General features: G+C 52.0%; 3 protein-coding genes across 6 annotated transcripts in view; 2 read left to right on the top strand and 1 right to left on the bottom strand.

Moving 5' to 3' along the window:
* Nucleotides 1-1379: 1379 nt before the first annotated feature.
* TYRO3 (TYRO3 protein tyrosine kinase) lies at nt 1380-18723 on the bottom strand. Of its 2 annotated transcripts, none has more exons than XM_043471533.1 (19): nt 18607-18723; nt 16186-16369; nt 15856-15956; nt 15100-15270; nt 13572-13658; nt 12704-12819; nt 10220-10397; nt 9389-9534; nt 8711-8855; nt 8199-8328; nt 8016-8116; nt 7633-7728; nt 7222-7302; nt 6734-6826; nt 6196-6317; nt 5686-5795; nt 5352-5511; nt 5018-5154; nt 1380-2663 (listed from the first exon to the last, which is right to left on the bottom strand). In XM_043471533.1, the coding sequence occupies exons 2-19, from the start codon at nt 16356-16358 to the stop codon at nt 2273-2275; spliced, it is 2538 nt and encodes an 845-aa protein (XP_043327468.1). In that variant the 5' UTR covers nt 16359-16369; nt 18607-18723; the 3' UTR covers nt 1380-2272. The 2 variants fall into 2 exon arrangements, with proteins under 2 accessions (XP_043327468.1, XP_043327467.1); XM_043471532.1 differs by lacking the exon at nt 18607-18723 and adding an exon at nt 18125-18500.
* An 8368-nt stretch (nt 18724-27091) lies between these two features.
* Nucleotides 27092-42408, top strand: RPAP1 (RNA polymerase II associated protein 1). Of its 3 annotated transcripts, XM_043471529.1 has the most exons (26): nt 27181-27197; nt 27746-27844; nt 27959-28215; nt 28515-28663; nt 28955-29044; nt 29476-29596; nt 30445-30666; nt 31529-31708; nt 32700-32815; nt 33096-33194; nt 34090-34191; nt 34413-34580; nt 34713-34895; nt 35023-35157; nt 35253-35423; nt 35841-35998; nt 36443-36601; nt 36756-36957; nt 37387-37496; nt 37739-37934; nt 38106-38258; nt 38469-38614; nt 39143-39899; nt 41418-41594; nt 41736-41795; nt 41902-42408. In XM_043471529.1, exons 3-26 carry the CDS (start codon nt 28035-28037, stop codon nt 42052-42054), a joined length of 4188 nt encoding a protein of 1395 aa, XP_043327464.1. In that variant the 5' UTR covers nt 27181-27197; nt 27746-27844; nt 27959-28034; the 3' UTR covers nt 42055-42408. The 3 variants fall into 3 exon arrangements, with proteins under 3 accessions (XP_043327465.1, XP_043327464.1, XP_043327466.1); XM_043471530.1 differs by lacking the exon at nt 27746-27844 and having other exon boundaries at nt 27092-27197; XM_043471531.1 differs by lacking the exons at nt 27181-27197; nt 27746-27844; nt 27959-28215 and having other exon boundaries at nt 28515-28623.
* Nucleotides 42409-45294: 2886 nt separating this feature from the next.
* LTK (leukocyte receptor tyrosine kinase) overlaps nt 45295-51464 on the top strand; it is a 7990-nt gene continuing 1820 nt past the window's right edge. Inside the window, 7 exon segments of the mRNA XM_043473014.1 lie at nt 45295-45368; nt 45802-45914; nt 46363-46594; nt 46670-46800; nt 47025-47105; nt 47108-47182; nt 48347-48477. Coding sequence (XP_043328949.1) covers nt 45295-45368; nt 45802-45914; nt 46363-46594; nt 46670-46800; nt 47025-47105; nt 47108-47182; nt 48347-48477 — 837 coding nt within the window.

Below are 51464 nucleotides of genomic sequence, written 5' to 3'. Positions count from 1 at the left end.
GACCCCATAGACGGCAGCCCACAGGCTCCGCTGTCCACAGGATTCTTTAGGCAAGAATACTGGAGTGGGTTGCCATTTCCTTCTCCAAATCCTTACCTGCAGTTAAAGCTAATCACAAGCAGGAAAGATTCTGAAAGCCTGAAAGTTACTTCGGGTCTCATGATCCACGTGGGAACGAGAATCTGGAGTTCCAGTAACAGGTTTTTCAGGATATTTGCTTTCAAAAAGTATCCACCCCATTCCACTGCCCTCAGCCAGCCGTGCAATACCTGTGTCCCTCCCAGTCTTCCACACCCCTCGACAAAGAGAGTGGCCATTTCTCACGCCTCCTGTGGCTCATTCCCATTAGCTTGCTCCAAAAGCTTCTGAAGTTTTCAGGTGGAAATACTTGAAAGCAAACTTCATGCTCTTATTTCTAATTCCCAAGAGGCTCACCATTCTCTTTGCCCACTTTTCACAGTTTCCTGGGTCCAGGCGACATTGTGAAGGTGAGCACTGTCTCCACACCCAACAGAGTCTGATAGAGGGTTAGGAGGCAGCCAAAGTAGTCTCTTTGTCTCTATTCCAAGATAAAGAACTTTTTCAAAACATTTGCATTTTCAAAAGGTCAATGGTGGTAGGATTATAGGTATTTGGCATTTTAAAAATGACTTTCAGCATTTTCCTAATTATCTCTAAGTATTATCTCTACTATAAGATTCTTTGGGACCGTCTGTAATTACAAAAGCATTTTGTGCTCAATGCAGAAAACTTGGGAAACATAAAGGAAAAAGAAAAGTCCCCTTAATGACATCATGTAAAGATAACAGCTGTTAACATTTTGGCAAATGTCTTTCCACACTTTTCTCTCTGCAAAGATGCTTCATTTTTGTGATCCGGAAAGAAAAGTAAACATTTAGGAGACAAAGCCTTGAGTCTTTAGTCTTCAATTTATTTCTGTTTTTAAACAGCGTCTAACGGCTTGGGAAAGTCCCTAACAGCAAGGGCCTGCCCCATTCATTCCCAGAGGCTCCCCTAGTCAGGGCTGGGGTCCTGGCTCCAGTTACTCCCCTTCAGCCACACCAGTCACCAGGCCTATTTTCTCTCCATCTCTAGAGACATGGAACAGAAGAGGGTCTCCAGTTAGAGGCAAAATTGGAACTAAGGGATGCTGCATGGAAGGACTGGGCTGAGACACAGCTGCCTTTGTTAGTATTGGGATATTTTGGGATTTGGTAGCATGCTCAGCGGAGAAGGCAATGGCACCCCGCTCCAGTACTCTTGCCTAGAAAATCCCATGGACAGAGGAGCCTGGTGGGCTGCAGTCCATGGGGTCGCTAAGAGTCGGACACAACTGAGCGACTTCACTTTCACTTTTCACTTTCATGCATTGGAGAAGGAAATGGCAACCCACTCCAGTATTCTTGCCTGGAGAATCCCAGGGACAGGGGAGCCTGGTGGGCTGCCACCTATGGGGTCACACAGAGTCAGACACGACTGAAGTGACTTAGCAGCAGCAGCATGCTCAGACAGGAGGGCGTGAAGAGGGGCTCCTGGACTCCTCTCTGGCCTCATTCATTCCTGGGCAAGCTGCACAGCACCCCTTCCTCTTGCCTAGCTCCTCAGCGCACTGCCTTTAAAAGCTGGGCAAAGGATGGCCCATGTCATTCAGCATTCCTGGCCGTGATCTGCTCAGCTGCTCTTTACTCCTGACCTAGACAGGATGGGTAACCGAGAAGGTGACAACGATTCAGACCTGAGTGTCCCACTACTTCACGCTACAGAGCTTGGGATCCGACTGTACCAATCCCTTACCAATTCTCACCTAAAGGGGAATAATACAAGGGCAGCTCTTTGTGAGGAGGGGCAAACCTGGGCATTTAAACCCCAAGCACAGGCACAGATGGGCCCCCAGGCCAGAGATGCCTCAATGCATGCACTGAAGCAGCAGGGCCGCTCAGCTGGGAGATAGGGGCCCTAACTTCTCTCCACACCCATGGTAACCATGGAAACATAACCACCCCCCTCTGCCAGCTGCCTGCGTTTAGACAACCAGGCCTGGCCCACCTCCACCCAGCAGAGGCCTGAACTGATGCCAGGCTGGCCACAGAGTTTTGCAGGAAGAACTGGGATTGGGTGATGTGGTCAGTCCAGGCTTCCAGCACAGCTCAGGAGGGCTACCACAGGAGCCTCCACGCCTTGCTGCCTGGGCTGGGGTCAGACGGGGCTTAGTCAGCCAGCACAGCGGCCGGCAGAGCCAGCCACGTGGCCCCGGATGCCCTCGGCCTATGGGCTAACAGCTGCTGTGGGGCAGTAGCCCTTGCTGCAGTAGCAGCAGCCTCTGAGACTCACTGACGGGGCTCTCTGGCTGCTGCTCGCCCTGCCCAGGCCGCTCAGCCAGCTCCCCAGGGCTGAGGATGTACCGATAGTCACTGGGGGTGCCCCCCACGGCCCCCAGGCCACTGCCATCCCCCGCCCCGCTGCTGGCCTGGTCCCCTCCAGGCAACTCCAGGTCGCCTCCCTCAGTAGGCTCCTGGGCCCCCTCAAGGTTGATGTACAAGGGGTCCTGGCTGGCGGACAATACAGACAGGCGGCCCAGGACCGTCTCCAACTCCATTCGTAGACATGTGAAGCTTGGGCGCTGCTTGGGGTCGGCACTCCAGCATTGGTACATGAGCTCATACCTGGGACAGAGAGAAGGGTGAGGGGAGGGAGTGAGGAGCCAGAGAAAGGGGAAGAAAGGTCCTCCTCTCAAAAGCAGAGGCCCCTTTATTATATGAAACCACAATTTAAAAAGATGTGATTATGGAAGTTCCCTGGTGGCCTAGTGGTTAGGATTCTGGCTTTCGCTGCCGTGGCCCAGATTCAATCTCTGGTCAAGGAACTGAGATCCTGCAAGCCACATGGCAAGGTCAAATATATATAAATTGAACACTCTGTGTCTGGCACTATTTACTGGCCCTATGGGTTTACTGTGTATCTGGCACTATTCTAAGTATTTTATATTTATTACTAATTCTCACAATATTATGAAATAAGTGATTCCTACTCTACCAATGCTCAAAAAAAGGCAAAGAGAGGTTAAGAACGTTGACTAAGGTCACACAAGTAGAAAGTGATGAAACCAGGTGGGTAGGGTCTAGAGTCCCTCTTCTGCTGTTTTGGGAGGGGGTAGTAGGAGTGTTTTTTGTCCTGTGAAACACAGCCAGGAGTCAGGGTTATCTGGAGGAGAGTGAGATTTGAGCATTCACCCTTTGTCCTAAATCCTCATCCATTCAGGGGGTCTTAAATCCTCATTGTTCATGGACACATTTGAGAATCAGAAAAGCTTCCAGCCCCTTCCCTGGCAGCAACATTTTTTATGTACAACTTTAGGAGCTTTATAGATTCCCTGAGGTCTTATTTCTATTCCCAGTGAATGCCTCATGCTGAAGGAAAAAAAAAAATCTAACAGGAAGGGGCTGAGACCAGATCTAGTCAGAGCAAATGCCTGACTTTCTTGCCTGTGCCCACAATAAAAGCGCCAAACACTCCCCACATACCAGGCCTCCTGACAGTGGCCTCCAATGATGGGGGGAACATCATGCCAGACACTGAATAGGTCGTGGGAATGGTCCAGGCCATGGCTGTGTGGCTGGGCTGGTATATACTGTCAAGGCCGTGCCAGGAGCCAACTGGCGCCTGTCCACGGGCTGCCTGGTGCGAGGCCAGCGCCTGCCCACCCCCTACTAACGACACTAACTTCAGTCCTGAATGACACTAAGCCAGAGCCTGGTCCCCACTGCCCAGCAGAGCCTCTGTGGCTTCAGAGGCCCAGGCAGGCTGCAGCCACTGGGAGACCTGAGTTTTCTCACTTCCCTGAGCTCTGTTGAGGGGGAAGCCCTGGTTTGTGCACTCAGATTTCCCTCTCTCCCACAGTCCTGCCTCAGGGTCCTTCAAAGCCCCTACCCTAGAGGAAAGAGGATCCCACCACTCAGGCTGAGGCTTCCTCTGCCTATCTCCATTCTTGCACCTCTGGAGGTCCAACCCCAGAGCAGGAAATAGGTTTGTAGCCTCCCATCTCCTAGTACTAATGCAAAGGTCCTCTGGGGGCCCAGGGAAACTCTGGCTTGCATGGCGTGGGAGAATAATACTAGAATAGACAAGTCATAGTGGGGGTCATGTTTAATAGGCACATTCTAAAATCACATAGATCTAGGTTCAAGTCTCAACTTATTCACTTAATAGCTGTGTGACATGGGTCGTGTTACCTAACCTCTTTAATCCTAATTCTTCATCTAAAAAATGGGGATAATAATAGTCTTTTCCTCATAGCGTTAGAGGAGGATTACCTGAAAGAATGCCTGTGAAGTAGCCAGTTGATGTTAGCGATACTGTGTTCTAGTTACAAGGGGTTCCTGACTCTCCCCCGAGCAGCAAGTGTATCACCATCCCGCCCCATTCCCAAGGGCTCCAGGCTTCCAGAAAGGAGGGAAGACAGTGCCCTTCTCCCCAGGATTGCAGTCTGTTATCTTAGGTCTCTCCACTCCCCCAGAGCAGAGGCCCAGATAAGAAAGGAACCCAACCTCCCACCCCCAGCGCCCCCTCCCTGTCAAGCAAGGAATGCGATGGAGCAGCAGTTTTTCCCAGCCCCTGTGGAGCACTCCCGGAGGGGGAGGGAGTGCTCAGCTTTGGAGAAGGAGTCTGGGTGGAGAACGGTAACAGGGGATCCTGCACTGTTGCTCAACCCTGGACCTTCTGTCCCTGGGGGCGAGGGGTGGATTCCTGGTTCTCCCTGGAATCTGGAGAAGATGAGCGATAGGTAAAGGCTGGAGGAAGAACTATAGGAATGATAAAGGAGGAGAGAAAGGAAACAGGAGTCGTAGATGAAAAAGACAGTTCGGGGTAGGAGTCAGACTTGCCTCTAATGACAAGGATATTTCCACAAAAGTTCAGTTGAGGATCGCAGCCCCCACCAGGACCGCAGGTGTGGTGGTAGCCGTCACCTGAAACCCCAAACACCTGTTCCCACCCAGAATCCCCTTCCGGGGGCACTCACACGTCCTCCATACACTCCGGAGGCTGTTTCAGGCGGTTCCCGCCGATGAGGTAGTTGTAAATCTCAGCGTTCTCGATGCCGGCATATGGCGTCTGCCCACGAGTCATGATCTCCCACATGGTCACCCCGAAGGCCCACTGGGACAGAATCGAGGTTGGACAGGAGGTGTCACTAGGCTTCCTAAGCCAGGCAGTCTCGAAGCAAGCACATCTTGGGGCTCAGGGGCCTCGGGATGGGACAGCCAGAGCCCAGAGGGCCGAGTGGGCTAGGCCCTCGAAGAGGCTACAGGTCCACCCACACACTAACCACAGCAAGGCCACCACCACCTGCTCACCACGTCACTGTGTACAGTGTACAGGTTGTCAGCCAGGCTCTCCAGGGCCAGCCACTTGACAGGCAGTTTGGAGGCACAGCCCTGACGGTAGTAGTCCCCACTATAGATCTTCCGGGAGAGTCCAAAGTCAGCCACACACACCGTCATGTCTTCTGCCAGCCTGGGAGGGATTGGAGGATGGGGTCAGCCTTCCACCAGGCCGCAGCCTTAGTAAATCCAGGGTGTCCTTGTCCCCAAGCCATCTCCTCACAGAGCAGATACTGTCCTAGTCGGGGGCTAGTTCTTCCTGGCATTGCTTCCTGCCTCCCACCCGAACCCTCCCGAATTCACATACATGCAGTTCCGAGCAGCCAGGTCTCGGTGGATAAAGTTCCGGGAGCTCAGATACTCCATGCCACAGGCAATGTCCACCATGAACCGGACCAGGGTCTGCAGCGGCAGGTTCTGGTGGGCAGACAGGACAGCAAGCTCAGGACAGACCTAGCCAGGGCAGGAGGAACGGGATTCCCTGACCAGGAAACCTAACAACTGTCCTCAGAATCGCTGAAAGGAAGGGGGTGGAGGGGCCTCCCAGTGCAAGGAAGCTTTGGCAAACCTGAGGGAGAGCACTCAAAAGTCAAGACTGTCCCCATCTGGGGCCCCATGGGGCTCCTCTCCCAGGAAGGGGCCTGGCCAAGCCTCAATTCCCAATGGGGACTTGCGAGGGAGAAGGAAGCCTGTTAGCAATAAAAGTCAGACTTGGAGCCTTCTTTCTCCCAACCAACTCAAACGGCCCTGCCCACCAAGCCAACCTCTCTCCCATGGGACTTTCCAACTCCCGGCCACTCCCACCCCAGGCACTCACAAAGGGGTTCTCGCCAATCCGGGAGGAGAGCAGGAAGGCGTGCAGGTCCCCGTGCTTCATGAAAGGCAGGATGACCATGGGGATGGGAAGACGGCCTTTGGCCCTGCTCCGGAGGCTCACCCCTGGGGACAAGATGGGGTCAGAGGGGCACATAAAGGTCAAGGGACAGTCCAAGCATCTGCGCGCATCCCCACCTGCTGGTCCTTCCTCTAGCCCTGGCTCTGCTACCTCTTTCCGCGTAAGTTCCACACTGGCCTGGCGACTCCCTAGGAGTCATTCTGGCTGCCCTTAAATCTCTGGAGCATCTTCTCTGTCTCCTCCTCCTCTGTTTACCCAAGCAGTCGTCAAGGTACAGGGTCTGCAAACTGAGCTCCTTACCTGGTGCCTGATCAGATCTCAGCCACGCCCCTCCTTGCTGTTTTGGTGTCTGCTTACTCACCAGGCAAGTCCGAGCTTCTCCCCACAGGCTGCCCTGGCACCTTGGGGAAGCACAGTTTTAGCCTCATTTTACATTTACCTCCCCCAAGAAGGGACTCACCAACAAGCTTGGCCACGTGTGGGTGGTCAAACTCCTTCATGCAAGCCGCTTCCCTGAGGAACTCTTCAATGTCACTCGAGGCAATGATGTCAGCTGGGAGGAAAGGAGGGAGGGAAGGAGGGAGACGTGACCACCGTGGGCGTGGGGAAACAGCCTGGTCATGAGCAGGAGGAAACCCCACAGGCTGGTCTGTCCAACATCTCCACTCGCTCATGCTTTCTCTTTGGTTTGGACAGCCAAACCACTCAACCAACCACAGTGAAACCAGAGGACAGTCACTGCTGAGGCAGAGGATAGAGGCTGGGGCACCAAGGAGTGTGGTTTTATGCCTGTGAATTATTCACGTGGCACAGAAAGCATCCCAGTTAGGGCTGAATAACACATCTTGGAAAGTCTAGGGGCCCAGCAGAGCCTGCTTCAGAATCAGCCCCTTCTTTCACCTTCCCAAGTGACACCCTCACTCCACTATAGTAATATTCTCTACTCACCTTTCAGCATCTTGACAGCCACTTTCACAAAGGAGCCATCCTCCTGTTTCAACTGGGCCTCCCGCACTGAACCAAACTCTCCTAGGAACCGATCCAAACAATGGTGAGTCCCCTTGGCCTCTTGCTCCTCACTCACCTCCCCAGTGATCCTTCATAGGGACACAGTATCACTTTCTGGGGCCACTGAAGAAGGCTCCCTCATTCATAGCAAAGCAAAGTAAGCTAGGAGTGATGACACCTCAGCCTTTCTTGACCCCAGCCTCCATTCCCCTAAACGTCCAGCACCCAGGAGTTTATGAGCATATCCTGTTCATAGGAGCTGACCTACATCCACAGCCCCAGAGTGACATGGAAGCAACCAGACACACCCAGCGCGGCAGCTCACGCCCGTCCCTGCTCAGCCCCACACACCTTTGCCCAACATCCGGCCCAGGGTGAACTGCTGCTCCGGGATGAGCACATCTTCCAGTTTGTCCTTCAGCTCATCACTGATGCCCAAACTGTCCACTGTGGGGAGGTGGCCGTAAGAAAGTGCAGGGACCTCTCTGGTCCTGATCCAAAACTCAGTCTGCCTCCTCCACCCCAGACGCCACCCTCAAAGCAGAGGTGAGCTTTATTCAGCTCCCCCACAGCTGGGCTGGCGACCTCTGCCAGGATAGGTCTACGTGTCTTTTCCATGGTGTGCCTAGGACTCAGCAAGGTTCAGACCTATTGGTCAAATCAGTAAGAGAAAGGCAGGTGCGGGTTCAAGACAGCCCATTCCTTCCTCATGAGACTCCCCACCACTCACTCACGTGTGGCCTCAATGCGTTCAGGCCTTTCCCGATTGAAGGACCGTGCTGCCCGGAAGTGAACAGCTGGCTCCCCCCGGGCCATGACGCTGTCAAAGGCTTGCCTAAAAGGAGACCCAGGACTTGGAGTCCGCTCCAAGGTCTTCAGTAAGTGCCTGCCTCTCTCTCCATGTCCCCAGCCCTTACCCAAACCGTGTCTCCTTCCTCCTCTTTCGAAGCAGGATGAGGGCCAGGGCAGCAGCTGTCACCAAGGCTGTCAGCACGCCCAGGACCACCGGCACCCAGGATGTGCGGCTGTGGGGAGCACCCTGCTGGCCTGTGAGAGATGGGGGCAGTAGCACGAGCTAGGCTGACACCACAGAGGCCCTTTAGAATTTTTAAATGATGGTCACTAAGCCTGATCCAATGGCTCCTCTCAGTTAGTAAGGGAGCAGAGTGGAAAGAGGCTCCAAAGGAAGACCCAAGGGTTCCTATTCTGTCAGCCACAGGCCCTGGCTCTTGGGACCTACAGTGTGACCAGGCATTTCTATGCTAGCTTGCAGGGCATGGGGGTGGAGGATGAGATACAACCCTGGCCTCAAGTGCTTGACTGAGTCTTCGGGCCTCTTAGGAGGGGAGGTGCTGCCAATCACCTCCCATCAGTCCAGGTTGCCCTGGAAAGCCTCAACCCCGTGGCCCCTTCCCCTTATAGGCCTTACCTGCGTGGTCATGAGAAGAGACCACCAGTGGCTGACTCCAGGGCCCACAGCCAACTGCATTGGTGACACACACACGCACAGTCAGGTCCTTCTGGGGGTCCCAGACCGTCAGGTTGGCCCTGGTCCCCTCCACCGTCAGCTCACCCTGTAGCCAGGAAAAGCCCCCATCCCACACTGAGCCTGAGGAAAAAGACTCCAGCTGGGTGGGGCCTGAAGGCAGAAAAAGATCTCACTAGGAACATGGGCGGTGAGGAACACTGTGGGTTCAGGGGATGCAGGGACACAACCTGCTGGGAGTCATCACATTCCTGCTGCAGGCTGCAGAGGCCTCTCCTGAACACAAACAAGGCTCAGTCTGAGAAAGCAGGGGTGGGGGATGGGAGGGAACTGAGGGGTGGAAGAGGATAAGAAGGCCTTATCTGTGTCCTCCCCCGTTTGTGCAGGAATGTACTTCCTGCCTGACTTTCAAAGTGGACACTGGAAGCAGTCTTAACAGGAGGTGGACTCCAATGAAGAAGGCAGCCTGCAGAGGAGGGCAGGACAGTGTAGACTCCCAGGGGTGGTGGAAGGCCCACCACGGCCCCCGGGCTCACCAAGGACCGCTAACCTGAATCTTGAAGGGCCTCAGAGCCCTGACGGCTGACTCTAGTGCACTTGGAGGGTGGAAGTTTCCCTTACCTGGGTACCATTGTCTTGAGCCCAGGACATTTTATAGGGTCCCAGGGGGCCTTCTGAAGGGCTCTCGGGGATCACTTCTTCCCACTCCAGGATGAGGCCAGAGTCTGTGCGGATGGCACGGAGGTTCTGGGGAGCGCTGGCTGGGGCTGTTCCCAAAGAGAGAAGCTTGCTAAGAGCCCTGCCCTGCCTGCACACCGTCACTAGCCCATGTGGGCCTTCGGAACTGGCTCCATAGAACTAAACTGCTCAGAGAGCAACAGGTGGGGGAACAGTTTGTCTGCCATTGCTGACTGCTATTACCCGCTGTCCTGGGGAGTAGGGGTGAGCAATGGCAAGGCCTGGACCATCCCAGCGAGGCAGGGTATTGCTCTTCATCACCTTGGTTGCTCCGCCGTGGCATCCTTCACTCTCCTCTCCTCACAGCCCTGCAGCCTCCTTGCAATTGCTAGGAACTCCACGCACGTTTGTGCTATAGGGTCACTGCGCCCTCTTTCTGCAGGGATTTCCCCCAAATATGGGTCCTTCCTTATCATTCAGACCTCAGATCTCTGTATCCAGGTATTCCTGGAGCCCCCTAGGGCACTCTTTACCACCGTACTATCCAATCTTTTCTGCTTGTCTGCCCCACTCACTAGAACTAGAGCTGCTGGGTGGGGGCTGGATTTATCCAGTTCACAGGTAAGTAGCAAGCACTTAGTGAAGTGTTGGCTGACTGATGTATGATCCCCCCCTCAGGTAACCCTCTTTCAATCAACTCCATTCAGAACTGGAGCTGACACTGCCCGCCCCCGCTCATCCCTGCCCAGGCACTCTGCTCTCTAAGTCCTTTACCTAGACCCTTCGTGCGAAAGGGCACCCAGTCAGCATATGGAGACGGCCCCAAGGCATTGGCACAGCGAACTCTGAGGCTGTAGTTGGTGGCGGGTGTCAGGTCCCGAAGCAGGCAGGTAAAAGGTGGCACGGGGACCATGACAGCCAGAACCTCCCAGTCTCCTGGGGCCTGAGTCACCTACAGAATAGCAGAAAATCAATGATGTGGGGGAGGGAGGCTTCTTAGGCATGCGAGATGAGATGGAAGGTAGGATAGGTATGGATATGACTGGGGGTTTTAATCTATGCCTCTTCAAGTCTATCAGTGGAGTAACCAAGACATGGAAGCAACCTAATGTCCACCAAGAGATGGATGGATAAAGAAGATGTGGTAATGTATGCACACATATATGTGGGTATATGTATACCCAGTGGAATATTACTCAGCCATAAAAAATGAAACAATGCAATCTGCCACAACATGGATGGACCTAGAGATTATCATACTAAACAAAACAAGTCAGAAAGAGAAAGACAAACACCACATGATATCACTTACACGTGGAATCTGAAATACAACAAAAATGAATACATACATGAGGCAGAAGCAGACTCACAGACATAAAGAACCAACGTGTGGCTGCCAAGGCGGGGGGTTGGGGAGAGGGAAGGATTGGGAGTTGGGGATTAGCAGATGCAAATTAGTATACATAGGATGGGTAAACAACAAGGACCTACTGTATAGCACAAGGAACTATATTCAATGTCCTGAGATAAATCATAATGGAAAATGAAGAACATATATATCTATAACTGAATCACTTTGCTGTACTGCAGAAATTAACACAACACTGTAGATCAACTATACTTCAATTAAAAAAAAAACTATCAGCAGACATTTGCAACCCATCCCTTCCCACACTCCTCCACTACACGTTCCACACCTCTACATCTTTGCAAATTCTGTTCCCTTTGCTGGAAATGACCTGCTCTTCCTAATGAAGTCCAACTCATCCTTCAAGATTCAGTGCAAATATCACTTTCTCTGTGAAACACTTTCTCAAATACTCAGTAAAATTGATGCCCCTTTGTGGACATGAGTTTGAGTAAACTCCAGGAGTTGGTGATGGACAGGGAGGCCTGGCGTGCTGCGATTCATAGGGTCGCAAAGAGTCAGACACGACTGAGCACCTGAACTGAACTGAACTGTGCTTGATGCATAATTGTTAGAGTGGATACCACTCTTTGTATTCATTTGGCAAAAAAGTTTGTTTACATTTCCATAAGTTGTTACAGAAGAACCCAAACTTTTGGGCCAACCCAATAACTGTTTAAATGCCAGCCCAGAGTCTCAGAGCTTCTCAAGGGCAAAGGGCCTAGGAGCTTGGGGTCACCATGAACCTGGCCTGCACCTTACACTTTGGGGACCCAGGGCAAGAGTACAAATAGGGAGATCCAGTGTACCATATGACTAAACATTATGATTTTATATGATTTTAAATGTTAAAAATCAGCTAACAGGATATTAAGTAAAATAACTTCTATCTTAATATACTGACAAACAAAGCTACAAAACAACCTGGAAGATCAGGTTTGCATTTATCTACAATTCTCTGAATCCTTGGAGTTCCAAGCCTGAATGAGACAGCACAAGAGCCAGCCTCCAGGCAAGGGTCTGCACCATGAGGGACATCATGTGGATGGGTGTGGACAGTGGCCTCCATACCCATTCCCCCTCAGATGGCTGTCCTTGGGGCTTAAGGGTGCATGTACCTCAGTGTGATCCATCCTTGGGAGGATGGAACAGGGAAGAGCCGGATATCAGCCCCAGAAGTAGACAGATTTAAGAACAGGGGGTGTCCTGGTGAGCTGGACGGGTATATTCCCTTGGCCCTATGTATTCCCTGCCCAGGGGCAAGAGGTGCAACCAAAGGAGGGCCAGAGTGGGGTCCTCTAAAGGGGGGAACCCAGAGCAGGGCCCTTTGCTGCCCAGGAGAACTGCCTAGAACTGTTTCAAAGGTTCCCCTTTAATAGCTTCGAAGTGAACAGACAAAAACGAACAAGCTGGCATTGCCTCATTTTTAGATTACTTTACTTAGCCCTCCCACTCTCTAATGCCCAGGACCTCTTCTGGTCCCCTGTTCTCTGAGGCCTGAGTCAGGGTGTGGAGCACGAGAGTATAGGCATCAGATAAATCAAAGCTTTGGGGTTTTGCCCACATAAGTAAAACTCTTACAGGGTATCCCCAGTCTGATCCACCGATCTGTTTTCTAGCCTGAAGAAAGCACAGGTTGAACTGATCTGCCATCACTTGTTTGCCAGAGCACCCTATAATAAGGGGCAATGGCCAGGGCTGTTCCTGGTAAGGGAATAACACCTGAATAGAGCTGGAGTCCAAGCCCCGAGGGCAAGACTAAGTAAATGTGATACCACTGTCAACCAAGTGCCACCAAGACAGCCAGAAGGAGGAGGGCCAGGAGAGCCTGTCCCACCCTCTCAGCCTACCTGGACTGTACAGGATTGGATCAGGGCTCGGCCGTCGGCCCCCGGCACCCAGGCCACGCTAACGTTGCTGCTGGACAGCTTCGTCACTGTGATGTTGAAGGGGGCTGCGGGCAGTGCTGCAGATGGAGACGTAGAGTCAGTGCCCAGGAAGGACAGAGAAAGGGAGAGAGTATGGGAGTGGAGCCTTGAGTCCCTCCCTAGGGTTCCCCCCACCAAAATGAGGGCCACTCAGCACTCCCAGGACCACAGTAATACAGAAGCCAAGCAACCAGCAGCAGACAGCTGCTCATACCTAGAGGGCCTAGGCTGTGGCGATAGGTCGCCTCTCCCTGAATCAAAAGGCTTGTCTAATCAAGGAATAAGGTAAGACAGTGGATGGGTGGGGGACACAGTATCTCAGCCTTGGGAGATACGAGTGAGAGGCAAGTGGCCCTGCAGCCACAACCCATTCCCGAGCATACATCAGCTCTCTCTCTCTCCCTCTGTACCCCTCCCACTGTGCAGCAGCCCTCTGGGTCTCTACCATCCTGCTAGGCTGTTTCCCCCACCCCCATTCCCTCCACAGGGGCTGGAGAAGCAAGATTGGGCATGAGCCTTGACCGTCTCCTGCTAGCTCCCTCTCTTCTTCCCTCCCAAGGACTCTGCTCCGAGATGGGAAATCTGCTGTGACGTCAGGTTTCTATTCTCATCGCAGCCGTGCAGGGTCTCAGGTGCTCCCACTAGGAATGGAGCTATGCCAATTAACCCCTCATCCCCCAGATCCCAGCAGGAACGAGGCGAGTTGGAACACCAAACAATTCTAACTTCACCCACAGCCTGCAGAGAGGGCCTCTGCCTCACCGCTCCTCACTTCCTGGGGTCCTCCTACCTTGAAGATGAACAGTGGCCGTGCGAGAAGAGGCCAGGCCTTTTGGGTTGTGAGCTTCACAGGAGAACACAGTGCTCTGGGTCACCCCTGGGGCCAGAAAACCTTAATTAGCATGCCCTGAGCATCAACTCCCACTCAGTCTGGGATTGGGGAAGGGGGATAGCCAGGCTCTGGGTCCAGCCAAAAGAAAGGGTTAGACCATAGGGACCATGATATAAATCCCAAGGCTGGGGCTCTGTTTTCTCATCTCCTGAAAGGCAGAGTTGTGAGAACCAACTGATGTAACATACATAAAGTGCACAGTAAAACACTTGAGAAATGTGACATGTGACACCCCCCACCCCCACCTCAATCCCATCTCTGGCAGACAGCACAAAGTTGCCTCCCTTTTCTGGTCACTCCTTTGCACATTCCAGAGAGCCCTTCTGTATTTGCTCTGTGCCAAACATTGTTCTATTTGCAAATTCTCTGCTTTTCAGTAGTTCTCTGCTCCTGATGGCACCAGTCTCGTCTTCCCAATTATACTAACTCCTAGGGGGCTGGACCGATGGCTTCCCTTCCTTTTGTATTCCCTAGATCCCCCGTGGTGCCTAGCACACTGTGCTGTGTGGAGTAGGAGTTCAGTGAGTGCTTATTATCTAGCTGGCTGCCTGAGGATCCCAACCACGCACTTCTGGAGAGAACTGAACCCGACCTTCCTTCTCATCTGCTCCAACACAGTGCCTCCCGAACGGGACCTGCCCTTACTTCCAACAGATCCTGCAGATCATCTCTTTTCAAATTCCTAAGGGACTTGGCAGATCAGCGTCCATCCCTCCCAACTTCCAGTACATGAGACCAAGCTCAGATGCCCATCTTTTTCGGCCAGTTCAAGCCTCCACCAGAAAAAATAACTTTGTTTCACACATAAGGGAGCCTCACAGGGCGTGAGGTGCGTGCCTGGGGATCTTGGGGTCCATGTGGGTGTGCAGGCGTGGCGGCTTTGGTTTAACTGTAAAGAGGCATGGGAAAGGTCTGGAGATTTTCTGGAAAGGGCCATTAGAAGAGTAGGCTCGTGTATCTATCTATGCACTGGCTTCACCTACCCCCTTTTCCTACCCCCTCCCCCCCACTATCCCCAACTCTGCAGCCTGAGACTCTTGTCTTCTAGACAAGTCTGCCAGACACCCCTCCTAGCTCTGCGTGAGCTGGTTCCTGGCTCCTTCCCTTGGGGAGGGGGGGGAATGGGTGCCCTTGGTCCTACACATTCACCTCTCAGGACCGGCTGTGCTCGGCCTAGACTGCTCTGAACTAGCCTGCTGTGAACGAAGGCAAGAGGCTCCAGCGTCTCCTTAAGCACACACAGCAGGCTCACCACAAATCAGCCCACCCGGCCAGTCTAGCACACCTGACTAATGAGCTTAGTAATGGTGCAGGTCACGTTCTCAGGCACTCTGGACACTCACAACAGCAGGCTCAGTGACTGAAGCAGGTTTGAACTCTGCCAGCCTCACCACCCCTGCTCAAAGCCCCTCCGGAGGCTGCTCACCTGTGACATTTAAAACAGAAGGAGAGGGAGCAGGTCCCCCAACCTGCGTGCCTCCTCTCCACCAGATAATGGTAACAGGTTCCGGGGGCCCCACGGCCTCACAAAACAGTTGGAAAGGGGCATTGGGCGGTACTGCCAGGTCTTTTGGCTCCACAGTGAAAAATGGCACACCTAGGGGTAAAAGGCAGGCGAGGAGTGAGCCTTGAGAGACAGATTCTCCCTTCTCTGGCAGCCCTTCTCAAAGCCAGGGAAGAGGCAGACGGTAGGGAGCTGGGGGAGGGGCAGCAAGGAGGGGGAGTGGGCGGGAGCCTTAGCAGAGTTCTGCTGGCAAGCCCCAGATCCCATTCAGGGGCCTTTGTTACTTTCTTAGTCACTTTGTTTTCCTGGGCTCAACAGCTCTGAGCTCCTACAGCTGTGGAGCCTTCCTCCCCTCTCCCAGTCCTCCCCCTCCTGGCCTGGCCACTTGGCAGAAAAGGGTCTAGCCCCAGATGGGTGCTCAAGGCTTGTTTGTCAGACAACTAGAACTCGACTGCACCCCATAGATGATGGGTCCTAGTCGTCCCCTTGGCTCTCAAATCCCCAGACTCCAGTGGGTAGGTCTTGCATGTAGGGGCTGGGCCTGGAGTCTGGTGCAATCCGGTCCCAGAAGGCAGTGGGGCCGCCCAGATTCTACTGAGCTTCCTTGGGCATAGGTGTGGTCCCTAGCAGACCGCACCTGCTCCAGGTCAACACGCCCACGTGGCTCTGCCTCCTCACCTTCTACTGTGAGCCACACTGGCTGGGAGGTCTCGGTTTCGCCGCCATCCTCCACCTGGCACCAGTACCGGCCCGCATCAGAGCGCTCCACTGACTTCAGGCTGTGGAAACAGGATACCAGGCCTCCCACGGTCAAGGGGGGCAGCTCTGCTGGGCAGACTCAATGGGTTCAGCCTGCCCCCATTTCTGGAAGTATCCACAGGTGGCCAAATTTAAAAAAAACAAACCACAGACCTCTGAGCATCAGCATTGCCCCCAGCTCCCAAATCCCATGGAAAGAACACAACATGCCCCCAGACTGGCATCCCACACCCTCCCCCAGTCCTGCACCTGAGGAAGCCAATCCAGTGCTGCTCACTGACGGGGATGTACACCTGATCCATGCTGTGGACCACAGCCCCGTCCTTCACCCACTGGATCTCAGGCTCTTCCATCCCCTCCACACTGCAGTTGAGCTTCACTGGCTGTCCCTGAGACACCGTCAGCTTCACTGGGGCCCCCATGAGCTTCAGGCCTGAGAGGTGGGAAAGAGAATGTGTCATTCTGCTTGACAGGCACCCTGCATCTGGAAATATCCCCCATCCTCTCCTAGCACTTAGTTTCTGTGTCAGAAGCCTCATTCCTAGCCAGTGGCCAAGGAAGCAGAGGCAGGACAGTGTGGGAGGGAAGGTGGCCTAACCAGCGCTGCGGGAGGGAACATGACAAGCTCTCCAGGCACCATTTCTACCAGTGCCAAGTTCCTCCCAGCTGTAAGGAAGTGACCTGTTCCCCATACCTCCCTGCTGGGCAATGTTAAGTCAGGCCCAGCCACCAAAAGGAAAGCAAGCCAGGCTGCAACAGCGGGGCGCCCTCATAACCTGGGGCAGGTACTGCCCTGGGAATCACTGCTGTACCCAGTCAGAGCAACAGGCAGCCAGCTCTCCACCCAAGGTGACAGCCCAGACCCTGCACTGCTGTTGGCATCCTCCTGCACCCCCGCCTCTGGCAAATGTAAGGAGGAAGGGAAGGAGGGGGTGCTCCCCCGAAGTGGAGAACATATGGCTGCAAAACCACGTCAGATCAAACACATGGCAGCCTTCCTGGCAGCCGGCCGCTCTATTAATACCTGAATGTGTGCAGGGGCGGGTGCTAGGAAGGTAGGAGGTAGAAGGGAAGGGAGGGGCCCTGAGCCCAAGACCCCTGAGCTACTGTCGCACCAACAGGGGGCCACCCTCTAGAACACTACCTCTGAACACACACACACACACACACTCCAACTATGTGTTTTTAAGCAGTGAGGCAGAGAGGGGCAGGTGAACTATCTATTACACTGAAACCCAGTCCAGCTTCTTCCTGCCCTTTGCTGTGTGATGCTAGGCAAATTTCTGAGCTCTCTGATCCTAAGATACACTCTTCCGCCCATAAACACTTGTCACTATTTCCCTTCCTTTTCCTCCTCTGAGATGCTGCTATGGCAGGGAGAGCTGTCTGAAAAGAAGATATCTGCTCCGTGGGCTGTTGCTCTGCCCTGTGTCACTTCCTACTCCTTCATCTTCTCAGGACCAGTCACAGGGCAAAGAGGGGTAGCTTTACACCCCATACAGGACAGGCAGTCCCAGGGGTGTGTAGTGTGAACTTAGGGATCCCGGGTGCTGCAAGAAGCACTCTAGCCACTGGCAAATGCCTCAGTGGCTGTGTGGGAACACAAGGCTGAGCAAACACCAGCAACTCTGCCCCAGTCCATCATCTCCAACACGCCTGGGTTTCAGGAAGCTCAGAGCAGGCACAGGGACTAGAGTATGCCCAGGTGTTTTCTGCGACTGGACACTGTGAAAGCCCCTGTACCTACATGATGTAGGGGTCCTGTGGGTGCTCAGTCCCAGCCCCACGGGCTTCAGAGTGGACCTTCGCGTGTGGGGCGAGCAGGCTGGGGTCCCCAGGACTGGGAGGGGAGAACAAACAACTCGGAACATCGAGGCGGGAAAAGCCAGTCCCTAACATCCCCCGCTGACCGCTCAGCTCGCAGCCCCACTCCTTTCCTTAGAACCCCGCCAGAAGAGCCCGGACGCGAGAAAGTTGGGGCGGGGGGCCAACCCAAGATCCCGGGGAGAACCCACCGCTGAGCCCCCTTCCCCAGCCCCCGAGCCTCGGCCTTCCAGCTTGGAGCCCTCGGCTCGAATCTTCGGCCCGCCCAGGCCCCGGGCTCGCCCCGCTGCAGTCCCCGGGCTCCGATCCCCGCCGCGCCCCTCCGCAGCCCCCCGCTCTCCGCCGCCCCCCGGGCAGCCCCTACCTGCGGCCGCGGGCTCGGGGAGCAGCAGAACCGCCAGACCCGCCAGCAGCAGCAGCGGCGGCGGCGGCGGCGGCCGCGGCAGCGGCGGGAGCCCCGACCGCCCCATGCTCCGCCTCAGCGCCATCGGCGGCGACGCCGCACCATGCCGGGCCCGGCCCGCGAGCGACCAGGGAGGAGGGAGGAGAAGGAGGAGGGAGGAGGAGGGCCGAGGGAGGGACGGGGGCCGGCCCGGGGGGCGGTGCTGGGGCTGGGGCTCCGAGACCCGCGCCCGCTGCGAGTCGCCGCGGCGGCTGTCAGCCACGCGGGGTCCCCGGGGCCGCTCCTGGGCCACCGCGCTCCTTCCACAGCCGTCGCCGCCGTCGCCGCCGCCGCTGATTCATGTTCTTCTTGGAGCCGCCGCCTCCTCCCCGGCCCGCCCGCCCGCAGCCCGAGCTCGTACCGCCCCCCCGCGGAACCCCGGGCGGCTAGCTCCGAGCACCAACCTAGTAGCTGCCAGCCAGCCGGGCCTCCGGCCGACCAACCCCCACAGACCTCCGTAGCCCCGGCCGGCACCCGCGGTCCCAGAGAATACCCCAGTGGAGAACCCAAGGACCTGGCTGGGTCCCCTAGATGGGCACCCCAACCACGCCCCTCCTTTCCTTAAATACACCCCAGCAGCTTTTCCAACCCAGCACTCTAGATCCTTCCCTCAAAACCTTCCTAGAAACCTCTACCACACCCCAACTTTTGTCCAGACTCTGACCACAGAACCCAGCACCCTCCTCTCAGCACAGAAAATTTCCCCTGGATACTTCCAACCATCAGGCCCTGAAATTGTGGTGACTCAGTGCTCCCCTCACAGGACCTACTAGCACACCTTCGTGCCTCATTCATGAGTTTTTCACCCAGATTCCCTATATTCATATTCCACTTTCCACCCCTTTATCTCCAAGACCTTGGGCCTTGGGTCTTGAGTTCTGAGATCTTGGTAATCCTCTGGTTTTATCCGCTGTCGCCACTGTTACACTCACAGGTTAAAGCCCAATGGCCCACATCTCTGGGGGACTGTCATTCTTCCTAGTTGCTCCCTCTGCTTCTAGCCCCCATCCCTCAGGATGTGATGTGAAAGTTGGCTGTGTTCTCACAATATCCAATAAAACATTAGCTATTAGTAGATTACCTTGCACATAGTAGGCACTTCATAAATAGACAGATGCTTGTTAAATGAATGAATAATTGCCTCAGAGCTTGGCCTGCCCCACCACCAGTAATCATGGGGGTAGCTGTGTTCACAGACATCCTGTCTGGCTGATAAAGAGCTAGTTCCAAATCCATTTTACCAAATGTCCCCTTCCTTATGCCCTTGCCTTTAGGGGTCCCCGGGACCAGAACTCCAGAGGGCAAGTCCCGGAAGTACTGGGTGGGGAGGAGGGACAAGCCACTCGTTTTCCCCTCTTCCTCACCTTCCATTTCCCTGAAGCCTCATTGGATCTTTCAAAGGATTCTCCTTCTGAGCAGCAGAGGCCTGCCTCTTCCTCCTCTTGGCCCCATCAATGCTTGTTTATTTATTATACTAATGAGAACAACAGCAGTTCTGGCGGCAGCCTCAGACCCAGCTGGGGGCGCCCCCAGGCGGCAGCACAGGGAAAGTGCTGTCAGAGTTGGACGGCGGGGGCCTAGGTGTCCGTTTAACTGAGAGCTTAGGCAGTCTTCTGAGGCGCTGTGGGTCGGCTTTGGGACTCTTTCCTAAAGGAAAAGTCTAGATCCGTTCCAGAATCCACAGTTTCGGAGCTCGAGCTGAGTCGGATCAGGGCAGGCAATAGTCTAGGGCTGAAGCCAGATTCACCCGGGCCGCGGCTACTGCGCAGAGTGGCTGCTGCAGCCCTGCACTTGAGCACTTGTCGTTTCTCAAGGTCCTCTCCCCCAGCTCTCCTCTCTGGAGGCGACTTAAGTTTCCAATGAAAGGAAATTGTTGACTCTGGCTGACACTGGAAAGACCGCTCCTAGAGGATGTTGAACTTGGAGCCCAAACCTGGCCTTTTAACTTCCTCTTCTCCCCTATCCCAACCCCGCCCCCCATTATTTCCTGAACCCTGATGAGAATCCCAGTCCAAGGACCATCCTTGGCCACCAGGCAAAATGGGTTTCTGGAGCACCTGCCTCTGCATTCTCCACTCACAGTCTTTATTTTCTTTCTTTTTTTTTTTTCTTTGTTTGGTCACTCCAGGCAGCACATGGGATCTTAGTTCCCCTACCAGGGATTGAACCCATGCCCCCTGCACTGGAAGCATGGAGTCTTAACCACTGGACTACCAGGGAAGTCCCTCTCCTCTCACAGACTTGACAAACTTCCTACCTCAGGTTACCAGCCTGAGGGGCAGCATACTGTCCCTGTGGGGCCTGGTGACTGGAATGCCTGCCTCCTCTACCCCTGCTTCTGAACCCCTCTCAAGTCTTAATATTTCTGCTTGTGGGGTAGGGAGGACTGTGGAGTCCTGGCCTTCAGACTTTGTGCTCCTACATAGAGTGCTTGCCTTCCTGAGCCCTCACAAGCCACTCTTACCCATCTCCCCCATCTTTCTGTCTCTCTGGACACAGTAAAGAAACATGCTTTAAGGATATGTGAGCAGGTGTGATTTTGTGGAAGAGGTGTGTAGGTGGGTGAGAGGGTGTGCATTATGATGTATGAGGGAGGGTGTGCATTTGTGCAAACCCTAAATGTGACTGACGCTTTGTGGGTGGATGGGGAGAGGATGTGTGTGTGTGACTGGAGGAGGTTGGCTGCCTGTGCAAATACAAGCCTGCAAAAATCTCCCTTCCTTTTGTAAATGCATTGCTTGGAAGGAAACTAATCAAATCAACAGGAAATGTATTTGACCTAACATAGGAGCAGATGTCCAAGTGGTTCCTGTCCTCAAAACAGAAGCAGAGCCAGCTATGATCTATCCCACCAGAGAGGAAAGGCCAGCAGCAGCCCCTTATTATGGGTGGAGCTGGGTTGGGCCTTGGCATCACCCTACTCATGTTTAATAAGTATGTGCCCATTCTCTGCCTTTTACAATCCATGACTGTCCAAGGAGGTCAAGGAGCAAGAGAAGAAAAAGACAAAACTGGAAATGAAAGCCGCCTGCCCATAGCAGCAGAACACCTTGATGACAATTTCCAGCAGTCTCAGGAAGTAGCTGCTTCAGCTTTCTCAGAGTTAGGACTCCTCCTCCACAAGAGAACCAAGTCATGGGGTCATGGCAGTCTTGCTGGCCCTGTGAGCAAGGCTATATTCTTTCCCAACTACTGGTTAAAGAGGTTAAGAGTTGGGAAGTTTCCTTAAAGGCATGGGGCAGCCAAAAGGATCTGTTCCTCATCACCTTAGAGAAGCAGGGAATCTATGAGTTTGGGGTTTGGAGGAAAACTACCTTACGGTGTGCTGTCACGGGCACTGGGGACTATTGCTATACCTGCCAAACTCCCCTTGCCTTAAATCTGTAAATCAGAAACAATGCCACGCCTTGCTCAGTTGACGATAAAGCAAAAAAGTAAGTTTCTAGGAGAGACCACACTCTGAAAGGGGGATTTTCAAATGAGCAGATTTTTTCCCAAAAGTAGATTTAGGAAATAGGGAGAAAGCAGTTAAGTCTGGGGTTTCTGAAATAGCAGGTGAGTCCAAACACGTGGAAAAAAACCAACTGTACTCTTCAAAATTTCACTGAGGGATGACCCTGAGAAGAAGAGTGTAGTATGTGTGTGTGTGTGAATGCCATGTATCTAGCTGTCTTTTTTTTTTAACTGCTTTAATAGCAACATGGTAATTTAGGCTATTTTAAAAAACTTTTTTTTATTATGAAATATTTTAAATATAAGCACAAGTAGAACAGTATAATGAATCTCCAAAGTACCCTTCATTCTGCTTCGATGATTATCTTAGCCAATTGTGTTGTATCATTCCAATTTATTTTTATTCTTTTGCTGGAGTTTTAAAACCAAATCTTAGCCATATGATTAATTTCAGCTGTAAATATTACACTGTGTATCTGTAACAGGCTTTGAAAAACTCACCTATATATAGATTCAGATAGTTACATATAGAAATATTTATAGATATGTGTATATGTTACACATACACATATATTCCCTTTGTCAGCTGAGAAGGGCCCAAAAGCAAGACACTCCAGTAGCAATGAGTATATCTAGCACCCAAATCTTGGTTTCTAATACCAGTTTCCAATATAAGAGAACCAAGGGTCCTTGGAGAAATGTCTGATTCTAGGACTGGGGCAGGAAATATACAAGATGAACTTGGAGCATTTTGTAGTGCCAGAAAGTAAGGAAGTATTCAAAAACAAAAGCAGAAAACACAGATCAAGCATATACACACAGGGAATTCTGTCCAGTGGTTAGGACTCCAACTTCTCACTACTGAGGGACCCGGTTCAATCCCTGGTCATGGGACCAAAATCCCACAAGCCACATGTTATGGCCAACACACACACACACACATACACACACACACAATGATGGGGTATATCAAAGGGTCAAATATAAATATATGTGAATGACTATGTTATAATTTGTTAATAATTAAAAAGTATATTGTAAATTAATAAGTTAATTCGTGGAGAGCATTGACAAATCTCCCATGCAGAATTACAAATAATTTATGTAGGTCCTCCAGCCTCAAGGAGGGGGAGGACTTCAAACTCATAACCTCAGTCTAATCATGAGAAAATCCTTAGACAAATCTCATTGGCAGGATATGGCACAAAATACCCTACCAGTACTATTCTATTTTGATGTCCAAGTCATCAAAAAAAAAAAAACCCTCTCTGAAGCTGTGACAGCTAAGAGAGCCTAAGGAGTCATGACAATGAAATGTAATGTGGTATCCTGGATGGAACAGGAAAAGGACATTAGGGAAAAGTTGAGGAAACCTGAATAAAGTATGGACTTTAGTCATACTATGTCAAATATTGGTTTATTAATACCAACAAACCTACCATATTAATGATAGATGCTACTACGTTTAGGATAACTGGAATGTTTCTTTCAGTTCAGTTCAGTTCAGTTGCTCAGTCGTGATCAACTCTTTGCGACCCCATGAATCACAGCACACCAGGCCTCCCTGTCCATCACCAACTCCCAGAGTTTACTCAGACCCATGTCCATCAAGTCGGTGATGCCATCCAAAACAACTCATCCTCTGTCGTCCCCTTCTCCTCCTGCCCCCGATCCGTCCCAGCATCAGGGCCTTTTCCAATGAGTCAACTCTTCGCATGAGGTGGCCAAAGTACTGGAGTTTCAGCTTCAGCATCAGTCCTTCCAATGAACACCCAGGACTGATCTCCTTTAGGATGGACTGGTTGGCTCTTCTTGCAGTCCAAGGGACTCTCAAGAGTCTTCTCCAACACCACAGTTCAAAAACATCAATTTTTCAGCGCTCAGCTTTCTTCACAGTCCAACTCTCACATCCATACATGACCACTGGAAAAACCATAGCCTTGACTAGACCGACCTTTGTAGGCAAAGTAATGTCTTTGCTTTTTAATATGCTATCTAGGTTGGTCATAACTTTCCTTCCAAGGAGTGTCTTTTAATTTCATGGCTGCAATCACCATCTGCAGTGATTTTGGAGCCCCCAAAATTAAAGTCTGACACTGTTTCCACTGTCTCCCCATCTATTTCCCATGAAGTGATGGGACCAAATGCCATGATCTTAGTTTTCTGAATGTTAAGCTTTAAGCCAACTTTTTCACTTTCCTCTTTCACTTTCATCAAGAGACTCTTTAGTTCCTCTTCACTTTCTGCCATAAGGGTGGTGTCATCTGCATATCTGAGGTTATTGATATTTCTCCCGGCAATCTTGATTCCAGCTTGTGCTTCTTCCAGTCCAGCATTTCTCATGATGTACTCTGCATATAAGTTAAATAAGCAGGGTGACAATATACAGCCTTGACGTACTCCTTTTCCTATTTGGAACCAGTCTGTTGTTACATGTCCAGTTCCAACTGTTGCTTCCTGACCTGCATACAGGTTTCTCAAGAGGCAGGTCAGGTGGTCTGGTATTCCCATCTCTTTCAGAATTTTCCACAGTTTTTTGTGATCCACACAGTCAAAGGCTTTGGCGTTGTCAATAAAGCAGAAATGGAACAATCCTGTAAAGCTAAAGCTATTCTAAAATAAAGATTATTTTTCAAAAAGAACCACATCCATACCCAAAACACTTAAAAAAACACATTTTCTTTATTGACTTGTTTATTTAGCTGCACCACTTGGCTTGTAGGATCTCAGTTCCCAACCAGAGATTGAACATGGGCCATGACAGTGAAAGCACCGAATTCTAACCACTACACCACCAGGGAACTTCCCATACCCAAAGAAATGTTTTAAAAATACTTAGTAGGATGTGTTTTAGTTTTAGTTTTTCCAAATAGTCTCAAAAAGTATCATTTTATAGTAGGTTTGTTTGAATCAGGATATAAACAAATCAGGACCACATAATTAATTAATAGTCCCTTAATGCAGTTAGACAAGATAGAGCTAGACGGTTGACTAGATTTAGCTTCAGTTTTTTTTTCAATTTTTTTTTATAAAGGCTTTCTAGGATGTGTTTTGCACTTTCTTTTTTTTTTTTCCATTTATTTTTATTAGTTGGAGGCTAATTAGTTTACAATATTGTAGTGGTTTTTGCCATACATTGACATGAATCAGCCATGGATTTACATGTGTTCCCCATCCCGTTCCCCTCTCCTGCCTCCCTCTCCATCCCATCCCTCTGGGTCTTCCCAGTGCACCAGCCCTGAGCACTTGTCTCATGCATCCAACCTGGGCTGGTGATCTGTTTCACCCTTGATAGTATACTTGTTTCAATGCTGTTCTCTGTGAACATCCCACCCTCACCTTCTCCCACAGAGTCTAAAAGTCTGTTCTGTACATCTGTGTCTCTTTTTCTGTTTTGCATATAGGGTTATTGTTACCATCTTTTAAAATTCCATATATATGCGTTAGTATACTGTATTGGTCTTTATCTTTCAGGCTTACTTCACTCTGTATAATGGGCTTCAGTTTCATCCATCTCATTAGAACTGGTTCAAATGAATTCTTTTTAATAGCTGAGTAATATTCCATGGTGTATATGTACCACAGCTTCCTTATCCATTCGTCTGCTGATGGGCATCTAGTTTGCTTCCATGTCCTGGCTATTATAAACAGTGCTACGATGAACATTGGGGTACACATGTCTCTTTCAGATCTGGTTTCCTCGGTGTGTATGCCCAGGAGTGGGATTGCTGGGTCATATGGCAGTTCTATTTCCAGTTTTTTAAGGAATCTCCACACTGTTCTCCATAGTGGCTGTACTAGTTTGCATTCCCACCAAGAGTGTAAGAGGGTTCCCTTTTCTCCACATCCTCTCCAGCATTTACTGCTTGTAGATTTTTGGATAGCAGCCATTCTGACTGGCTTGTAATGGTACCTCATTGAGGTTTTGATTTGCATTTCTCTGATAATGAGTGATGCTGAGCATCTTTTCATGTGTTTGTTAGCCGTCTGTATGTCTTCTTTGGAGAAATGTCTGTTTAGATCTTTGGCCCATTTTTTGATTGGGTCATTTATTTTTCTGGAATTGAGCTGCAGGAGTTTCTTGTATGTTTTTGAGATTAATCCTTTGTCTGTTTCTTCATTTTCTATTATTTTCTCCCATTCTGATGGCTGTCTTTTTACCTTGCTTATAGTTTCCTTTGTTGTGCAAAAAGTTTTGCACTTTCAGTGGCATTGTATCAGAGGGCACATTATGCCCAGTGGCCCCACTTTCAGTGACCTTAAGATTCATCAGTAGGTTAAAAAGTTGGCCACCTGATCCATCCATCCAAAGTTCTCATCAACCTTTTACCTAATAGTTTTATCAATCATTGATGATCATTGCCTGCAGTAATTATGTCATTAGTGGTTGCAAACAATGGCTTTCTATATCCATTCTTCCTGCATTTTTGGATTCAATTTCCCTCCCTCACCTCACCATTAACTTCTGACCAGCCAGTACTATCCGGATCCCAAAGTTGGCTAAATCCTAGCAGCTGAAATTTACTTCTGCAGTTGAAACCAAGAGAGCTAAAGAAGGATTTTATAGAATACTTGGAAAATTGCTAGAAATGCAAATTCCTGGTTCCTATTACAGACTGAGTGAATCAGAAACTCAGATGTGGCCCAGAAATCTGGTTTAACAAGCCCTCCAGGGGTTTCTGACGCCTGCTAACATTGACTGCCCTAAGATGGCCTTCAATCAAGCAATGATTTACTAAGGTCATATGAGCATGGCAATATACTGGGTGGTGAGCATGATGGATGCAAAAAAGAAGACCTGATTTCCCCCAAGGAACTCAAAGTTTACTCAAGGGAACAGGGCACATGCCTGTGAAAAGGTAACTGGTGATAGCTGATAGTGGGCAGCATGCTTCCAACATGGCACACAGGTAGTGCAGATAGAAGATTCCAAGGAATTCCTTGGGCTTCACCTTTCTTTTGTCCTGGTTATATTCTTGTTCAGTCACCAACGGCTCTTTGCGACCCCCATGGACTGTAGGCCACCAGGTTCCTTTGTCCGTGGGATAATCCTGGCAAGAATACTGGAGTGGGTTGCTATTTCCTCCTCCAGAGGATTTTCCCGACCCACGGGTCGAACCCGGGTCTCCTGAGGCTCCTGCATTGGCTGGCATTCTTTACCACTGAGCCACCTGGGAAGCCCCGGTAATCTTCTTACTCCATAATCACACTGGGGAGGCTACCGTCCTGAGTATGCAGGTTTCTATCCGCTGCTCCTGAGCTTGGGTGCTGGAATGTAGCATACGGTTATACCGGCTGGTGAGTGCGGGAAGGCGTCTGAGCAACTCTTCGCCTCTGTTACTGGTATTGTTTGTGTAGAGAGAGTCTGCGTAAAGCTTACTTGCTGGAGTACTTTCCTATTCAAGAGTCCAGAACACCAATACGGCAATTCCTTCCCAAGAGTGGGCGGAGCCGGGATGCGGGGCGGAAGCTCAAAACCGGCGGCGGCGGAAGCCCAGCCCCAGCGGGGCAAGATGGCGGCGCCCAGGTGGTTCTAGATCAAGTAGGTGGTTTGGCTGGCGGGATGGACTGCAGGAAATCCCGGCTGAGGCCTCTGATACAGGGTATTTAGTTCTTTGTCGGAGCCTGCCCCAGTGTCTTTGGTCTGGCCAGGGGCGGCCGCGGCCTCTTCGATGCGGAGACCCTAAGCACGGCCTTCCATCTGCAGGCAGCATAGTCTGAGACTCGTGGTTTCTCTTTGCTGACACGGGTGATCGTGGAGCACCTGCGACCGTAGAGCCCAACCCTTTAGGGCAGTTGTGGGGCCTGACAGAGTACAAGTCAGGGACTGCTTTGGTGAAATTTATTACTAAGTATTTTATTGTTTTCAAGCTATTGTAAATACAATTGTTTTCTTAATTTTGTTTTCTGATTGTTCTTTGATAGTGTGTAGAAATAAAAATGATTTTTATATATCAATCTTTTATAGCCCAAGGTTTTTAATAATTTGAATACTTTTAAGCCAGGCATGTTCCCACCAGTCTGATGCTGAATCACCACTGCCTGGCTCTTGAAGGCATATTCCTTAGGTCCCTTGTGGTTGTTTCTCAGCTTTTATCATCACAGATTCTAAACAACCTAAGTTGGCAGAAAATACTGTTGCTGGACAGTTGACATCAGGGAAGGCTAAATAAAGAGAAAGGCAATAAGGTATGAATGAGGAGGAATGAGTCCATATGAACCCAGGGAAAAGGAGCCTTCTCTGATGCACAAAAAAGAATTGAGGTTCAGTTGCAGAGGGCCCATTATCTTTATTGCTTCTAGGGTGAATGAGAGTGAATCCCCTACGCTGAAGCAGTGCTGGAAAGAGTTGAACTAGGGAGGCAGCTGGAGTGTCAAGATGCTGTCGAGACCAAAGCCAGGGGAGTCGGAGGTGGACCTGCTGCGCTTCCAGAGTCAGTTTCTTGCAGCTGGTGCAACCCCAGCAGTACAGCTGGTGAAGAAAGGAAGTAGGAGAGCTGGGGATGCCAACCTGGAGCAGCCTCCCCTGCAGGATCATCGGGATGTGGTGATGCTGGACAGTGAGTGGCTGTGGGTATCCGGTTGAAAAGGAGAGGGGTACAACCTCAGGGTCTTCTCCTCTTCCTGATGTGGCTGGATTGCCCATAATTATTTCAGAACTGTGGAACTCTGTTGCTGCAGCCCCATTTTACATATGAAGAAACTGAGTCCAGAGAGATTAAATACCTTACCCAAGGTGACACAGCTTGAGCCAGGGCCCCACAGCAGCTGCCTTTCTTTCTTTGGCTTCCCTCTAGCCCTCAGTCTCTTCCTGGGAAGATATGAGTAATCTCACATCTGGGTTTTTTTCCTTTCTTAGGTCTCCCAGATTTGCCCCCAGCTTTGGTTCCTGCTCCCCCAAAGAGAGCCAGGCCCAGCCCTGGCCGTCTCCTGCCTGAACATGAGGACCCTGAAGAGAGGCTGAACAGGCACGATCAGCACATCACTGCTGTCTTGACTAAGATTATTGTGCGTCTCACCCTGGTTAAGTGGAGCAAGGCATCCTAGGGCAGCAGGGATGTTGGGTGTGGGTGGTGAGCCTTACTGAGTAGAGAGTGATTCAGAAAGATGGGACTTCATCCCCCTGCAGTCAGGTTGGGGGCTGGTTTAGAATCACTGTGCCTTGAGAAGAAAGGTGGGTTCATAACTCTTTAGGGTGAGGTTCTAGTCATAACAGTCATACAGTACTAAGGTTAATGGGATAGCGTTGAGCTTGAGGATTTGTCTGTATCTTTACTGCTTTGTACTTTTTTGCTGCAGGAACGAGATACAAGTTCAATGCCTGTGAATCTGCCTGTGTCCAGTGGCGTTGCTTTCCCTCCTGTATTCCATCGTTCACAGGGGAGACAGGTAGGCAGAGGTCACCTTAGATGGTGTTTAGGGGACAGTCATGTGAGCATCATAGTGCATCTTCCCAAGGTAGATAATAATGATAAACAATTCCATTGTTAAAACTGCACAGCACTAAGCACTTTATATGCGTTACTTCATTTAGTCCTCATAACAGCCATATAATGTAGGCATTGTTATCTCCCTTTTTCAAATAAGAAAACTGATAGCTTGTCCTACACCACACATCTAATAGAAGAGCCAGAAGTCCACCCCAAGTCTGTCAGACTTCAAAACTTGTGTTTCTATGGAACCTTGCTTTTTCTGAGGACTAGGGTTGTGACCCTTGGAGATTAAGTCTCTTGTATCTCTTTGTTCCAGTGACATCAATAGGTTGAGTAGAGAATAGAGTAATGAGCATCTGTCACCTGGGTTTTCTTTTTGCCCTTTAGGGAAAGCCAGCAACAGCTGGTAAGAGAAGCATCTTTGCCCAGGAAATTGCAGCCAGGAGAGCATCTGGAGCCAAGGTCTCACCAGTTAGAGAAGTTGCATCTATCTTGGACCCACCAGAGAGTGAGTGGGGATTGAAGAGGCTTGGGCTCAGCTTTTTTGTAATACACAACCATAGAGTCATCCCTAGATATTCATCTTTCCTGCTTCAAACCTGAAGTGCATCTAAATAGGAGCTGTCCCATACCCTACTGAGAGTATTGAGTATGGGCAGCTTGGGTCCATATCTGGGTCTTACGTGCAGGCAGAGGACAGATCATTACTTGACTATAGGAGAAAAAAAGGGGATAGAAGTGTCTGGTGTGTGTGTGAGTGTGTGTTCAGTCGCTTTAGTTGTGTCTGACTCTTTGCAACCCGGTGGACTGCAACCCACCAGGCTTCTCTATTCATGGGATTCTCCAGGCAAGAATATTAGAGTGGATTACCATGCCCTCCTCCAGGGGATCTTTCCAACCCAGGGGTCGAACCTAAGGCCTCCTGCGTCTTCTGTATCGCAGGCAGATTCTTTACTGCTGAGCCGTTGGGGAAGCCTGAAGTGTCTGGTGGAGGCTGTAAAATAAAGATATAGGCCAGAATTCTTTAGGGATGCAAATTACTAGGAGAAGAACTAGGGGCAGACCTCTAGAGGCAGATGTCTGCCTAGACATCCAAGAGAAGAGCCAGTGGGATGTTTCTGAGGGAAACCTCATGTAAATCCAAGGGGGAAAATGAGTACAGAGATCATCACCCCAAGCCAGGCCCAGGGTGCCTGGAGTCATGTGTCATATCTGGAGGTGGGGGGGGGGTGTCTCTGCTTTGTGCCTGGGAAGACTCTGGGACATCTCTCTGTCTCCAGAGCTAATGGGATTAGAGAAGAGGCCCAGGAATCCCAGTTGGAGTAAGGCGATGAACTGATTGTATTCTTCTTGCAGGTGCTATGACCTGTGAGGCACTCACAACTAGGGAGCGGGGCAGCCAGCCTCCATGGAACAGCTACAGCTTCCAGGGACCCCATCTGGTGACAGGAAAGGGGCTCAAGAGCCAGGAGGCTGAGCAGGAAGCCCAGACCATCCATGAAGAAAACGTAGCGAGACTGCAAGCTCTGGCTCCAGAGGAGATCCTGCAGGAACAGCAGCGGTTGCTGGCTCAGCTTGGTATGAGTACCGGCCTTTCCTGCCAAGACTGGGCTAGGAAGGGATTGCCATTTATTGAGGAAGGCTTACTGTGAGTGCTTTTCATTCTGTCCTCAAATGTACCTGTGAGGCAGGTGATGCTAACCTGATTTATTTAATGAAAAACAAAACTGAGGCTCAAAACCTTAAGAAATTCTCCCCTAGGTCATGCAGCCTGTTAAGGAACATGAATGTGATGTAAATCCAGGTCTACCTGGTCTCATGGGTTGTGCTTTTAACCAGTAGGTTGTGTATACGGTACAGGTATAGTATAGTATACACTGTATTCTGGCTGTACTCTAGTACAGCTGCAGGGCACTCTGTTTTATGTGAATTATATGCTGTGCGTATTACACCTCCCTCCCAGTTTTTGGTCACCAAAACAGTATTTGTCAAGTCAATCTTATTCCAAACTATGTATCTAGCACTTACATAGAGCATAGCATGTATTAGGTTTTTAGTGAATATTTATGTATAAGTAAATAAATAACTGAAAGTGAGAAACTATTCCCCTAAATGCCTTCTTTTTGGCCCTAGTCAACATTGATTCATTTATTGCATAGCCCCTTACTTTGGTCCTTGACCTGAAGCCAAGCACAGGGATGGACAGAGAGCGCTGGACCAGAGGACTGTGAAAAATGGAGGGATAGGTGGGTAGGCAGGTTCTAGTGACAGATATGGGTCACTGAGGCTGCAAGAGAGCCCAGGGGGCACATACCCTGGCTGGGAAGTGCCTTGCTTGGCCTTGGCCCCCACAGACAGGCCACATTCAGCGGGTTTTGGGTCTGTTGGAGGCTGGGAAGGGTATGCCTCCAACCACTCTCCTCTTCATGCTGTGTTCTAGATCCCAGCTTGGTTGCCTTCTTGAAATCTCACAGCCGTACCCGTGAGCAAGCAGAAGAGAAGGCCACAAGGGAGCAGAGACCAGGAAGACCCTCTGCTGAGGTCACTGGAAAGGAAGCCATTGCACCAACTTCTGCCAATGTGCCCAGGCAGGAAGATGAGCTGGAGCCAGAAACCCCAGGTTTGGAGGAGGAGGGGACTTTGGAGGAATGAAAGCAGAGGAAAGTATTCCTTCTCCCAGGTCTGGCAGATGGGAAGAGAGAGAACCTTCTCTGTCCTTGAACATGTAATGCTAATCCTCATGTTTGGCTTGAAATCAGTCTTCATTTGCTCATGCATATATTCTTCCCGCACACGCTTCCTGTGTTCCCGTCCTGCTAACTGCTCCTTCTCCCCCCTCCCCAGTAGGAGACAGCACAGTATGATGACTGAATGGCCCCCTCCCCCACAGACCATCTGCCCCTTGCCTTTGCAATCACTGCCCCAGCTCTGGCTACATCCATCCCACAGTTCTTTCTGCCTCGGCTCTCTCTGATGGCAAGGTGGTGGGAGAGGAAGGGTCTGATGCAGGTCTTATGAACAGGCCACGCCTGAAGCAGAAAGGCCAGTGGGAGCACTCATCCTCCAGGAACAGGATTATTTTATTAGTGATTTACAAAAGAAGAATTGAATTTGGAGAGCCCTAGGAACCTCCTGCTCGGAGTTATGCTCCAGAACAGCTGAGCGAGTTGGCTGGGGTTTGGGTGGGGTGAGGAAGGAGGAAGAGGAGGTGGCAGGTGTGTGTCTCAGTATCTTGCTCTGCTGAAGTGTAGCTGCCCCCTCATTGTCTCCATTCCCCTACTCCTTTGGAAAGTCAGTGCTAGAGTGGAGAAGTGGGTTTCCCTGATGTCTGTGGTCCTCCCTTCCTCGTTTGCTCCTCTCTCCTTTCTTTCTCATCTCCTCTTTTTCCCCTCTCAGCAAATCTTTGGGGTCAGCAAGGGGCTAGAGCCCAGGACAGGATGTCTGCCATAGTAGTCATTCCAGGCCGTGGGCTGTGCTGTTAGCCACAGCTGAGGGCAGAGGCTGCCAGACCCTTGGGCAGAGGTGGATGTGGCAACTTCTGGACACCTGGGACCCCAGTAGATCAGCAAGCTGAGCCCCTTAGGGAAACTACTCTGCTCCCATCTCCCCAGCTCTGGCCTTGCCTGTGACTCCCCAGAAAGAATGGCTGCACATGGACACTGTGGAGCTGGAGAAGCTCCATTGGACCCAGGACCTGCCTCCACTCCGGCGGCAGCAGACGCAGGAGGTGAGGAGGGCCCACTGGCCGACAGGGGTGCAGCGGGGTGGGAGTGAGTGGAGCTATTGCTCTTGCACCCAGAACTCAGGCCCTCCTCATCCCTTGAGCTGGAGAAGCTTCTCTATGCTCACCCCTGTCTTCCTGCCTGGCTCCTCAGGCCAGAGGAGCCCCACTTCAGGTCAGAGGTCCAGACAGGGCCTAAGTCCTGAGAGGCCTGGGATTACAGTGAGGAAGGACGTGAGGAATTCACTGCTGTCCCAGTGCATAGTCCTCTTTCTCTACCCATTAGAGGATGCAGGCCCGTTTCAGTCTTCAGGGAGAGCTGCTGGCCCCCGACACGGACCTTCCCACCCATCTGGGTCTGCACCACCATGGAGAGGAGGCAGAGGTGAGGCGAGGGCTCCAAGGAGCACTGGACAGTTCTCAGCAAGTGCCTTTAACAACCATATGGAGAAGGGCGGCTGCTCAGCTGCCTCAACCCTCCTGTGTGCCCATTCCAGTTCTTGACCCTGCTGGTTCTAAGGCCTGAAATCCTTCTCCACGTTCTCTCACACTCCAGTCAGTCACCAGAACTTGCCAATTCCGTATTTGTCAGCTCTCCACGTTGCTTCCTCCATCTAAGCCTTGTTCCCTCTTGTCTGCTCAGTCACCATGTCTTCTACTCACTCTGTCCTGCGGTTCACTCCCCAATGGGATTACTGTACTGATTTCCTCTGACCCCGTTCAGGCTATCTCTTGCCTCAGAACATTTCCTTGCTCAGGGAATGCTCCCAGAATAAGGCCCTGGCTCTTCAACCCAGCAGAACAGCCCTTCCGCCATCTGTCCCTGCTGACCCCACAGCTCTGCCTCCCTCCCTCCCTCCTACTGCACATTCGGCCACCTTCCCCGCCCCCCTGCTCTTGGACCTCCAGCACGCAGTTCCTGAAGCCCGCTCCAGGGAAACCTTTACCCTTCACTCCATGCCCGGCCATCAGGGCTCTGTCAGCTCACTGAGACCACATCACTTTTCCGGAACAGCTTCTCTCTCTCTCCTCTTCTTTAGTTGCAAATTAAACACCAGTGACTACATATCCCCACCAATCTGCCTTAGGCTGTGGTTACTTGTGTGCAAGTCTTATTTTCTTTACCAGTTTGAGGATTCATGGAAAGCAGAGGCAAGAAACATCACTTTTGTCTTCGCTTGACACCCAACTCCATTTATGGCAGATGAGGATTGCCCCATATTTGTTAATGGGTGCTTCCCTGTGTCTTAGCTCCTTCTGACTTCTTGTCCCTGTTCTAGAGAGCAGGGTACTCCCTTCAGGAGCTCTTCCACCTGACACGCAGCCAGGTGTCCCAGCAGAGAGCCCTAGCGCTGCACGTGTTGGCCCAGGTCATCGGCAGGGTGAGTGAACCACTGGTCTGGTCCTGTCCACCCCCCCTGCCCCTTAGACTCTCCCACCCTTCGCCCATTTCATTCTGACTCACTGGTCCGTACCCCAGCTGTCTGTGGGTCACACTGGGAACAGGTCAAACCCAGGGTCCTAGACAGGCAAGTGAAGGCTCTAGGACGAAGACTCAGTACCTTCAGCAGATTCAGCAAGGTTTTCTCCTCCTGCCCTCAAGGCCCAGGCTGGAGAGTTTGGGGACCAGCTGGTGGGCAGTGTCTTGAACCTCCTTCTGGATGCCGGTTTCCTCTTCCTGCTGCGCTTCTCCCTGGATGACAGAGTGGATGGGGTCATCGCAGCTGCTGTCCGGGCTCTTCGGGCCCTGCTGGTGGGCCCTGGAGATGAGGTACAACACGCAGAGGAATGAAGCTCCGAGGCCTCGTGGTCCCTACTCCCCCTGTTGGGCCTGCCCTCACCAACGAGCCGTTTCCTGACCCGATCCCTTCTTCCTCTTCCCACCCCCACTCTCCTCTCTCAGGAGCTCCTCGACAGCGCCTTCTCTTGGTACCATGGAGCACTGATGTTCGCTCTGATGCCCAGCCAGGAGGGCAAGGAGGACGAGGACGAGGATGAAGAACCCCCAGCAGAAAAGGCAAAAACCAAGAGTCCTGAAGAAGGAAACCGGCCTCCATCTGAGCTGGCCCGACATGATGTCATCAAGGTACAAGCGCGCGGGCAGCTGCACCCAGTCCCGTGACCTCCAGGGCAAGCCCGTGTTGGGAGGAGGAGGGGTCATCAAGGCCTGGGGCCCAGCTGCATTTGGCAGGGGGCTTGTGTCTGAACCTCAGGGGCTTCTGGCTACCAACCTGCTGCCTCGGCTGCGCTACGTACTGGAGGTGACCTGCCCAGGCCCTTCTGTGGTCCTTGACATCCTGACCGTGCTCATCCGCCTGGCCCGGCATTCCCTGGAGTCAGCCACAAGGGTGAGAGACAGGAGGCAGGGACTGGGCAAAGAGCCTCGCTGGGCCTGGCCTTGCCCCTCAGTCACACACATCTCTTTTCCTCCTGGCCCTCACAGGTGCTGGAGTGCCCTCGGCTGGTGGAGACTGTGGTGCGGGAATTCCTGCCCACCAGCTGGTCCCCCATGGGGTCGGGGCCTACCTCCAGTCTACACAGAGTGCCCTGTGCTCCTGCCATGAAACTGCTTCGTGTCCTGGCCTCGGCCGGTAGGAATATTGCTGCCCGGCTGGTGAGCAGGACACAGGGCAGGCGATGCAGGCTGGGTTGGGGGCTAAGCGTGGTTCTTGCACTTTTAGGCAGCCCAGTCATGCCATCTTTCTCTTCCGAACCGTTCCAATTGCTTAAAAGTGCAACAGAAACCCCCTGGAAGGAGCCTCGTGTTTCCTGTAGGCTTGCTGTGCGCTCATTAGGAAGGCTGCCTGTCCCCTGCACCCAGGCCAGGAGGGCCACATACAAATCGGCACCAAGCAGCCTTGGCAAAGGTGCCCAGCAAGTGCCTGCTAACAGGAAGGCAGGCAGGAGGGCAGAAGGGAGGGATGGATGAGGTAGTTTCACCCGAGCCCTGAACTATGACCCTGTGGCACCAGAGGGTCCTGGAACAGGGCTCCCAGCGATCCTGATCCCCGGACTCTCTGCCCACCCCCAGCTGAGCGGCTTTGATCTCCGGAGCCGCCTGAGCCGCTTTATAGCTGAAGACCCCCAGGATCTGGCCTTGCCCCTGGAGGAAGCCGAGACCCTGAGCGCCGAGGCCTTCCGCCTGTGGGCAGTGGCAGCCTCCTACGGCCTAGGCAGTGACCTTTACAGGTGGGAAGAGGTGATGGTAGTCCCCTCAAGACCCCTCCAGCCCTGCAATTCAGCCTTGCTCGAGGTCCAGGCTCAGAGGGAGGCTGGGCATGAGGAAGAGGTGATTCTGGGAGGAATGAAGACAGTTGGGGCGTCAGGGCTAGCCAGGGGGTAGTGGAGCAAGGCTGGGTTAACCACATTGTGTGCATCACAGCATTGATATCTGGGTGAAATCGTATAGAAATTCCCTATAGTGTGTAGTGTGGAAGCCTTGGGGGCTGCCTCCCTCCCCCCAGCCCCCAGCCTCCCTTGAAGCCTCACCAGAGTACCCGGCCCAGGCCTCCCTCCTGCTCCTCCGCAGCCAGCCTGCAGAGGCCCCAGGGCAGGCCTTGCCCTATGTCTTCTGTCTGTCTCCCTCCTCACACTGAAGGGCGGTCTTTGTCTCCCCCTCACCACCACCGCCAGGGAGCTATACCCTGTGCTGATGCGAGCCCTGCAGGCTGTGCCGAAGGAGCTCAGTAGCCCCGTGCCTCGGCCCCTCGCCCTGCAGAGGATCGCCTCGCTGCTCACCCTCCTCACCCAGCTGACCTTGGCAGCCGGCTGCATCGCCCCTGAACCCAGTAGGTAGGCCCTAGCCCTGAGCTGCCAGTGGAGAGTCGTCCTGCCAGGAGCTCTGGGATCGGTGGGAGGGCTCCTCCACAGAAAGAGGGTGGCCGGAGCCTAGAGGGCAGTCCAGGCAGCCAGATCCTTACTGCGGCCCCTTTTGGCTCTCCTGTAGTGACTCTGCTGAAGCCAGTCTGTTGGCCACCCCTTCCTCAATCACTTGGACACAGGTGTCTGGGCTCCACCCTCTTGTGGAGCCATGTCTCAGACAGACCTTGAAGTTGCTGCCCAGACCTGAGATGTGGAGTGCCCTGGGCCCGGTGCCCACTGCCTGCCTGCTCTTCCTGGATGCCTACTACCAGGCCTGGAGCCAGCAGGTGAGTGTTGCCTACTCGCCTTCCCCCCTGCCCTAGGTGCCCTGTCTCTGTCTTAGCGTTCTGCCCTCTTTCTCCATCTCCACCTGTCCATACCTCCCTCTTGCCACCTTTTCCTGCCCTCCATCTTTTCCCTCTTAGCATTCTTCCTCTTTCCACCTTTACATCCAGTGGAGCTTCCAAGGAGCCATGTTGGTGGAGGCCAGAGAACCCCAAAGAGCAGCTTAGCCTCCCTGGAGTCATTATACTCTCTCATGACCCCTACCAGCACAACCTCAGAGTCTTCTCTCTCCCTCCAGAAGGGTCAGAAGGCAGAAGCCTCTAAACTCTGACTCTGGGGATCTTGGAATCGTAGGCTTGGCCTGAGTGCACAGGATCTAGGAGGATGGGGGCTCCTGGGCCATCAGCTCGGTGAGTCTCATGGTCTTTCAGCCAGGCCTGTGCCCAGAGGATTGGCTGCAGGACATGGAGCGCCTGTCAGAGGGGCTGCTGCTGCCCCTGCTGGAACACCCTTCTCTGGGCAGCCTATGGGAATCCCTGGGGTATGTACTCTGTGTGTGGTGGAGGTTGGTGAAGGGAGGCAGTTTCGCTTCTTATGGGGTTCCTGAGTCTAGCTCCCTGGTCCATTCAGCTTGAGGGAGACCTGAATCCCTCGTAGGCAGCAGCTGGGGGCTCCAGGGAATGTGGGCCCTATCTGCATGGCCACCTTGCCACTGACCTTGGTTGCAGACAACCCAGCACACCTCAGACCAGAGCCCCCTCAGCTTCTCCACTCTGCCTCCAGGTGCTGCTCCCCTCTCTGCAACCCACAGTCCTGTGCTGTGGCCCCCGAAACTATCTCCAGCCTCGCGTCACTGGGCTGTGCAGGGGGCCACCCCCCTCTCAGTCTGGCTGGCTCAGCTTCCCCCTTCCCATTCCTCACGGCCCTGCTGTCTCTTCTTAACACCCTGGGCCGGATCCACAAAGGACTCTGTGGCCAGGTGAGTGCTGGGGGCCAAGATGACAGGATTCCGGGGGAGGGCTCCCCTTGGGGAAAGGAGGCCTGTTTTGTCAAACCCTCATTTCTGAGTTTGGCAGGGGACGGGCAGCCAGGGAGCCCCAGAAGGCATCGAAGTCACTTTCCAAATCCGAACACACTTGCTCTTCCTCAGCTGGCCACTGTACTGGCTGCCCCGGGACTCCAGAACTATTTCCTGCGATGTGTGGCTCCCGTGGCCGCTCCGCACCTCACCCCCTTCTCTGCGTGGGCCCTGCGCCATGAGTACCACCTGCAGTACCTGGCACTCACCCTGGCCCAGAGAGCGGTGGGTGCCCCTAATCCCCCACCCCCCATTAACCCCATCCTGCCTCTCTGGAACACGTGCTGCTTCCAACAGGCCATGCAGCTCCGACTTTCCTGAAGACATGCCCAGAACCTGTGCCCGTTGGCACGTATTCCCTTCCTCACTTCTGTTCCCTGTGTCCCCCTCACCCCCTCTGCCTCCTCCTCCCCCCTCCCCCTTTTCTGTCCACAGGCAACACTCCAGCCACCAGTGGCAGGCACCGACGTGGCCCTCTGTCACAGCATGGCCTTGGCCCTACTGGGCCGGCTGCTGCCTGGGAGTGAGCACCTCGCCCATGAGCTGATGCTGAGCTGTGTGTTCCGGCTGGAGTTCCTCCCGTAAGTCCAGGCTTGGTAGCATCAACTCAGCCCTTTCAAAAAGCTACTGTGGTGGTTGCCAGAGCCGCTCTGAATTGGGAACCAGAAGACCTGGGCTTAATTTTCTTTCTTCCATGGAGTACACTTAGCCTGTCTTGAGTTTCCGTTTCCTCATTAGTCAAGTGAGGATGAGGATAACACACTAGGGTATTATTATGAGACATCTATGACTGTATGGCTGGAAAATGGTTATAAACTAGCTGTACACTTGTAATAGCTAACAGTTACTCAGTTATTTAACCCGTACCCTGAGATGGGTATTATCATCCCCATTTCATTATTATCATCCCCATTTTACTATGAGGGAACCGAGGCACAGAGTTCTGTAAACGAGCACCTAGGTAACTGGCTCTAGTGTCTGTCCTCTTAACTGCCATGTGGATGGTTATTAGGGGAACAGGAAGGAGCCGGATTGGACCTGGGAGGCCCTGGAGAGCTGGTGGCCTTGTGGGTTCTTGCCCTCATTTTTGTTTTTGGGTTCTGTTACAGAGAAAGAGCATCAGGGGGTCCAGAGGCAGCTGACTTCTCTGACCGGCTCTCCTTAGGAAGCGGCGGAGACCTTGGATGTGGGCGAGGGGCTCTCCTAGCTCAGGCCTGCCAGGACCTCCCCAGCATCCGCAGCTGCTACCTGACCCACTGCTCACTGGCCCGGGCCAGCCTGCTCGCCTCTCAGGCCTTGTACCGAGGGGAGCTCCGGCGAGTCCCAGCCTTGCTGCTCGCTGTGCCTAAGGAGCCGCTGCTGCCCACTGACTGGCCTTTCCTGCCGTTGATTCAACTCTACCACCGGGCCTCAGACACCCCCTCGGGGCTCCCTCCTGCTGACACTGTGGGCACAGCCTTGCGGGCCCTGCAGTGGGTGCTTGTCCTGGAAAGCTGGCGCCCCCAGGCGCTCTGGGCTGTGTCTCCGGCTGCCCGCCTGGCGCGGCTCATGTGTGTGTTCCTGGTGGACAGTGAGTTGTTCCGGGAGACCCCAATACAACGCCTGGTGGCAGCCCTCCTGGCCCGGCTCTGCCAGCCTGAAGTCCTACCAAATCTCAACCTGGATTGCCCGCTTCCTGGCCTGACATCTTTCCCAGACCTCTATGCCAACTTCCTGGAGCATTTTGAGGCTGTCTCTTTTGGGGACCACCTCTTTGGGGCTCTGATTCTCCTTCCCCTACAGCGTCGATTCAGCGTCACCTTGCGCCTCGCCCTCTTTGGGGAGCACGTGGGTGCCTTGCGAGCTCTGGGCCTGCCGCTGACACAGGTACTTTCTCAGCCCAGCAGGGCCCACCATGGGCATCCTGTCCTGGGCCTTGGAAGCACTCCTGAGCAGCGGGGCGCTTTGGTGGCCTGAGGTTCTTTATCTTACCTCTTGGGGGCTTTGAGGAGATGAAAAAATACATGAAAAGGGTTTATCATGGTATCTGGCATACCATAGGTGTTCGTTATTATTAATGGCACGGTTCCTTGCTCGTGAGGTGCTACAGTGTAGACAAGAGATGTACTGAAAGCAATATAGTTCTCAGTTATTCAGATTCTAGGTCTTAAGTCAGGATTCAGAGAAGGCAAAGATCAAAGTGGATTTTCCATGAGGAGAAGGTTTTGTGGAAGAAGTGGGAATTGATTTGGACACAAAAAGTTGGGTAGAATTTGGATTGTTGAGGAAGGACAGGATGTACCCAGTGGAACAGCATAAGCAAAAGCTCAGAGGCAGGCTGATTCTTATCCACTGCACCATCAGGGAAGTTCTTATGTGTATACATATTTTTATAAAATTGGGATCACCACATAATGTTTTCTTAATTTAATGTTATATAATAAGTATTTCTCACATTATTAAATAGCCTAAGAAATCAACATTTTTATTATATAATAATCCATTTTGCAGGTATGTCACAGTTTATTAGAACCCCTTAGTGGGCATCAAAGTTTGTTTCTGATTTCTTGCTATTTTAAATAATGCTCTGATAAACACCATTGGACGTAAACTCATAATCATTCTGCATGGAATTAAGAAAGAATAATTACTATTCCAAAGAACATGAACTTTTGAATGGTTTGATAATAGAATTGAGCAGCTGCATATGACATTTTGAAAGTTTCAAGTAGATTAAACAGGCAGTGGTGGCAGTAGAAATTCACAGCTGCTTCTCAGTTTCCCAGTTTCCACTGCTTTCCAGCTCTTTCTTTTTTTAAAAAAACTTATTGGTGTGTAGTTGATTTGCAATATTATGTCTCAGGTGTACAGCAAAGGGAATCAGTTATATATATACATGTATCCACTCTTGTTTTAGATTATTTTTCTGTGTAAGTTGTTACAGAATTTCCTGTGCTATACAGCAGCAGTTTCTTTCTTTCTTTTTTTTTTTTTTAATTTTATTTATTTATTTGGCTGCTCTGGGTCTTAGTTGTAGCATGTGGGATCTAGCTCCCTGACCAGGGATCAAACCTGGGGCCCCTGCACTGGGAGCTCAGAGTCTTAGCCACTGGACCACCAGGGAAGTCCCAGCAGTTTCTTATTAGTTATTTAATACATAGTTGTGTGTATATGTCCCCATCTCCCAATTTATCCCTCCCCCCACCCCCTGGTAACCATAAGGTTGTTTTCTATGTTTGAGAGTTTGCTTTTGTTTTCTAAATAAGTTCATTTCTAGCTCTTTAGTCCTTAACCTTGACCCTTGTGATAGGGATTTGGTTCATGTGACCATCCACCTTCCACCCCATTGTCCGCTGATCCACATCATGCCCTGACCCTCAGCATGCCTCATATCCCCTGTCACAGCTGCCTGTGTCCCTGGAGTGCTACACGGCGCCTCCTGAAGACAACGTGGCCCTCCTCCAGCTCTACTTCCGGGCTCTGGTTACTGGTGCCCTCCGTCCACGCTGGTGCCCTGTGCTCTATGCTGTGGCTGTGGCTCATGTCAACAGCTTCATCTTCTCCCAGGACCCAAATAACTCAGTAAGTTACATCCCCATCTCCACAGGGAGGAAGGGGCCTGCAATTGAACTGGGCCAGCTGGGGAGGAGGTGAGGGCCCAGCCAGGCCAGCGATAGGTACCTGCCCTTGGCCTGGTGCCACCTCTTCTTATTCTTCCTCTAGGACGAGATCAAGGCTGCCTGCAGAAGCATGCTGCAGAAGACTTGGCTGCTGACAGATGAGGTGGGGGGGGGCACATCTTGGAGGTGGGAGAATGAAGGGTGTTGGGGAACAGAGATCTCAACAGGATCTCACTACCTGCTACATAAAGTTTCTTTCTTCTCTGCAGGGCCTTCGGCAGCACCTTCTCCACTATAAGCTTCCCAATTCTGCCCTTCCCGAGGGTTTTGAGCTGTATCCCCAGTTGCCCCCTGTGCGTCAGCAGTACCTTCAGAAACTCAGGATCTCAGGAGTGCTCCCAAATGGAGTATCAGAGACCTAGTATAGCTGCTGCAGATGAAGAGATGGATACACTCTCCTAGAGTTACCAACAGATACCTGGCTTTGTGTCCTAAGAGTGGGCAGGAAACAAAAGAGCAGAAGGCCTGCCTTCCTGGGAGCAAGCAAGCTCTTTGAGCTTTTTTGGAGCTGGGTGAACCTACCTGTATATCCTGATAATTGAAGCCCATGATCTGGGACTTCTGAGGGTCTGCACTGGGAGTGAAGGGTGACTTAGCTATGTCCCCTTCTTGGGGACAAGATAAACCAACTATACCTGTCTTCCTCTGCCTACGCCCTGGCATCAGTGTGTATGAATACTGGAGCTGGGCATTGAAATAAATTTTTTAAAATCTTCTGGGAATGTGATTTGGACTGGTTTCAGATATACTAGTTCAGGATTGGTATCAAGGGATGGGCTATTCCTGAGGGAAGCAAGATTGCTCTGAGAGAGACAGGGGAGAAATCATGAATGGGAGGTGAAAACTAAGTCCACGTCTGGGACGACAAACATATGGGTCCCAGTTCTGGAGTGAAGCCAGGCCGGGGCAATGCTCTTGGGAATGGGGCACTTCTAGAAGGACTTTGTCAGCAGTCCACTTGAAGTGTAGGTATCCTTATTATCCTGTCTCTGTATGCATATGTATAAGTTGCTTCGGCCATATCTGTCTCTTTTCAACCCCATGGACTGTAGCCCGCCAGCCTTCTCTGTCCATGGGATTCTCCAGGCAAGAATACTGGAGTGGGTTGTCATGCCCTCCTCCATAGGGATCTTCCCAACCCAGGGATCAAGCCCAAGCCTCCTGCAGTGGTAGGTGGGTTCTTTACCACTAGCGCCACCTGGGAGGCCCCCAGTTTGTCTCCTGTGGCCTCTTATTTCCATCAGTTGCTATCCTGAGACAAGAAGAATCCCAAAATCAGACTGGTGGGGTAGCTGTCTTGGATCTGTTTGGTCTGTTATATTAGAATACCACAGGCTGGGTGGCTTATGAACAACAGACATTTATTTCTCAGAGTTCTAGAGACTGGGAGGTCTTCCCTGATAGCTCAGTTGGTAAAGAATCTGCCTGCAATGCAGGAGACCCCGGTTTGATTCCTGGGTTGGGAAGATCCACTGGAGAAGGGATAGGCTACCCACTCCAGTATTCTTGGGTTTTCCTTGTGGCTCAGCTGGTAAAGAAAACGCCTGCAATGTGGGAGACCTGGGTTTGATCCCTGGGTTGGGAAGATCTCCTGGAGAAGGGAACAGCTGCCCACTTACAGTATTCTGGCCTGGGGAATTCCATGAGCTGTGTAGTCCATGTGGTTGCACAGAGTTCTACTGAGCAACTTTCACTTTCAGAGACTGAAAAGTCTAAATCAAGGTGCTGGCAGATTTAGTATCTGTTGAAGACCTGCTTTCTGGTTCATAGACAGCTCCCCCATGGCAGAAGGGACAAGGGAGCTCTCTAGGGCCTCTTATTTTTAGTCACACAGCTTGTGGGATCTCAGTTCCCTGACCAGGGATTGAACCCAGGCAATGGCAGTGAAAATGCTGTGTCCTAATCACTAGGCCACTAGGGAACTCCCCTGGGGCATCTTTTCATAAGGGTACTAATCCCATTCCACTCATGAAGGTGAAAACCTCATGACTTAATCACTTCCCAATGGCCCCACCTTCAAATATGCTCAATATGCAGATTCAGTTTCAACATATGAATTCGATTGATGGTGGGTCTGGGGCAGGGTGTGGGTAGGGGGATTCTGTATAGTGAGGTTCTACAACACCCCTTCCACTGTGGACTTTAGTGGTGGTAGGCAAAGACTAGGGAGGACTGGATCAAAAAGTAAACTCTGGTTCATCAGTTTATCTCTTCCTTTTGGCACCTCTAGGTTGTTCTTTTGTCTGAATTCCAACACTAAGCTTTCTTAGTGTCATTTGCTGTGTGAAATTATAATCATTGTGTTTACAGGTCAGGGTGAGTGCTATGTGCCATCAGTAGGTAAAGAGCCCATCCCCTATAAACGGAGCTGTTGAACACAGAATTAAACGGTATGTTTTACTGAGCAACTCCCATATTTATGAAACATCAATAGTTCTCAAATTTATGTGAAAAAAAAATCACTTGAACATGGTGTTGAAACAGATCACTGGGCTCTACTGCCAGTGTTTCTGATAAAGTAGGTCTAGGGTGAAACCTAAGAATTTGCATTTCTAACAAACTCCCATCTGCTGCTGCTGTCCAGAACCAACCACACTTTGAGAACCACTGGCTTACAGGGACCTTGTAAATTCTGTGACCTCACAGTAAGAGTTAAAAAAAGACATGGGTGCCAGACATTTTTGTTTTTTTTTAAATCACTGTAGTGTCTACAACCAGCACTATACACTCAGAGATTACCAAGTAGCTAACTACTATAACTTTTTTTATAGGTATCAGCCTTCAAAATTGGTATTTTGAGGGAAAAAAAAATGAAGAGACAAAAACCACCTGATGGTGCGTGGCCCTCTCAGTTATCGGGTGCCTTGTGGTTACAAAACAACTTCCCTTCCTATGTTTTTGCAGGTGGTAGAGAAACTCCTTGAGTTGTGATCTCTTCACCAAACCCAGTTCACCACAGATGCTTGTCTTTCCCCTGTAGCACAGCATGCAAGGTCTTAGTTTCCCGACCAGGGGATGAGCCCATGCCCCTGATGTGGAAGCACGAAGTCCTAACCACTGGATCACCAAGGAATTCCTGGCACTCTGGTCTTTTGATATCAGGCTCAGGCTTTTCACCAAATCATGGAAATTGTGCACAGAGTTGACATAGGCAACAAAACTGTACAGGTGAACGCTTGACATCCCAGGGTCTGAGCTGGGAGTAGTCAGGTCGGCTTTAGGACCCAGCGGTCTCCAGTAAGAGTCAGGACATTCCTAAAAGCAGCAGTCTGAGCCTGCAACTCTGGCTGTGGTGGGCCAGTCCTCTTCCTTCAGCTGCTGCTATGGCTCTGGTAAGTGCCTTCTGGCAGTCAGGGGACCATAATGTTACAGGCAACTTCCTAGACTTGGGGGTGGCAGTTGAGACAAACGGGGTTCCAAGTGGCTCCTGCAGAGGCCTTGAATGCTTGAACCCTTGCAGCCAAAACACGGGGAGTGAGTGCAGGTAAAGAAATGTGGTGGGTGTCTGTCCCAGGATCCAGATCTCTGCTGGGGAAGGAGGGACAGGCCATGGGTCTCAGCATGGCATGGGGGCAGAACCACCAAACCAAGTAGAGAGAAAAATGGGGGCCCTGCAGGATGGACCTCGGTGCTGTGCCCAAGTCATCCACTGGGAAAAGCTCTCCGGGCAAGAAAAGTGAGCACACATCACCTCTACCCCACCCCAGTGGGCCTTTGGCAACCAGAGTTGGCTTGGGTAGCTTCCAGGTGCTAGTATGTCCCAGCTAGGTGGGGATAGCAGTGTGGCTGCTAGAGGTTCTTCATCTGCCATCCTGTTAACACATGTGCCCTCTCCCACCCTGCCGTGACCTCGTCACCTTTCAGGTGCAATTCTCTGCTCCAGCTTGCGGTCCCAGGCATCATTTCCCCCATCCTCGTCCTTGCTGCCACCGGCTCAAAGTCCCTGGAACCCGAGCATCACCATCCTGCCTAGCAGCTTTGAGCCAGCCTCCCCCTAATTCCCCCAGGTAAGCTCTGAGCGCCTTCCTTCTCCTCCACTCTCCACTCCGTGTGGGGTCCCTCAGGCTGGGGCAGGTGCTCCTGACCCTTTCCTCCCTTCCTGCTTTCAGGCACGGAGGGGCGTTGGCTCTTCTCCATCTGCAGGGCCAGGAGCTGGCTTGGGCCCTCACTAGCAGCAGTGTGGTGGTAACAGTGGGGGCCCCTGGGACTCTGAGCAGTTGTGGTAGGCATGGGTGCTGGCCAGTATCTATAAAGAATAGATAACTGGCAGAAACAGGAGTAGATGTGGGCAGCAGCTGCAAATCTGAGGTTCTGTGGTCTGGGGAACTAAGGGTACCTGTGCTCCACTTTGAGTCTTGGTGTATCCCGCAGTGACAAGCAGCTTTGTCCCTTCTTCCAGCCAAACCCTGGAAGGGGTGGCAATAGTTGCCACCAAGTTAGCTATACCCAGGAGCCTGTTCCTGCCAAGAGGAGTGTTCATAACCAATGGCTGCTGCAAGAGGTGGCTTGAGCCTCCCTCACCATCTCCATTAAGCCTCTTGAAATAAGTGCAAAATCTAATTTTATGGTGTGCATACCTAGTCTCCCCATTCCTTCAAAATACACTACATCCCCTAAGTCCCTCAGATAAGAACTTCTGGAACCTCCTCCATCACTAATCTCTACCTTAGGCGGGCAGGCCGAGGACCAATGGTCAAGGACCAGGGACTCAGAGCCCTCATTCCGCAGGATCTCAGCCCATGGCGCCTCGGGCAGCAAAGGTGCCAAGAACCATCTATCACTGGCACATGGAATCTTCGTCTCTGCCGTCTTCTCCCTTGGTTGCGGGAGAGCAGTCTTAGGGAGAGGAGGCCTGTCTGGAAGGAAGCAGAGCGGCTCAAGCGCCCCAGAGCAGGAGCTGGGGTAGAGGGAGGGGCGTTTCTTGGGGTTCAGACCTCAGCACTGGGAGGGGAGGGCCCTGGCCTCCACCAATTGCAGCTCCGGACGCCGGTGGGAGAGTTTCGGAGCCGCTGAGGAGAGGGCGGCAACGAATGGGATCGAAGGGGTCCCAGGGTCCTGGCGCTGGGCAGGAGGCGGCGGAGGTGGTGGGGGTGCCACCTGCGTCTTTCCGGTTCGTGCTTCCCTCGGCGCGGGCTGCCCCGGTCTCCAGAGCTAGGCGTTGGGGTCCTTCCCACCGAGCGCGCACCCACAGGATCTCCTTGGCGTCCCCAAAGCCCTGGGCCTGACTGCGAGCCCCTACATTTACTCTAGTCCCTGGGGCGCGAGCCCTCGCCCAGCGCCCGGCTTCTCATTCGACGGCTGGAGGGCGCGCGCCTGTATGTCGCTGCCGCGTGGCTGCGCACGGGTGAGCCGAGGCCGCTGCTGGTGGCGGCCGCAGGAGGCAGTCGGGCGTCCTTGAAGCGGCAGGACCGAGGGGGGCTCAGACCACCGCCCAGAAACTAGATAGCCGCTCGGTGGCGCCCAGGAGCAGCTGGAGAGGCGGGGAGGCAGGTGAGGGCGCAGGCTGCGAGGACGGGAGGGCGTGCTTCCAGTCCCCGCGGCCAGCCACCCCGTGTCTCTCGGCAGGTGCAGGGGGAGGCTGAACGTCGTGTGTCCCCTACAGCTCCCGCCGGCGGGTCAGAGAGGAAGGGGTGGGGGCAGCCAGGGCAACGTGGAGGTCGGGGCTAAGCTTGGCTGGGTGGCAGCCGGCGGCTTCGCGAGAGGCGGCGGGGGCCGCGACCGTGAGGGGCAGCGGCAGCGGTTAGCTGCACCCTTGGGGAGGGCACTGGGGCAGCCCTGAGAGTGACGTGAGGTTACAGCCTTAAGGACAGACCTAGTCCCTCGGAAGACAGTTGGGACAAGTGTTGAGCCCGCCTTCCAGGCCAGAGCAGGTAGAGTAATAAATATCAGAAAAGGAGGTCGGGTAAGTTGCAAAGCACACGTGCAGACTGGACTCCCTCGATTTTCTTTTACATCCAGGATCTTTGTCAGCACAACAGGTCCCATCCTTGATCTGTAGTAGTCCCGGGAACTTAGAGCTTGCTGCACTAGCAAGCTGAGCTGGGAGGCAGAAAGGCGGGGGCAGTTTAGTCAGCAGTTCTCAGAGCGTGGTTGCTGAGCCATTAGCACCACCTAAGTTGCTAGGTATACAAATTCTCAGCCTCCCTCCAACCTCCTGAATCAGAAGTTTAGGGGAGGGTCCCATTATCTGTGTTTTAGTCAAGTCTCTAAGTGATTCTTATACACTCCAGAGTTTGGAAACCACTGCTATAAAGAAACAGAGCCTTCCTGTCTGTCTGGGCAGTACTGTTCCTAAGTACTTTATACACATTATCTCCATTATTGCAGAAATGGAACGTGTGGGTTGGGCCTCTTCCATTTTATAGTTGAGAACATGGGATTAGAGAGGTTCAGACAGACAAGGAGCCAGCCAACCTGAACCAGGCTTTCAGATTCCAGCTATTATTTCTTCCCACGTCTCTGGCCCCTCAGCTCCCACCTGCCATCTGGCAGCACTGGTACTGTGATGTGAATGTAGACAAGGCCACACTGGGGTTTCCACGGGGAGACTCCGGCTTCCCTGCTGTATAAGCCAGCTTCCCATCTGTGAGGAGCCGTGTGCTCCTCTTCCTTCCCCCATTTCATAGCCAAACGCTCTATCTCAGTTTCTGGCAGGGAGTGATGCCTCAGAGACTGACATTCCCTGGACTGATGAGGAAAGTGCAGTTTTTGTCATACACCCCAACAGTGAGTTCTGCCTGCAGCTTCTGGCAGGTATTGGCCCCTACACCCCACCTTTCAGCCTGGTATAGCCCTTTTCCTCAGCCCGGACCACCAGCTCTGCCCTGTGAACTACCCAGTCTTGCACAACTCAGGAATACTTGGGAGCTGGGCTGTCACTTGTGATGCCAGCATGGGGGCATTCTGATCTGCTTGTCAAATTATCTCTTGCTCTGAATTCTCTTCAACAACCTGCAAGCTCAAGGATCCCAGAAAAGGAAGCATACAAGCTTGACAGAAGTCCCCCCAAACTCTCCCACCCTCCCTAAATGCCTGGCATTGCTCCTCATTCCAAAGTTCAGGGCTAAAATTAACCACAAAACTGGAAAAAGTACATACGCCCCCCACCCTCACCCAGCAATATCAGTTCTTTTACTCATTGTCATGGAGAGTCACGGAGAGGTGGAGATTCGACTAGACCACATTTGCTGTCTTTGCCTTTTGAAGATCTGCCAATGCCAGGCCGAGCTCTAATTGGCCAACTGCATGTGCCCAGAGGGCATTGAGCTGGCTGCGGATAATGTCACCTGCATGGGTATGTCCTGCCTGTGTCTGAGGTCTGGACTCGTGGGACCATAGGAGGGGAGGAGCAGTAGGGCACTGGGAAGGATATCTGCTGTGTGCCAGGCACTGGGCTGGGTGTTGGGCAGGGGATTAGAGGTGTACCAGTGCTTGCTCTACCTTCACAGAGCATGTAGTCTAGTGGTCTAGAGTGGTAGGGGAGATACTGATCACTGTCTCTATATATGTCTATATTTATATCTAGATATCTACATATATCTTGTAGTGACAGTTGCCATGGGAGGTGTAAAGTGTCTTAGGGGTGATGAGGAGGGAGCAGTTGCATTCATTTAGGATAAGTGAGGAAAGCATCATGGAAAAGCGAACACTCGAGCTGAGTCTAGAGGCATTACTAAAAGTTGGGGTAGAGGGAAAGAGAGGAGTTTCCCACTGGCAAACCTGCCCACCCCCTCAGGCCCTTTGATTCTGATGGTGGCTGTGGTGGTGGTCTTGACACTGAGCCTTCCTACGGTGTGTGGGGTCCTGATTCTGGGCACAGAGCACCCAGCAGTCATGGCTGATTTCTTCACTGAGCCAACAGGCTTCTGTGGGGTTCCAGGGGCAGATAGTTGATTCCAAATTTGCTGGCATATTGAGTGCAGCATTATCACAGCATCATCTTTCAGGATTTGAAATAGCTCAACTGGAATTCCATCACCTCCACTAGCTTTGTTCACAGTGATGCTTTCTAAGGCCCACTTGACTTCACATTCCAGGATGTCTGGCTCCAGGTGAGTGATCACACCATCATGATTATCTGGATTGTGAAGATCTTTTTTGTACAGTTCTTCCATGTATTCTTGCCACCTCTTCTTAATATCTTCTGCTTCTGTTAGGTCCATACCATTTCTGTCCTTTATGGAGCCCATCTTTGCATGAAATGTTCCCTTGGTATCTCTAATTTTCTTGAAGATATCTCTAGTCTTTCCCATTCTGTTGTTTTCCTCTATTTCTTTGCACTGATCGCTGAGGAAGGCTTTTTTTTTGTTTTTTTAATCTCTCCTTGCTATTCTTTGAAACTCTGCATTCAGATGGGACTATCTTTCCTTTTCTCCTTTGCTTTTTGCTTCTCTTCTTTTCACAGCTATTTGTAAGGCCTCCTCAGACAGCCATTTTGCTTTTTTTCATATCTTTTCCCTGTCTCCTGTACAATGTCATGAACCTCCATCCATAGTTCATCAGGCACTCTATCAGATCTAGTCCCTTAAATCTATTTCTCACTTCCACTGTATAGTCATAAGGGATTTGATTTAGGTCATACCTGAATGTCTAGTGGTTTTCCTATTTATTCGATTTAAGTCTGAATTTGGCAATAAGGAGTTTATGATCTGAGCCACAGTCAGCTCCCGGTCTTGTTTTTGCTGACTGTATAGAGCTTCTCCATCTTTGGCTGCAAAGAATATAATCAATCTGATTTCGATGTTGACCCATGGTGGATGAGGCTACCTGGCCTTGAGCTCCAGATCAGCAAGCTTCATATCTCCACCATGAGGACAATCCCCAACCCCTACTACTTCCAGGTGAGGCTTGGCCCAGCCTAGTCCTGGATGCTGCCCCCAGGGCTTATGGAGGTTTTCTCAGCCAATTTCATTCTGCTCAGCTGAATCCTCTCCCTCCTTCTGAGAGCCTAATGCACTCTGAATCCCCAGCCTCCATCCTGCTCCCTGCTGTGGTGAATTATGGATCCCAGTAAGCATCTCATCCAAACCCCTTGTATAGAGGAGATGGAGGTCAGAGAAGCCCCAAAAGGGGAAATAACCTGGCAAAGTCAGCTATCATCCCAGTTCTGGGATGGTAGGGACCCTAAATATGATTCCTTTGGCATAAGGATTATCTTCACCCCAGAGCATCTGCAGGGACCTAAGGGAAGACTTAGCACAGAATCCCACCCCACCGCCTTACCCCACACCTGCCCTTTCTTCTGCCCTGACTCTGCCCTGGTCACCGTCACCCCTGCAGAGCTTGTCCTTGGGGACATGCCATGATGCAGAGAGATCAGACCCCCGGAGAGGGCCAGTTGGGCATATGGAGGGTGAGCAGGGGGACAGGGGAGGTAAAGGAGGCTCTAGACCCTCAAGGACCCTTCCCCAGACCTAACCACCCACTCCCTTTCAATCTGCCTTTCTGCAGAGCCCTGGCCCGTGGTGTCTTTGGAGAGGCCTATGAGGGACTGGTAATTGGCTTTCTGGGGACCCCAGCCTCCTGCAGGTGACTATCAAGGTGAGAGGGGTGGGGCTTTTGACAGAGTAGAAGAGAAGGGTCTCTGACAAAGGAGTCATGGCTGGAGATAGGGTCAGCCCACCCTCTTGAAATGTCCAGGGTGCTCAGGAGCTCTGTTGTCTTCCTCCCTAGTGAAAGTCGCTCAGTCACGTCTGACTCTTTGTGACCCCATGGATAGGCCATGGAATTCTCCAGGCCAGAATACTGGAGTGGGTAGCCTTTTCCTTCTCCA

The sequence above is a fragment of the Cervus canadensis genome, chromosome 6 (genome assembly GCF_019320065.1).
Source record: "Cervus canadensis isolate Bull #8, Minnesota chromosome 6, ASM1932006v1, whole genome shotgun sequence".
Taxonomy (NCBI): domain Eukaryota; kingdom Metazoa; phylum Chordata; class Mammalia; order Artiodactyla; family Cervidae; genus Cervus; species Cervus canadensis.
Note: the sequence above shows the minus strand (reverse complement) of the source record. Positions and strands in the feature narration are given on the sequence as shown.

Excerpts from the sequence above, each read along its gene's own strand:
- TYRO3 (XM_043471532.1), bottom strand. The coding sequence starts at position 18,248 with ATGGCGCTGAGGCGGAGCATGGGGCGGTCGGGGCTCCCGCCGCTGCCG. Across the intron at positions 15,271-15,855 it reads AGTGTGGCTCACAGTAGAAG|GTGTGCCATTTTTCACTGTG; the intron begins GTGAGGAGGCAG and ends TTTTACCCCTAG. Across the intron at positions 12,820-13,571 it reads GGCCACTGTTCATCTTCAAG|CACTGCCCGCAGCCCCCTTC; the intron begins GTAGGAGGACCC and ends CTCCATCTGCAG.
- RPAP1 (XM_043471530.1), top strand. The coding sequence starts at position 28,035 with ATGCTGTCGAGACCAAAGCCAGGGGAGTCGGAGGTGGACCTGCTGCGC. Across the intron at positions 29,597-30,444 it reads TATCTTGGACCCACCAGAGA|GTGCTATGACCTGTGAGGCA; the intron begins GTGAGTGGGGAT and ends TTCTTCTTGCAG. Across the intron at positions 32,816-33,095 it reads GGCGGCAGCAGACGCAGGAG|AGGATGCAGGCCCGTTTCAG; the intron begins GTGAGGAGGGCC and ends TCTACCCATTAG.